General features: G+C 37.2%; 1 long non-coding RNA gene across 1 annotated transcript; it reads right to left on the bottom strand.

The window, feature by feature from the left end:
* Positions 1–16,387: 16,387 nt before the first annotated feature.
* Positions 16,388–45,903, bottom strand: LOC128315701 (uncharacterized). Its single transcript, XR_008298758.1, has 3 exons — positions 35,650–45,903; positions 31,286–31,388; positions 16,388–22,982 (listed from the first exon to the last, which is right to left on the bottom strand). It is a non-coding gene; the product is annotated as an uncharacterized LOC128315701 (long non-coding RNA).
* Positions 45,904–72,089: the final 26,186 nt, after the last annotated feature.

Here is a 72,089-nt window from a genome sequence, read left to right as displayed (position 1 = left end):
CCATTAAAATTTGAAAACATTAAAGCTTTCTGGGACCTGAGAAAGATAGTGGCGAGCTGAGGAAGCTGTGTGACATTTTTGCCACTGGAATGTGTGAAAGAATGATCTCTGTCACAAGCCAAGAACTGCAGCTGAAGCCAGGGCTAGGACCTCAGCCCCTGGCACACCAAAAAGAAAACTCAAAAACAAAATAGGGGCACCTGAGTGGCTCAGTCAGTTAAGCATCTAACTTCGGCTCAGATCATGATCTCGAGGTTCATGAGTCTGAGCCCCACGTCAGGCTCTGTGCTGACAGCTCAGAGCCTGGAGCCTGCTTCGGATTCTGTGTCTCCCTCTCTCTGCCACTCCCCTGCTTGTCTTCTGTCTCTCTCTCTCTCTCTCTCAAAAATAAAGAAACATTAAAAACAAACAAAAACCCCAAATAGGGCTGTGTGGGTGATTCATGTGGGGAACATGTCTGCTCTTAAGGCAGCACCACACTGTTTAGCTGGAAGTCGTTTTTCTTTTTCAGTGATATTTAAATTAATGCATCTTCCAATCCCCCATGACTTCATGCATTCAGTAACACGTGATATTTCTTCCCTCTAAAAGGTCAGCTGAGAACAGGAGTAGGGGCCTGACCTAGCACCCGGCTCTATCTCTAGCACCCAGCGCAGCATCAGTGAGCTGAGTGCACAAAGCCTATTTATAGGAGGGAATTTACACTTTCTATCACTTCTTCTTCCTTTGAAAATAAACCAGGTAAATATTCCTGAGATTTATTGTTCTGAATTACTAACTCCTGTGAACCAGGTGAGGACAAGAACTTGTAGGTCTCAAATATAAACTGTGATCAAGAGACCTATTAAATAAAATATGATTTATACAGCTTCAGCATATAACATAAACAGAATACTGGACAGGGAGTCCAGAACCTGTTTCAGTTCCAGGCCCAAGAGCTTTATGCAAATACCTCTACCGGCCTGCACTCAGCTTTTTCTTTTTTAATCTTTTTATGTTTTATTTATTTTTGAGAGCAAGAGAGACAGAGCATGAGTGGGGGAGGGACAGAGAGAGAAAGAGGGAGACACAGAATCCGAAGCAGGTTCCAGGCTCTGAGCTGTCAGTACAAAGCCCTACACGGGGCTCAAACTCACAGACCGCGAGATCCTGACCTGCGCCAAAGTCAGATGCTTAACCAACTGAGCCCAGGCGCCTTGTCAGCTTCCGCATCCTTCTAAGGACCTGGAGCACATAAGCTCCTCTCAGGTTCAGTCCCCAGGATAGCTCTATTTTTCTGGCCTTCTAAAGCCCCTAGTGTCCGTTCTCATCTTTTTTTTTTTTTTAATGTGTTTTCTAGCTTATGTATAAATTCGAACTCAGTGGGTTAAAAAGACAACACATGCAAGGGTAAGGGTCACGTTTTTGTCCATATTGTGTTTATTAACACGGACAAGCGTGCCCGGAAGCTCATTGAACATTATATACATAATTGAGTTGAAACACTTAAAGAGCTAAACCGAAAATTTGGCCAGCTTTTGTTGTTTCTAATAGTTTTAATCCTAGCACATTATTTAGATTTAAGAATTTCTGATTCTGGTACTGAAGTCTTTCTCGGTCTTTACGCTTTGAAGATACCTTCTTTTTTTCCCCCCTTTCTCTTGCTCTTTTAACTCTTCACAGACTGTGGGAAATAATGGCAACTTTACTTCTAGACTTTTGAAAAGATAATATGGTGCACTTATGCTCATAAAGATGAAGCATAGCTGTGAATAGGACATGTGAAAAAAGAACAGAATTGAACTTAGATTTCAATCAGATAAACAGGTTGATATTCCATAAAAGAATAGTCGTACAGATATTGGTCAGAACTTAAATTCACAGCCCTACTCTACTCACTACTTAGTAACACTACTTAATAATATTTTCTGATCAGTTTTTAATAGTGATTTAAATTTCATCTATTCTGTGAATAAAATGTTTTCTGTGAATAAAATGTAAATTTATTGGGCTAGAACTGGTGTTAAAGGGACTGAAAAATGTCCAACTGAAATGAAACAGACACCAGGGAGAATCTCTTTTGACTCCCAGATTTGGCTTTGGTTCTGTGCTCCCATTTCTGGCTTTGATTAGAGTCCAAAGGTGCCGTTTTATTCTCTTCCAGACATGATTGCCACATTTGTGTTTGGAGCACTCATATGAAGTCTAAAGTGACGAGTGTTCCAGGACTGGGTTAAAAACCCCATCTTAGCTGATTTTTATCCTCACTCTCTTAGTGTTGGGTTATTAAAGCTCTGGTTTGTCATTACCTACTATTCATGATTTAATATAGATAGAATAAGAACCCTTTTCAAACAAATATAAATTAACATTCACTTTGGTATTCTTTTTTAAATGTTTATTAATTTTTGAGAGAGAGAGAGAGAGAGACACTGCATGCGACGGAGGGGCAGAGAGAATGATACAGAAACTGAAGCAGGCTCCAGGCTCTGAGCTGTCAGCACAGAGCCCCCAAAGTAGGACTCAAACTCACTAGTCATGAGATCATGACCTGTGCTAAAGTTGGACACTTAACCAACTGAGCCACCCAGATGCCCCTCATTTTGGTATTCTTAAAAAGAGTATGCGAATGTCTTTAAAATACATTTAAGGGTTACAGAGTAATCACAGTATTTCTTTACTTTTTCTTTAAGATTCTTGTTCATCTGGATTTTTTTTTTCTCACTTCAGTGTTTTATATAAAAAAAAATATTGGCTACTTACTTTAGTTTCTTCCTTTACTGAGCTTATAACTTATTTCTCTGTCAATTGGCTTATTTAAATTTTTCTTGTGTAGGCCTGAATGCAAAGAATCAGTGCTACATTAGCTGTCTGTCTTCAAAAAAGTCCCTCCCTGAAGCAAACTTTTTCCTCAGATACAAACTCTGCTAAAATGTTTAAGAAAGACATATGCAGAGGGCTTAGAAAGGCCGGAGTAGCAACACAGGAAAAAATCTTAGATCAAATGGTCCAGAAATTGCAAACTAGTGGCCTTTAGACCCACACATTAACAGTTTTATTGAAATATAATTTACATACCTTAAAATTCACTTGACATGTAATTTTTTTAAGATTTTATTTTTAAAGTAATCTCTACACCCAATGCAGGGCTCAAACCCACAACCTGAGATCAAGAGTCTCACATTCCACTGTCTGAGCCAGGCAGGCACCCCTTGACATGTTATTTGTTTAATGCATTTAGATTCACCACTTGAAAAATCTAAACTTTTAGTTTATCTTGGAAAACTAAAGCATTTAGGAACACAGGGTTCTGATACTGTCTTGTTTTTTTCAGGTGACACAGGAATTCTGCAATTTGACAGTCTCTGCTATACCTTACTGTCTTATACTTAGCAGGCCTCATTTGTTAAGACACCATCAAGATCCCGTAGGCTTTACATCTGTGATGCCTGGTTTAATCCAATCCCCATTCAACAAATCAATACAGTTGGGCCCAAAGAAGTGAAAGGAGTCGCCCAAGTAAATTAAAAATGACTTATCCACTTGGTACCAACCATATGTTACTTTAGAATTATTTGATAAAACAAATTTCAATTATAATTCTTCGCGACAAAAACAATTCATATAACAATGTTGATATGTCACTAAATTGCTTTCCTGAACGATTAATGGGTTTCAATATGCAGTTTCAACAACTCTGCCTAAAACAATGCCTTATGTGATTGAACTCATCATAACAGATCCTTAAAATATTCTTCTATTGGCGCCTGGGTGGCTCACTTGGTTAAGCATCCAACTTCGGCTCAGGTCATGATCTCACTGTTTGTGGGTTCGAGCCCCGTATCAGGCTCTGCTGACAGCTTGGAGCCTGCAGCCTGCTTTGGATTCTGTGTCTCTCTCTCTGCCCCTTCCCTGCTCACACTCTGTTTCTCTCTCAAAAATAAATAAAACATTAAAAATAAATAAAAATATTCTGATAAACCTAAGTTTTAAGGATGAATTTAGGGTCAAAGTTAGGTGATAAATAAATATTGATAGCAGTAATTCCAATAAAGGCTATCATTTATTTAGTACTGACTATGCGTAGAACAGCATTAAGAGATGCATGTAAGGGACAAGACTTGAAAAGAGTGACTGACAAGATGGGGTAAAAAGTCACCTTATCATAAATGAGTGAGTTAATTTTCAGGCATTGATAGAAAAGAGGAATTTTCTATTTGTTTTGAATTAGCATGGAAATTCAAGACTCTAGAACTGTCCTGTCCACTATGTTAGTCACTAGCCACATGTAACCATTTAAATTTTGAGTAATCAAAATAAAATAAAATTAAAAATTCATTTTCTTTGTCACCCTGGCCACATTTCAAACACTCACAAGGCATGTGTAGCTAGTGGCTACCATGTGACCGGTACAGATGTAGATCTTTTCCATTATCACAGAAAGTCCGTTTGGGCAGTACTACTCTCTAATAATGTATCATCTTTTGAGACATTTGAGTCATGTTCTCACAAAAACTAAAATTGCCACTTGCCAAATGTACACAAATTAACCCATGTATTTTTATAGTCCTTTCTAAAATACAGTAACTGCTAGTTGTCATCAGCCAGCCAACATTCGCTTCGATTAGCAAAAGCTAATGTGAACTAAACAAGTTGGGTGCGGAGTTGCTTTAAATTGGTTTTCTTTAAACTGATATTTCAAACTTCCCTCCAATCCAACTGCAATTGTTTGAAATGATTCGGTAGCATTAATGTCAAGTGATTCTCATTTCAAAACTAAATGAGAAGTAATTAGGGCAAAGGCAAGTGTTGATACATTCGTAGAATTCTCCGGAAAGCTTAAGTAAATATATAAGCTGCAAGACAATGCAAACCTCTATGTCCACCAAAACAATGAATCTCCTGCAGCAGTTTCTGAAGGCAAGAGAAAATGTGGGGGGTAGACTTTCATCAGTCTTAATGTGATTTTCAAACCACCATTGGCCTGTTAGAGAGCACACTAGCTGATGCCAAAGCCAGACACTGAATAACTGATTTTATAGCTACTAGAATTTATCTACCCAAGGCAAATGACACAGATAATTGATCCAACTCACCATCTTGTCCCTACTGTGTTATCCTGATTTTGAGAATGGGCTAGAAGCAATTTAATGCTGGAGAGTTTCTCTGGTTCAGACTTCAGACAGATGCAAAGCCCTTTGTCTCTCCATCTTTATCCAAACCCAGTCAGAACCCACAAGCCCCCAGATCAATGCTTTTCTGCTTTTCTGACTACAACTCACAGTAAGAAGGGTATTTTACATCGGGATCATGCAAAACACACGTGAAGCAGAAGTTTCCCAAACAATACTTCTTCTAACTACTGGGTGCCCTCTAATATTTTCTGCTTATTCTAGTCTATGTCGTTGTTTTAAAATGCTGGTCAGGACGGACTAAATTGCTTTCATGACCTACTAATGGGTTGCAAGCTGCAGTTTGAAAAATACTGCTCTGGGCAATCCTGGAATCATCTTTATCCATTCTTGGATATGAAGCCTCCTTGAAAACTGGCTAAAATATGCATAAACATGATAGCTGATGCAGATATGTTGATATTTCTGAAACATGGTTGGAAATACTTTCTGGCTTCTGCACTTTTGACCCAAGCTTTCCTGATGATTTGTTGGGACTGATGTTTCCACTTGCCAGAAGTTCAAACGCTCTTCTCAAATCAGGCTAGTTAATGTTTCCACTTGCCAGAAGCAAGTTCAAAGGCCTTTCTCAAACTAGCTCATTATGACTTGGAAGATAAATGGGTTCACCTTTTGTAGAGAGCTTTTACCATGAATTATTTTTCCTGCTCCTTATAATCTCTTCCAGTACAAATGTGGAACAATTATAAAAACAAAAGCTGATTCTTTAGAGGCAGGAAAAACATACCATCTGAAAGATTCTATAGAATCTGATGCAAGGAAAATCTGAATGATTTCAGAGCTTAAAACCTTTTCTACAAAAGTTTATATTTAGATATTTTGCAGATAAAATACATTAGCTTAACAATAATATCCATATTAAAAATTGTCTCCAAACCTCAGTTACTATCTGATTTATTCCAATAATTATTATAACAAATTTTCAAAAAAGAAAAACATGTTTTACAGATTTTTGGATTCCACTATATGATTTTTATAGTACCTTTCAGTCCATCACATTTTAAAAAACATGATTACTATTACCAATTAATAATGATAATAATATTAGCAGTACTAGTAGTAACACAACAACCCCAAGGCCTCAAGGGCAGATGTTTTTGTTTCTATTTTACAAATGAGTCATGCCCTGGAGAAGAAAGACAGGAATTGACCGCAGATGAAGTTCCTGTGGCCACTGCAAATTACCAGGTGGCTGAGCCTAGGCGAGTCTCTTGATTTTCTTGTAAACATGTAAGACATTTAATTATTTCAAAAAGGTACTTTAAATTGTCGAGCTCAGTAGTAAGAGCCTGGTAGGTCTTGGGATGTTTGTTGTGTTGAATCTGCATGAAGGGCAAATGGGTTTTGTTTTTTGTTTTTGTTTTAGGGCAAATAGGTTTTTAACGCTCCACAGCTATCAATCCTTCAGTCTCTTCCTGCTTTCTTTAATGGAACTTTATTTATTTTATTTTTAGAGAGAGTGTGAGCAGGGGAGAGGGACAGAAGGAGAGAGGGTCTTAAGCAGACTCCATGCTCAGCACACAGCTCAACACAGGGCTCGCATCTCATGACTGTGAGATCATGACCTGAGCCAAAATCAAGAGTCAGACACTAAACCGACTGAGCCACCTAGGTGCCCCTTTAATGGAATTTTTTAAATGCTTGATTTAATAAAGAAAGAAAATCCAGGAAATTAAGGCAACATGTAAGTTAAGAAAATGAGACGCCAGTAATACTCTACATTAGGGAAAAGGTGACACTGAAAAAATTATTTCATTAATCTCGACCAGTTAGGGTGATGTGGTTTTCTAGTTAACTGAATTTACATTGGTTTTAAATGGTGGTCTTGGTTTGCATTCTACTGAGAATAGATGGCCAAGAGAGCCAGATATAAGGATCATGGAGATATTTTATTGGACAGGAAACTAACATGCCTATTGCTCCCAATCTATAATTAGTTCAGGACAACAAATAAGAAAGGCATATCTCATTTAAATAAAAACCCAAATGTAAGAATTGCCTGGATTTTCAACAAATATCCAGTGCATCTCTACTCCATACCAGACACCTTGCTGAGTGCTTGTATATAATGATGGTGGTGATCATGGAGGTGAAGGTAGATATAACGAAGTTATTGAATTCCACTATGTCTCCAGCACTGTTGGAAATGCATGTGGATATTAAATAAATTAAATCTTATGAAGGGCCACTATTATCCCATTTTACCGATGAGGAAATGGAGGCACAGGAGGGTTCTATAACTTGTCCAAGTTAAACAGTAGGAAATAAAGAAGGTGGAATCAGGCCCCCAAAATCTGAGATATCTAAGATATAGGCAAAAGGCTAAAAGGCTATGGTTATCATTCCACAGGTGAGAACTGAGACTTAGAGAGGAAGTGTACCTGGAATATTGTTACACAATTCCTCAGTATGTTATCTGGAATTTAAGCCAAGTTTTTCTCACTTTAATTCCCCCTCATTTTCATACACATACACACACAGACACACATACCCCACATGATATGTATATGTTTGTGTATGTGTACGTACACGTGTGTGCAGATGTATATATATATACACATATGTATTTATTTACAGTGATATATTTAGTGTGTATATGTCTATTTATTCAGTGGCAGAACACAAAAGAAACCTAAACACACCCAAATAATTAGACAAATGTAATGTTTCCTTCCATAATTGACAAATTTGGTAATTTGGTTCTGTATCTTTTTCTTAGGGTAGAGTTTTTGTTCATTTTATTTCTGAGAAATAGGGCTCTTTAGAGTCAGAAAAAGCTAACATTTCTCTGCTCTTTTTTTAAATAATTTTTTTAACGTTTTTATTTTATTTCTTAGAGAGAGTGCGCGCGCAAGTGGGGGAGGGTCAGAGGGGAAGATACAGAATATGAAGCAGGGCTCAAACTCACAAACCGTGAGATCATGACCTGAGTAGAAGTCGGACGCTTAACCATCTGAGCTACCCAGCTGCCCCTCTCTGCTCTTTGTCTTAATTTCTTACAACCAAAATTCTGACACAGTTTATCATACCTACGCTATAGACATCAAATACATTTTCAAATAATTTTGAATAACAAAATAAAGACTTGCCTTTATGACATAGTTATGGAAATTCAGCTCTCAGTGAGGCTACTCTGATTTAATTGATCCTCTACAATTCAGAGAATAAAAGCAAACATTTGTTTACAACATCTTTTATACACTGCACATACCTGATATACATGACGCTGAATAAATACATCGCTCTTCATTTGGAACTATTTGTCTTAAGGGACCAGCCACGGCCAAATCCAACATACAGATATTAAACTCCAGTAGAGTAATAAGGGTATTTTGTTTCTAGAAGTTCAGCTGTGAAGTGGAATGAACTTGTATAAAAAGACCAAGAAGACAAAGGTATGGATAATTCCTTCTTCTCCCTTAACCATCTTCTGAAAGAAAAGATGATTTCTAGTCAAGGCAATTGACCTCCTTTTACTGCCTCATGGATCTTTTGTCTTCAGTCTTTGTCTTAGGTTTCCCTTAAACTCCCCATCTCACATTGTCTTACACTTGATGTGCAAAGGCCATGTTTGCAGCAATAACTGGTATACTGAAAGGAATCCCATGAAAGGTCACATTGCTTGCCTGAGGGCCTAATTTTAGCATTTTTGCTGAGAAGAGAAGTTCTTTCTACTTATTGGTGAGGATAAAGGGAAAAACGATGTGCAGTGATTCATGATTTGTTTTACGGCTTAGGAATGTTTGCCAAGTGAAAGCTGCCCTGACTTTCCTGTTTACCACCTCCCGATAGGATCAGTGTCCTTTAGGGAGAAGCCAGAGGAAGTTTTGATCTCTCTGCCATCTTGTTATCTGCCTGGAACACCATTTTTCCCTTTGCTAAAACTCTAACAGTGTAAAGTAACCATGGCCCTCTCAAAGATTTGAAGCAGGTCCTATTTTATTTGGGGTGGAACAAGTACACAGGGAGGTTTTGCTAACTCAGTAGCTGGCAAATCCACATTGTTCCCTAGTGTGAATTAGACTGACCCTCTAGATGGGAACGCAGGGGTAGGTTGCATATCCCATTCAGATAGATAGCTAAACTCACAAGGACATCAAGCTATTTGTAAAACTAAATTAATTAATCTAGTACTGGCCCCAAAAAACAACTTTCCTTTCTCCCTCTCTCCCTTCCTTCTTCCCTTCCTTCCTTCTAGTAATGTCCAGAAGCAGGGAAGATATGACTAATGGGACAAACTGGTCAATATCGAGCTGAAAAGACAAGATCAATAGGATGTTAGGTGTTCATTTTGTAGTAGAGCATCAAAGTTATCTTTAAGGTTTTTTTTGGTTAACTTTTTAGGGGTTTAACTCACAAGTGCAATAATAGCCATGCTCTTCTGACTTGAAATAACTAGGTTTTATTTCCTCAGAAATACACCAAATAAAATACTGGTAAATCAGAAACATATGCCAACACAGATGGTCATTTTAAAGAATGAAATGCAAAACTGTTGAATAAGCATTCAAAGGTCAGTGTCATAACACTGAACTTTCCTAGACGTAAATGAAGTTATATCCTAATGCACCTAATAAAATATGTCCTTATTTGTCAAAACAAAGAAGGGAAAAAGTAAAATACAATATAACTCCAAAATTTATTATCCTCTAATCTAAAACTTATCTTTTTACTCTGTAGCCTGTAGAAGAATGAAATAGACCTATCTGTATGCAGAAAAAGGCTGTCTAGGGGTGCCTGGGTGGTTCAGTGGGTTGAGCGTCCAACTTCAGCTCAGGTGATGATCTCACCATTTGTGAGTTTGAGCCCTGCATTGGGCTCTCTGCTGTAAGCACAGAGCCCACTTTGGATCTTTGGTCACCCTCTCCCTTTGCCCCTTCCCCACTTGTGCTCTCTCTCTCTCAAAAATAAATATAAACCTTTAAAAAAAAAGAAAAGAAAAAGGCCATCTAATATAAATAATAATAAGTGAAAAAAGTTGCATGACAGTATGCATAATGCCAGTTTAGGTCTTTCATAAAAGTAATAAAATGCTTGAAACAGTATAAACTGTGACCAGAAGGATTCTTCATCAGACATGTCTCACCTCATATCCTCTTGGTTTCACCCATCTCTTGTTCCAGGCACTGCTGGAGGGATGTCCTCAGATGCAATTTATAAGGCCTTTTAAAGGGTAATCCTGAAAGACCCAGAAATCTGCAACACATAGCTTCCACCAGCTAGATAATATCTTTTTGTTAGAAATCTCTCCTTTTGAGCCATTCCCCTGTCCTCATTCCTGTCCAATGGATTGCACTCCTTAATAAAGTAGAATTTGTGAGCCTTTGTCTAAGATACATACGTACACACACACACACACACACACCTTTCAGAGCGCCATGTAGACATGCTGAACCAGTCTTACATACCTGGGATAAATTCCGTGTGGTTGGGACACATAATTATTTTTATACATTGTTGGGTTTTGGTTTCCTAGGATACAGTGTTGAGGATTTTTGCCTCTATGTTCATGAAAAATCTGTGGTTTCTTTTCCTGTGATGTCTTTGTCTTGTTTGGGTATTAGGGTAATAGACCTCAGCATGAGAAGTACCCCCTCTACCTCTCCATTTTGGAAACATTTAAAGAATTGGAATAATTTCTTCCTTAAATGTTTGATAGAATTCACCAGTGAACCAATCTGGGCCTGCTACTTCCTGTTCTTTGAGGATCATTAATTATTGATTCAATTTCTTAATGGATAAAGGCTTGTTAAAATTGTCTATTTCTTCTTGTGTGGATTTTGGTATATTATGTCTTCTAAGGACTTGGTCCATTTCATCTAGCTTATCAAATTTGTGGGCATAGAGATGTTCATAGTATTTCTTTTTATTCTTTTAATGTTCATGGAATTTATAATGATGGCCTCTCTTTCATTTCTAATATTAGTAATTTGTATCTTCTCTCTTTTTCTCTCAGTTAACCTGACTAACACTTTACCAATTTCACTGGTCTTTTCGAAGAATCACCTTCTGGTTTTGATTTTTCTCTATTGATTTCCTGTTTTAAATTTCATTGATATCTACTTTAATATTTATTATTTCTTTTCTTCTTCTTGCTTTGGGATTAATTTGCTCTTCTTTCTCTAGTTTCCTATAGTGGAAACTTAGTTTAGTGGCTTTTGATCTTTTTCTTTCTTAATACGCATTCTATATATTGCTATGAATTTCCCTCCATGCACTGTTTTTGCTGTGTCTCACAAATTTTGATAAGTGTTATATTCATTTTAATTTAACAAAAAATATTTTAAAATTTCTTTTGAGATTTCTCCTTTGACCTGTGTGTTAAAGTATAGAATGAAATCTTGCCATTTGCAACTACATGGATGGAACTGGAGGGTGTTATGCTAAATGAAATTAGTCAGAGAAAGACAAAAACCATATGACTTCACTCATATGAGGACTTTAAGAGACAAAACAGATGAACATAAGGGAAAGGAAACAAAAATAATATAAAAACATGGAGGGGGATAAAACAGAAGAGACTTATAAATACGGAGAACAAACTGAGGGTTACTGGAGGGGTTGTGGGAGGGGGCATGGGCTAAATGGGTAAGGGCACTAAAGAATCTACTCCTGAAGTCATTGTTGCACTATATGCTAACTAATTTGGATGTAAACTTTAAAAAATGAAAAATAAAATTTTAAAAATAAAGTATATTGCTTAATCTCCAAGTATTTTGAGATTTTCCAGTTTTCTGTTATTGATCTAGCTTAATTACACTATAATTAATCTGAAAGCAGATATTATATGATTTCTAGTCTTTTAAACTTGTTAAGGTCTATCTTATGACCCCAGTAGTGATCTATCTTAATCAAAGTTTCATGTGAGCTTGAGAATGTGTTTTCTGATGTTGTTATGTGAAATAATCAATATATGTCAACTATATCTAGTTTACATGTGGTAGTGTTGAGTTCAACAGTGTGTTCACTGATTTTCTGTCTCCTAGATCTGTCCATTTTTGATAGAGGGGTCTTAAAGTATCCAACTATGATAGTGGATTCATCTATTTTTTCTTGCAATTCTATGAGCTTTTATCCAACATATTTTGATACCTGCTGATGTGTTTGTTTTTAGGTATAGACACATCGAGAATTATTATGTTTTCTTAGAAAACTGAACCCTTTATCATCAGGTAATGCCTCTCTTTATCCCCGATAACTTCCCTTGCTCTGAAGTCTGCTCTGTGTGAAATTAACATAGCTACTCCTGCTTTATTTTGATTAGTGTTATCATGATATTGGTATATCTCACTTCATCCATTTACTTTTTAAAAATTATTTTATTTTATCTTTTTATTTTTATTTTTTAATTTATTCTCAAGTTAGCTACCATACAGTGTAGTCTTCATCACTTACATATAACACCCTGTATTCATCCCAACAAGTGCCTTCCTTAATGCCCATTGCTGTTTTAGCCCATCCCCCCACCCAGCACCCCACCATCAACCCTCAGTTTAATCTCTGTATTTAAGAGTCTGTTATGGTTTGCCTTCCTCTGTTTTTATCTTATTTTTACTACCCTTCCCTTATGATCATTTGTTAAGTATCTCAAATTCCACATATGAGTGAAATAATATGATATCTCTCTTTCTCTGACTTATTTCACTTAGCATAATACCCTTCAGTTCCACCACATTGTTGCAAATGGCAAGATTGCATTCTTTTGCCTAGTCGTTATATATATATATATATATATGTATATATATGTATATATATATGGTTATATATATATATATATGGTTATATATATATATATATATATATACACCACAATACCACATCATCTTTATCCATTCATCAGTTGTCCATCCATCCATACTTTTAATCTATATTTGTCTTTATATTTAAAGAGGGCTTCTTGAGGGGCGCCTGGGTAGCTCAGTCAGTTAAGAGTCTGACTTTGGCTCAGGTCATGATCTCACGGTTTGTGAGTTCGAGCCCCGCGTTGGGCTTTGTGCTGACAGCTCAGAGCCTGGAGCCTGCTTCAGAATCTGTGACTCCCTCTCTCTCTGTCCCCTCCCCGCTCATGCTCTGTCTCTGTCTCTCAAAAAATAAATAAATGTTTAAAAAAAATTTTTTTAAAGAGGGCTTCTTGCAGACAACATACAGGTGGGTATGGTTTTTGATCCACTCTTACAATATCTATCTTTTAAGCAGTGTATTTAGACCACTGATGTTTAAGGTGATTATTGATTGGATGAATAGTTAACATATTTGTTACTCTGTTCCTTTTTTCAAAGTTTTGTCTTCCACTCTTCTGCCTTTGTGATTTTAACTGAGCATTTTATGATGCCGGTTTCTTATGTGAATAAAACAGCTATATTTCTTTTTATTATTTTTTTAGTGCCCTAGAGTTTCAATATATATTCACAACTAATCCAAGTCAACTTTCAAAGTACACTATACCACTTCATGGATAGTGCAACTACATGATTATAACAAAATAATCCTAATTCCTCCTTCCTGTCCCTTGTATCATTGCTGTCATTCATTTTGCATATACATAAATAAGCACATATATATACAAGTAAGCATACCTAATTGAACACATTGTTATTAATTGTTGTTAAAAAAACTGTTATATTAGTTCAACTAAGAATATGTAAAATAAAAGTTTTACTTTACTTTCACTTCTTTTTTTGATGTTTTTCCTTACTTTATGTAGTTCTGAGTTTATGACCTATGTCATTTCCCTTTTCTCTGAAGAAATTCTTTTATTATTTCTTGCAAGACAGGTCTACTGGCAACAAATTACCTCAATTTTTTTGTTTGTCAGACAAAGTCTGTATTTTCCCTTCACTTTTGAGTGGTAATTTCACAGGACACAGAATTCTACATTGGTGTGCTTTTATTTTCTCCCAACACCTTAAATAATTCATTCTACTTATTCTTGCTTGCATGGCTTCTGAGGAGAAGTCAGATTTAATTTTTATCTTTGCTCCTCTATGAGTAAGGTTATGGGGTTCTACTAGAGTTTTTAACTCTCAGAATTGTCCACATTGAGCCTTCAGCTATTCATCAATTACAGTTTGGTTTTTTCTATCCTAGTATTGGTTTCCAGTGGAGGTTTCTGCTCATGGGTTTCTGCTCCAGGAAGTTGTAATTATTTTTATTCACCTGACTTTCCAATTTTGTGGACAGCAGTTTGGTCTGTGACCATCCTTCTCTGATGGGTGTAAAAAGATTTGTTGATTTTTCAGTTTATTCAATTTTTTTCTCATTGTTAAAAGGGAATGATGACTTCCAGGCTCCTTACATTCCAGAGTGGGAAACCATGATTTATTTTATTTTATTATTTTATTTTATTTTATTTTATTTTATTTTATTTTATTTTATTTTAAGTTTTCCAAACACACTGTAAGTAACATAGATCAGGAATTGAATAGATCTCATTTACACCTGTATCCCAAGGACCTGGAAAAGTGTGTGGCACATAATAGATGTTCAATAAACATCCTTTTATTTATTTTTTTTCAACGTTTATTTATTTTTGGGACAGAGAAAGACAGAGCATGAACGGGGAAGGGGCAGAGAGAGAGGGAGACACAGAATCGGAAACAGGCTCCAGGCTCTGAGCCATCAGCCCAGAGCCTGACGCGGGGCTCGAACTCCCGGACCGTGAGATCGTGACCTGGACGAAGTCGGACGCTCAACCGACTGCGCCACCCAGGCGCTCCTAAACATCCTTTTAAATGTTTATTTATCTTTAAAAAGATAGAGCAAGAGAGTAGAGGATGGGCAGACAAGGAGGGAAAGAGAGAATCCCAAGCAGGCTCTGCACTGTCACCACAGAGCCCCATGAGGGGTTTGAACTAATGAACTGTGAGATCATGATCTGAACCAAAATCAAGAGTCAGACACTTAACCAACTGAACCACCCAGGTGTCCAAGACACTTTACAATATGACCTAGAGCAGCCCTAATCATGTCATGCAAATTATCTTGTGAATCTTTTAAGCATGTGTTTCATTAGTTGTCAACTCGGTTAAAAAGACATAAGAAAAGGATACGCAAGTACTATTCCATGTTTGTAATCCTGTATATATTTTTTTCAATTTTATCCTGTAGTCTTTAGGACTATTTGGGAGGTTTTAGTTTTAAAATGACCTAGTTCAAATTAGAATCCCAATAGTAAACACCTGGTAGGTAAGAAAACTGTCATAGTGAGTCCGTATTCGGTTAAAAAAAGTAAATCTGTTGCTAACCATATGGTAGGGTGATACAAACTTATTTTAACATTTAAAGTAAAGATTTGACATTCTTTCTATACATCATAATAAACACCTTTTGAATGAGTGAATGAATGAATGCTGAATGAAAATGGCAAATCAACATCTTCTGCTGTCTTTTAAAATCTGTGTTACCTCACTGCATAAGGGTACTCATGTTTTTTATTCAAAACTTTACTTTGAGACACTTGATTCTACCATCTACTTACACTTAAATCCCCTAAAATTCTTTGCAATTATTTTCTCATGGTTTGTATTTGCCCCTGTCTTCCTCTTACATGTGTTTTTAAAGAGGTATTAATCACTAATCTCTATTTTCTACTTTCTGTGGGTATCACTTAGAGTGTAATTCATATTTTATGTCACTGTCAAGTTTCCACATTTAAGAGTAATTTTTTTGTGCTGTTCATCTCACATACCTCCAGAAAGAAGTCTTTTGGTAGTCTGGAATAGGACACCTACAAGTATCCTGGGATCACCTCTCAGGTCCAAATGAGTCACTATGTATCTGGTAAGAGTTTCCTTCTAAGTTAAGCCACCAGTAACACATGGAACAATACTCTCTTATATCAACACCCACCACCCTGTGTGCTAAAAAAAGAAAATAAAGTCATGAATTGTTTTGAAAGTCTCTTAACAATCACTTACACTAACTTTTCCACCCAGAAAGTACCCTTGTCTCTTGACTCTAGCTAAATAAGTGGAGAAGCTCTGTACATTCCAGAAATTGTCATCTTCATCTTGGACTTGGTAAACTGCTAAAAGCCAATTTTAAAATCTTAATGTTTTATCTATTAAGTAACACTCAGGTGTTCCATTTTATAAACAATGTTTCTTTTTAATGTTATTTCTCAAATGTAAGGTTGTCATATTTAGCAAATAAAAATATAGGATTACCCAGTTAAATTTGAATTTCAGAGAAACAATAAATACTTTTTTTAGTATATGTATGTTTAATGCAGTATTTGGGATAAACTTACACTGAAAACACTTCATTGTTGTTTCTCTGAAATTCAAATTTAGCTGGATATCCTCTATTTAATCTTGCAACCCTACTAAAGTCCCACATATAATAGGTAAATGTTTGGGGAATCAACACTCTTTGTTTTGTTTAGATGAAGAGTTTGATTTTATTTGTGTTAAGAATATTTTTTTTGAGAGGATAAGCTAAATTATGTTGAGGCCAAAGAAAATGCGTCAGAATTGCAGCAGGAAGAATTTTGATTAGGTTTAAGGAAAGTTATTTTGACTCAGCAGTTTTGGATATCTTAAAACAGCAACTTTTTCTCAGCATAACTTTTTCAGGATCCAAGATCCTCTGAGATATTATTGACTCTAAACTCTAAGATACCTTAGGTATAAAGACCAAACTGTTTGAACAATGGAGAAAAGTAGACTGAACCTTTATGAACACATAGACTCTTAGCACAGATACTTCACTGGTTATGTCTCAGAAGAGTGCATTGAAGGAACTGCAAGCACCGTTTAGCAGAAATCTTTGCAGGTGTAGAGCCTGAGAGAAGCATTCTAGAGAGAAGCCCTTAATATTTAAAAAACATAATGTTGAATTTACGTTTTCATCTGATCTGAAGGTCTTCCATTTGAGAGTAGACTGTATGCTCCCAGATGGCAGACCTTTATCTCTGTATCTGTGAATCCTCCACAGCACCTTGCAAAGCAGGTGCTCAGTAAATACTTTTCAACCAAGAGATTAAAAGCCAAAGTTTGTATGGAAGGAAGCATTTGATCTTTACCACAATGTCCCCTGTGGGCCATACTAGCAGCTCTTCCAGCAAATAAATATGGATAGTTTGCTATTCTATTCATTGCACTGATGAGCTGTCAAATCATCTTTGAGCTTCTTTTGCTCGTGTGTCCCAAGTTTTATTTTCTTCTCACTGATGTCATCTAAACAGTCTTGTTTTTCTGGTTCTTCTTTGAACACTTTGATATCCTCCTGCCTTCCTCTAGCCGCTTCCAGCATCCATTATGTTCCCTTTGCCTTACTGATTTATCACACCCATTTCCTGCATGTGTTCCAAACTAATGTTTGCTCCATTAGAGGGATTTCCTTGTAGACGGTTCTGCCCAGAATATGTGATGCAATATAGACAACAGAGAGAATCTGTTCAACTGGACATGTATCTTTTTTCCCCTGTACCTTCAACTGAACATTTATCACCAAGCAGTGTTTCTTAAGCACTCCCATGCTTGGCACACTTTATCGGTAATTGCACCGGTCAAAGTAAGAAGGTCTTTCCTTTCCTGAAACTTACGTTGCTTACAAAAGAGTACTTTGTTGGTTCATTTGTTAAGAGAGGTTTCCTTTGTTTCTTTCTCCCACCATCTCTCCTTAAAGCACAACTCTGTAAGCCCACCCCCCAATTAAAACACTATTTACATTGTTGAATAGGTAATGCAAGTGCAATTTATAAAGTTCAAACGGCACAGATGATTTGGAGAGAAAGTAAGTACCCCACCCCCACATCCAGCCACCGTGCAATTCACCTGGCACACAGACACTGTGTCTAACTGACCTGTTTGTTAGGTCAAGAATCTCCCGTGGATGAGCTGCACTTACACAAGTATATATATTAATTGCAAAATGTCGTGTACTTTAAGCATTGTTCTGCTATTTGCTGTATAAAAAAAAAAATTAATACCTATTAGGAATATAATACAATTTTGTATGTATTAAGCTTTCTCTTTTTTAACATGCTTACCTAACAGCCTATTTTATAGTTATATAATGATTTCTTTTTACAAGGTACCTTTTGGTAGTCACTTAGAATATTTTCCCAACTTTTGCTATTATATACAGTGTTGCAGTAAATATCTTTAAACATATGCTATTTCACTCTTTCCCAATATATCTCTAGGAAAAAAATCCCAGATGTTAAATTTCAGGGTCAAAAATCACAATGTTGACTAGACTGCTTTAGTTCATTATCATGAAAGAAAGTTCTCAAATAAGTTTCTTGTTGTTGCTGATCATAAATATGTGGAGGAGATGGTCTCTATAATTTTCCTTCCTATGAGGTTCACCTTAATTTGGCTATTATTTACTTTCCAAATACCTGTAGATTTAAATCAAATTTTATTTTATTTTATTAAAAAATTTTTTTTCAATGTTTATTTATTTTTGAGAGAGAAAGAGAGAGAGAGACAGAGTATGATCGAGGGAAGGGCAAAGAGAGAGGGAGACACAGAAGCCTAAGCAGGTTCCAGGCTCTGAGCTGTTAGCACAGAGCTCAGGGCTCGAATTCACAAGCCTGAGGTCATGACCTGAGGTGAAGTTGGACATTCAACCAACTGAGCCACGCAGGTGCCCCTAAATCAAGTTTCTGAGAAAGCTTACCATTCAGAAGAAACCTAAGGTGAATCTATATAAAAAATATAAAGCACAACAAGTAGCCTTCTTTTAATTTTTGATTTTGAAGATTAGGAATTAAGAACTATATGTAAGGGTTTCTTTTAAGCGGATCATTTTTTGTAAATTATCCACTTTCATGTGGACCTTCCTAGGGGTCACTTGGAAGTCATTTTAGACTCTGAAATGTAGAACATGTGAGATCTATAGATCACAGTTGTACAGATCAATTCTAACACTGCCTAGTCACATAAAATTTTAGAGTTATATTAAATATGTTCTCCTTATCCACTGAAGCCATTACCAGGAGAAATTTTCATTCCCTATTTCTCTTTTTGCCTAAGATGAATGGGGGGCTTGCCCCATCCTCAGAGGCTTTGGAAAGTGCTGCAGAAAATCTTTTCCCCATTGTTTTCAGAAGACAGCCCAGACCTTTGAGGTATAGCTCAGACTCTGCTGCTCAGATAAATCAGCCTGGTGCTGACTTCCAGCAACAAAACAGTACTGGAAACATTTCACATATAACTGATATTGTATTAATCCAGAAAAAAATATTATTTCCCTCTTTTCATGCACACGGAATGGAAATAGGCCAAGTTTTTGCACTGCCCACGCTGAAGCCTTTTTTCTAGTCTTTGATTTACAAGCATTCCATTGAGGTAGATACTATAGGAGTTCAGACCTTCTTGACATTTCCTACGTATGTTTATCACATAATTAGACAACGCCAGCAGGCCCTAAGTGTGAGTGACTTCACATCAAAGGTCTATGAGTTGCTGTCATGGGCCTTTTGCACTGATATTTGCACATCACCTGGCGACAAATGTATGATGGAACTTATAATAAGACTTTCTCTTTGTGGGAAATCCAAATTTGCTTCAGTTTGGTGGCTTCCAAAAGGTGAAAGCCCAAGAAGCACCCTGTCTGTCCTTACCCATTACGAAACAGAACATTGAGACACAGTCAGTCATGCTGTCTTACTAGAAGAAATTGTGGTGAAATGGGAACTGTTGGTTATGTAGCCTTCCAAAGGCACGCTGATGGAAATGGCAATAGATACACCTGAGAAGATACAAGGAAGATACAAGCTTAGTTTCTCAAATAACACCCAATAACATTCCTTTACTCTTTCCCTTAGAAATCCTCACCACCCAATTTGCAAAAACTACTGAGATTAGAATTGACACTTTCACATTCATGCAGTTTTAGCTGAGGGAAGATACTTAGCTGACACTACCTAGTGACTGAGCCATCATTATCATCCATCAAGCAGCCTTCCTCAGTTTCCCACAGCATCGGCTGTAGAGTGTGCTGTTTACTCACTGGGATAATTCTAGACAGTTTCTTTAATATATACTTTGTATCAAATACAGTTCTGACTTCTTAGGATGGTTTGGAAAATTAAATGAGATAGCATGTGCAAAGCATCTTAGATTCATAACCCTGTCCAATAAAAATAGCTAGTCACAAATGTACGCCACATCAATGATTTTGAGGTTTCTTTTAGTTCAACTTAAAGGGTATGAAGAAACAGTTAAAATACCTTTAATAATATTTTCTTTAATCCAATGTACCTAAAACATTGTCAATTTAACATGTAATCAATATAAAATTTATTAATGAAATATTTTATATTATTTTTTTCATACTAACTCTTTGAAATCTGGTAGGCATTTTACATTTAAAGCACTTTTCAAATTAGATAGACTACATTTCAAATGCTCAATAGTCATTTGTAGTTAGGATACTGAACAGTGTACTCTTGGGACAATCACAAACATTCCATAAATATTAGTCACTTTAGCTCTTACTAATACCCTTTTTCTCTTCTACTGTGATGCTTTTTGACTCTACTCAGCACTTATTTACTTTTTCTTTATATTCTATCCACTGCTTGTCTTTTCCTTCTAGAAAGAATATTCACTGAAAGGCATTTTTGTTTTCTATAGACATTCATCCACTACATATCCCTTGAGAATCCATGTTCCAGGCACTGTGTGGTCTATTTTCTAGGTTTGTATTTCCCATAATACATGGCAGTGTCTTCCGGATGGTAGGCACCCAATATATCTCTGACATGTGCATTGCCTAGTTTTGTTTATCCACACACATGTCTGACCATTTTTTCTCAAAAAAGTATGTTTTTATAGATTTAGATTTTTATTTTTAATTAATAAGCAATGGTCTTGAACAGTGATGGCATTTGCCTTGATTGAGTATGAAATTTAGTCATTGATGTTTCTTTATTACTGTGCAATCATAGAATGATTGCTCCACTGATGGATTCTTCTAAGATCTGCATTGCCACAGAAAAACACAAACTTGGCACGAGTTCATAACTTTGTGTTAGAAGTAAACAAAACTAGATATTTATATGTAGTATTTTAAGTGATTAACCAAAATAACATAATATGAAAGTTCCATTCAAACCATAAAAGCTATAAAATGTTAGTTGTTGGTAATATCATTATTGATGGTCTACAATAGTTTTTGCCATATGTTACATGGAATATTGACCCATGACAAGCTCTTTGGGAGAAAATAAAATGGATCTGTGGTCAAACAAGTAAAGAAAGTTATATATACCATATACCTCTGTTGGATGGTAATAGTGCCTCTTAGGATATTTAAAGCCCTTTTAAGTTCAGTAATAAAACTATTTGAGTTTGTTATTTGACCAGTGAAAACATTTTTTTTAAGGATGACATCTGTAATTCTACAAAACTCATATATGATAGAATACAAATTGGCAAATTCTGGACTAAAATAACAACTGTAAGCAGACAAGAGATCTGAATTTTAAGCTTGGCTCCCCACCACCTACAAGTGAATCTTATTCAAGTCTTCTCATCTCTCTGATCCTCAGTTTCTTCCTTGGAAACTATATACATAAGTGATTTTCAACCTGATTAAACATCTTCCTCACCTGTGGAATAAAATAGACATATGGCTGAGCCCCATCCCCAAAGACTCTGACTCTGGAGATGTGGGATATGGCCTGGATGTCTTTTGTGTGTGTATATTTACACACATGTATATGTATGCACTGGGTTCTGAAGCAAAATGTATTGTTTATGACAGGCTACTTGGAAGATGGGTAAAATAGGTCTCTAAATTTGGGGCAGACATGGGAGGGAAAATAAAAGTGGGGTAACTAAGTTTTGTGTAAATAAGAGATGTTTCTAGAAGGTGCTGTGGAGTCAGCTAGAATTCTGTGGTGAAGGATTCAAAGTATGTCACACTGACCCCTTTATCAATTACTGTGTAGTTGGGAATGTGGTGTAAATCTTAGTTTCAGGCTGTCTCTGTCTCAATTAGAATCATTCTAATAAACTGATTAGTTTCTGGTAAGACTCTCCTTTATTAATGTGCTCTTAGAAATAAAGGAGAAAATCAACCCACCATCCCTAATAAGAAATGTTAAAAACTTCCTATATCAGTCATGTCATAGTTAATTTATCACAATTGTTAACATAGAGAATCTCAAATTCCATACAAAAGTAATAATTATTACAAGGTTTTAGTTTTGGCATAAAGAAATAATTGGAATTTGGAAATATGATCCATTTTTACTTTATTCTACTACCTCATCAAAATAGGTTTACTCACTTTTTCCTTGCTTCCACGGACCCAACTAAATACATCCTAACCAAACCAATGAGTAAGTAGACCCTTCCTGCATCATGGGACTTTCTGTGTCATTCTGACAAAGGTCAGGTTGAAACAATGGGTCCTGAGCTACACCCATAAAGCCAATGGTTTCAACAAAGATACTATCTTGAAAGGTTTTCCAAATTGTTATACCACAAACCCAAAACCCAACTGAAGCCCCTACAGAAATAGCCTAGGATGGAACTTGGCTCCCTCCACCTGCATTTGTTGCATATGACAAGTGGAGGAAGAAATACCTTTTAGCAAAAATCTAAGGACAGATTTCATTGTGCTTAACAAGAGATGTTGAACAAGATTGCAGAAATCACACCTGAGAAGCAACATGCTAAATGTGTTTTCAACATTAAAGCTAAATTGCAATTTGGTTGTTTTGCTGGTTATCTAGATTATTTCTGACTCTCCTTTTGGATAAGTCAGCCCAAGTCTTCATTGGTAGGATTTTAAGTTTTAAATTATTAAATGCTGGTTTTACCTGTTTTCTTCCATTTACATGTACCAAGTCTGAAGGAAAAAGAAAACATAAAAGTTTTTTAAACTCAAATATATTGACATCTTTGTGATTTTACAAGTGTGCAAAAGAACCAAAATATTTTATAACTCTTTTTTCTAATATATTTTTCATGGATTTTCACAATGCTCAATATCTCACAATAATAGATATTTTTCAATAAGCCACAATCATTACCTAAAATTTCTTTATGTGATATCATTCATGTATATAGGCATATACAAATTAAAGGAGAAATTGTATTTATCATCTTCTGATCAAATAAAAGCAGACAAAAAAGAAAATAAGTACTATTCACTCTTATGAATAAGGTATTTTCCCTTCACAATAAAAATGCTCAAAGAATTGCATAATTCTTTCAGTTAACTGTGGGGACCTTTAATGTGCCTTTTGTTTGTAAAAGTAATTTATCCAAGAGACAAGACTTGGGGCTATAAATTAAGATTAAGAAACAGATAACAAAACAGAGTGCAGAAAATGTTGCTATTGGAGTTTATCAGATGTGGATATTAAAATCACTGGGATTAAGAAGTTCAAAAACTAAAGATAAACCTGAAGAATTCCTGCAGAGAACTGGAATATGAGTAAGGAATCAAAAGAAAATTAGAGAGCTATAAAAACAATGACTGATATTAAGAACTCATTAGATTATTGTGGTGGGTTGAATGGTGGTCCCAAACTTTTCTTGGGGTTAATAGATAAAGGGGCTGATATAACCATTATATCCTCCACCCAATGGTCTTCTCACTGGGCTACCTATAGCCACCCTGGTTGGAGTGGGAGGCACCCAGTCTTCCTGACAAAGTCTCACCTTATGTAAATGTTTAAGGCCTGATGACCAGATAGCCTACATACAGCCCTATATAATGAATATCCCTATCAATTTATGGGGTAGAGACTTACTGAGTCAATGGAATATTCAGCGTAAAACAAGTTTTTCCTAGCCACTGCTCAAATTAAGTCCCTCCCATTCAAATGGAAAACTAACAAACCTGTATGGGTTGAGCAGTGGCCAATAAAAGTGGATTGATTGATTCATCTCCAACAATTAGTACATGAACAGTTAAAAAATGAGCATATAGAGCCTAATAGGTGCCCTTGGAATACGCCTATAAAAACTGGCAAGTGGCGACTTCTTCATGATTTTAGAGCTATTAATGCAGGAATTGAGCCTTTTGGTCCTTGCAGCTAGGAACCCCCTCTCCTTCAATGTTGCCTCAAAATTGGCCAATTCTTATTACTGATTTGAAAGATGGCTTTTTCACAATCCTGTTAGCTGCACAAGAGAGAAATTTGCCTTTACCGTTCCTGATCTTAATCACTGCTGGCCAACATGCCGTAACCATTGGAAAGTCCTCTCCCAAGGGATGCTTAATAGCCCAACTATATGCCAATTTTATGTCAAAGAAGCATTAGAACCAATTAGAAAGCAGTTTCCTTTTTTGATCATTCATCACTATATGGATGATATCCTTTTTTGTGCCCAGCATCAACAACCTCTAGATGAGCTCTTTGCCATTCTCCCTGACCCACTAAACAAACAGGGTTTAAAAATATCCCCTGAGAAAGTACAAAAGTCAACTCTTTTTTCTTTCTTAGGACTGCAAATGTTTCATACTCAAATTCATCCCCTCATTCAGACCATTCCTAATGATGTTTGTACTCTTAATGATGTACAAAAATTGTTGGACACCATTAACTGGGTTCATCCTCCCCTAGGCATTACTAATACCCATCTAACCAACCTCCTAGCACTGCTTTCTGGTAATCCTAATTTAACATCACCCCACCAGCTCTCCCTGGCAGCAAAGAAGGAGCTGGAGAATATTCAGTCCATTCTTACCTCTCGTAGTTATGATAGGCAAAATCCCAACCTTTCTTTGCAGCTATATATTCTTAATACTAAAGATTTTTCTACTGCGTTAATTGGGCAAGCTGCTGTTAAAAAGTTTTAAAAATAGAATGGCTCTTAATCCACGTTAGTCTTAAACATATTCTCACCCCACTCATATTCAACATAGCACAATTAATCCAAAAGGGACGTTGGAGATGCTGAGAATTATTAGGTCAGGACCCTGCAAGCATCCACTTGCCAACTTGCAGCACATTTTTGATAGGGCCATCCCTAATTCGCTGGCTACAGTTGGCCCTCACAGATTATGTGGGCAATATTGTTTATGGGCTCCCCTCTGACCCTGGGTTTAAGATTCACCAGGAAATTAACATTGTTCCTGAGAGAGTCATGCTATAACAACAAAGGCTTCTTGCCTTTGGACAGTTGGGAAAAACTGGGAACATATTTCTTATACTGGACCTGGCTCTACCCAGCATTCACAATTACAAGCCGTATTATTAGCATTAGAAACTTTTCCCCAACCTTTAAACATTGTTTCTGACTCTCAATATACAGTGAATTTAATGAAAAACTTTCCTTTTCACATTCTTCACCTCCCACCAGACACTGCCTTTGCTATACTCCTCCAAAGTATTCAACTAGCTCTAATCTCTCACACCTCCTGGCTCTTTTTCATTCACATTTTCATTCACATTCGTTCCCATACATCCCTTCTTGGGCTCATTGCTAAAGGCAATGCCCTAGTTGACAACATTGTTTCTCAACAATGTTATCCTCTTTTTGAAGCCAGAGCCTCCCATAATCTTTACCATCAAAACTGGCAAGCTTTAACCAAACAATTCAACCTTACTGTGAATGAGGCCAAACAAATCATTCACTCCTGCTCAGACTGTCAATTACTATCCCCTGTTTCCTTCCCAGCAGGAATAAACCCCTGCAGCCTCAAGCCTAATGAGATTTGATAGACAGATGTTACAGTTTACCCTGCATTTGGTAAACATAAGTATATCCATGCATCTGTAGATACTTACTTAGGTGTTATTTTTGCCTCAACTCATACAAAATAAAGCAACAAAGCAGTCATTCATCGTCTTTTGCATGCTGTTGCAGCCTGGAGCTTCCCCCCACACAAGTAAGACAGATAACAGCTCAACCTATGTCTTCATTTCATGACTTCTGTGACTTATGGAATATCTGACATATTACAGGTATTCCTTATAACCCACAAGGCCAAGCTATTATAGAACGAGCACATAACATGCTTAAAAACATGTTAAAAAAAACAGAAAAGGGGAACCCATGACTGTCTACATTACAACCTCAACTTCATGTCGATCGTGCTGTGATTACTCTTCATTTTTTAAATCTTGACCCTCAAGGACTAAGGTCTGGGCCGACTAAACTTCTCACCTGGGGTAGAGGATATGCTTGTGTTCTTTCAGATTCCGGACCTCTGTGGATTCCCTCTTGGTTGGTGAAGCCTTACCATGGCATGGTAGAGACCCCCAGGATATCTTCCAATGAACCAAGACTTCCAGAGAATGACTCTGAATGAGCGGCCACCAGCCCCCTTCTTCAACATGGAAGAAGCCTCTTCATGAACTCATCATCCTGAAGCCTTCTACAAATGCAAGTCCTTGCCCCTGATATAACATGGGGGAAGCCTTAAACACCTGCTTAACCAGGCCGGCATCCTCTTACAACACAATGGTATTGCATACACCCCTGACTCGCTTCTGATGACCATGATTTCCATCACTGACAGAAATTCGATTTGTGTAATCCTGATTCTACTCCTTGCCCTCATTTGTCCAGGCCAAGTTCAATATTCATAATGGGCTCATTGCCTTAACCCACCTATATCTGATAGCTTAACATTCCTAGACTGGGATATTCCTATTAGCAATAATGACATTGAGTTCATGGGAGGAGCCAATCTTAAGCCACCCTTCCAAACAGAACAAGAGCCTTGGCTTTATATGCCAAGACCTCAGTGATGGCTTGCTTCAGCACCTCCTATGTGTGTTACTAAACTTAGTAACTTATCTACTTGTGTTAAACTAAAAATAAACTGGATTTTGCATATACAGCCCAAAACCTCTACAAGGCCAATTTTACCTTTTTCTCAGCCACAAGCTTTGATATGCCTCAAAAAACAAGCATATATCACACTTCTAATGTTATAGTTTATTCTAGTCTCGAATATTCAGATCACTCCTGGAATAATATATCTTGGACAACCTTTATGGAGAGACTGAGCATAATCTTCACTGGGGTAATTGGACTGTTATTGACAGGGTCCTAGAGGACATCTTGAAATGAAATATTCAAATAAGACCATATCCTTTGACCAGTTTAATAGGGAGAATATTTTTTGGAAAGACAGAGGATTGTCTGGACCTATAATTTCTGCACATAAAGGGAAATTAAAAGGACCTTGGCTTGTTAATCTTTGGAAACTAGGTCTTCCCTTCTTCACTTGTATTATTAGCCTTGGTGAAATTTTTGTAAAACGACATGTTAACCTAACTTGGGCCTCCCTGGCACAACCATCAATTTGCATGGACCACTATTTGTGTCCCTTCTCTCTACGTTCTCTTTGCTACCTCCACTTTACAGACCCAACAACTATAAAATAGTTATAATATCTCTACTTGCCAGGACTGGTTTATGTCCTATGTAAGTAATGATAACGTTACCCAATTAAATATCTCCTCCTTATTTGAACTTCAACCGTGCATCTCAGCCTGGCTTCCTGTTAATAGCTCTGAACCCTATATGCATTCATCTAGACTAGGCACACTTTCTAAGCTCATTTGACATTGGCACTCTACTCTAAGGCAAAAAAGATTTGTTGGCCTGTTAATCATGGGCATCCTAGCAGCAGTAGGCGTTATTGCCTCTGCCACTGTAGCTGGCATCAGCCTGCATCATACTATCCAGATAGCCCAGGTCCTTAATAAATTTATGGTCGACACTACCAAAAAATTTATAAGCCAGACTTCCATTGATAGACAAGTTTTGGCCCACCTAGAAGTTCTTGAGGCTGCAGTTGAATTTATTAGAAAACTACAGGAGACCTTCTTTCTCCACTCTAAACTGCCCTGTGACCCTAATTACCAGAATATTTGCATAACTGGCATTCTTTATAATCACTCTCAAGCTTGGGATGCTGTCCACACACACCTTCACAGTGTCTTTTCTTCCTATTTCTCTGACAATATAGGAAATTTAGATATGACATTGTGCCAACAGCTACAATATACAAAAGATCAGCTTAAAAATGAATATGCTGATTCCTGGGTAATGCGGCATAACCTAAATCCTTTCTCACTTACAGCTAGCACCCATCTCAAATTCTGGATAGCTCTGGGAAGTGGAGTGCTTTTACTGTGTCTCTTCTTATGTCTTTGCAGAATCACCCCTCAGATCATCCAAAAGCAAAAGAAGGACCAGAAGCTCATCATGACGGTCCTTGAACATTAAACTAAAAGAACCAAGAAAAACAAAACGGGGAAACTGTAGGGAATAAACTTAGGAATTCCCTGGGCTTTCACCAATGGGTTAACAAGGCATAAAGAATTAGAAAGCCATGGGATGTTCTCACCCAAGTTTGGGTGAACAAGATTAGGTAAATAAGTATAGAGAGGGTGAAGCAAAAGCCCCAGTACAGATAGGGTTGGGCAAAGGCCCCAGTATAGAGCAAAGATACATGAGGTAAACAAGGTTAGGTATTCAGGGCAGAAACACCCCCAAATTTAGTACTATAGCAGAAAGCTGCTTCCACAGGAAGGAAGGATCAAATTAGGTAAACAGGTAAATGGGGCTATAGACCCGCTGCAGTGCAAAGTTGTCCAGAGTGGAGCTGATTAACAAAAGAAAGGTTCCTTGTTGACTGTGAGGTAGCATGCTCTGTCTTTCTTGTCCCCTAGACTAGTTTAGATAAACAGAGGTGGTGCCTCACATCTGCTGTAAACAACCTCCCTCCAGGCATCAAGGTTTTGTTTTGTATTAACCTAAACCCCTAGCGCCGCATACCTTCAAAACCCCCTTTCCCTCATGCCCATGAGGTAACGTTCAAAGTTTCATCGTCCCTTTGTGCACATCCATCACCATGTTTGTAAGCCTTCTGATCCTAATAAAAACGGAGCAAGGACCCTTAATCAGGGCTCTTGTCTTTTCTTGGACATTAGCCATCTCTCGCATTTTAATCCTGCATCCCGCTTTCTTGCTGGACAAGAAAGAACTCCAGACCCAGAGTCTATGACACTAACTATATCATTAATTACATTTAATATAATTGACTAAATGATTAAAAATTACCATCATATACTGCATAAAAGAGAAACACTTTAAACATGAAGACACAAGAAAGGCTAGGCACCTGGGTGGCTCAGTTAGTTAAGCATCCAACTCTTGATTTAGGCTCAGATCATGATCTCAAGGCTCATGGAATCAAGCCCCGCATCAGAATCTGTGCTGATAGTGTGGAGCCTGCTTGAGATTCTCTCTCTCCCTCTCTCTCTGCCCCTCCCCCACTCATGTTCTCTCTGTCTCAAAATAAATAAACATTTTAAAAAATGATGTAATAAATGTAAAAGAAAAAGCAACATAAGAGATATAGAGTGAAAACAGAAACCAAAAGAGAGATGGTATTAGTAATAGACAAATACCATATTATGAATAGATAAAATAAAAGCATTGATAGATGTAAAGTAGCATTCATGAAGATAAAAAGTTCAATCCACCAGGATGATACAGTATATAATTTAAATTGTATACATCCTTAATAAAATAGTCTCAAAATACATAAAACAAAAAATTACAGAACTAAGTGAAAAAGTAAGCAAGCCTATAAATACAGTGACATGAAAAAAAAAAACAAAAACAAAAACTCAGTCACTGAGTAAGCAGTGGAAGAATCAGTGATCACATAGAATATGTGAAAAATATAATAAAAGGTAACTTTGTGGACTTATATAGAAAGCACTGAGCATCTGCAGAATACATATTCTGTTCAAAAGCACATGAAGCATCTGCCTAAACTGAATACATACTGGTCCAGAAATCAAGTCTCAATAAATTATAAAGGACTGAAGTCACAAAGAGTAGGTTCTAAGGTATAATAAAGATAGAAATAAGTTACAAAACAACTAGAATGCCCCCAGATTTTTGGAAATTAGGCAATACACTGCTAAATAAGTCATTGGGTAAAGAACAAAAACCCCAGGGAAAACGTAAATATTTTGAGCTGAAAGACAGCAAAGAAGAGATGTATCAAAAATTATAAGATAATGCTAAATAGTGCTCTTAGAAAAAATATATAGCTTTATATGCATACATTAAAGGAGCTAAAACACCTAAATGATCCAAATTTTTTAAACATTTATTCATTTTTGAGAGACGGAGAGAGACAGAGTGTGAGTGGGAGAGGGGCAGAGAGAGAGAGAGAGAGAGAGAGAGAGAGAGAGGGAAACACAGAATCTGAAGCAGACTCTAGGCTCTGAACTGTTAGCACTGAGCCAGACACGGAGCTTGAACTCATCAACCCTGAGATCATGACTTGAGTCGAAGTCGGATGCTTAACTGACTGAGCCACTGAGGAGCCCCTAAAACACTCAAATGACCTAAATATACAACTCAAGTAGATAGGAAAAAAAATCAAGCGAAACACAGAGAAAGTAGAAGGAAGAAAGTAATAAGCAGACATGAAATGAATGAAAACAGGAATGAAAACAAAAACAAAAATAACACAATAGAGAAAATCAATAAAAACAAAACTTGGTTTTTTGAAAAGATAAAATTTTAAACTCTGGTGAGACTGTTAAGTAAATGAGAAGGAAAGATACAGAAATATTACAGGGAACAGAGCATAGACTTAAAATGTTAATAAAGGATGCTATGAATGACTTTAACAAAAATTTGAAAATTAGGTTAAATGGATTCCTTAATACACAAATTACAAAGCTGAAAAAAGATAATTGAAATAGTCGTATATTTATTAAATATGTTAAATCTATATTAAAATCTTCTCCAAAAGAAATCTCCAGTTTTCTTTTACCAGTGAATAGTTTTTACAGTGAACTCTTTTTAATATTTAAGGAAATAGGAATATCTCTCTTACACAAACTATGTCTGATGATGTAAAGAATGAGCCTCTTCAAATTGTTTGATGATGTAAACAGAAATTAAAAATCCCTAACAAAATAATTAGCGATTCAAATGCAATAATGTATGCAACATGTAATACATCATGACCAAGTTGGGTTCTTCTTGATATATAAAAAGAAAATTATTTTAAAGTTCAAAAACCAGTCAGCATAATTTACCACTTCAGCAACAAAAGAACAAATATCACATGACTATCTGGATAGATGAAAAAAAAAAAGTGTTTGATAAAATCCAATAGCCATTTATGAAACAAAACAAAACAAATCTCACCATGCTTGAAATAGAAGAAAACTTTCTTAACCTGTTTAAAAAACTATCTCAATAAATTTTGCAGCAAACGGCATCCTTGGTGTTGAATTTTTAGTCTTTCACCCTGTAACACGGGATAAAACAAGGTACTTATTATTATCACTTCTATTTGGCATTGTATTTGCTGTCCTAGCTAGTGTAAGAAAGCTAGAAAGAGAAATAAAAGGTAGGCATATGAAGAAGGCAAAATATAAAAACTGTTGTTAGTCACTCTCAATGGTTTTTGTAGAGAATCTATTAAACAATTAGAATAAAGAAATTAAGCAATTTGTTGGATACAAGACTAGTGTGCGAGTATCAATTAAATTTCTATATTCTAGTAGTAAGAAGTAGATAATTAAAATTAAAAATTTATTATAACTTCAGAAATACCTAATATCTAGGAATAAGTGAAAATTGTGCAAAACCTCAACGCGCACACACACACACACACACACACAAAACCTATAAAACTGTATTAAAGGAAATAAATATAAAGAAAAGTATTTCCATGTCTATGGACTGGAGGAATTTACATAGTTAGCATTTTGCTTTTTCCCAAATTGATCTATATAATAAATGTACTCACAAATAAAAATCGAGCAGACTTTTTTTTTCGGGGGGGGGGCGGGTAAAATTTGGCAAGTTAATTCTAAAACTGATGTGAAAAAGCAGAAGGATGAAAATAGCCAAGACTATCTTGAGGGAAAAGAACAAAGTACTATGACTTATGCTACCAGATGTCAAAACTTATTGTAAAACTACAGTAATTGTTTCAATATTGAAGTGGAACAAGATGGACAAATAAACCAATGGGATAAAATAGAGCCCCCAAACAGACCTATATCTAAATGGAGATTTGATTTGTGGCAAAGGTGGAATTGCATAGCAGTGAGAAAACAGATGAATACTCTACCAATTGAATTACTATGTGAAAATATATACCCCTTGATCCCTATCTCACACCATGTGTAAAAAATTAACTCTAGGCTAGTTGTAGATCTAAGTGTGAAAGGTGAAACAAAAAAGCCTCTATACAATAAAATAGAGAATATCCTTTCAGTCTTACATTATGCAAAGATGTCTTTAAAAGAAGAATCATAAGTCCTATATAGATAAGGTCTGAAAATTGGAGTAAGAACTTACATTTGTCAAAATACACCATTAAGAAAGTAAAAACACAAGTTATTGAGTGGGGGCAGGTATTTGCAATCTGTAATACTAACAAATAACTTACATCAACAAGAACAGGGGCACATGAGAGGCTCAGATGGTTGAGCATCTGATTTTGGCTCAGGCCATGATCTCATGGTTCGTTGGTTTGAGCTCCGAGTCAGGCTCTGTGCTGACAGCTCAGAGCCTGGAGCCTGATTAGGATTCTGTGTATCCCTCTCTCCCTGCACCTCCCCTGCTCATGTTCTATCTCTCTTTCTCTCAAAAATAAATAAGCATTAAAAAAAAATAACAACACAATACATTGAATAAAAAGATTCAACATTATTACTTGTCTCAGAATACATATTAAAGCCATCCTTCTAAATATCAGAAATTGCCACTAGTTGAGAACAATTGGTTTTGATGACATGGAATTTTGGTTTTAAAATTTACCAGCTGCTTGACTTTGGATAAAGATTTCTTGATCTGTAAATAAATGATAATAATATATGCTCAAAGTGTTTTATCTCTATACCTCAGAAGTTAAGTTCTATTTCTCAGGTGTTTTTAAATGGAAGAAAAAAAAAAAACCACAAAACTCCACCCTAAGTTTCAGGCAATTGAGAGACAAAGGGATTTCACATTTGGAAAACACATTTTAAAACTTGTGGTCAGGTTGTGACTCTAACTCAACCAATGCACAACACATACCCAACCAATATATATTACCTTCATGAACTAATGTAAAAATATATTCAAGAAAGTATCATTTTAGTGTCTAACCAGCTAATCTTAACTTTGGTATGTTAATACTTAAAAAAAAAGAAAAACCACTTGAACCAGAGGTCTTCCTATGCTGCTTTTCTCTCTTTTTTGGCAATTTTGGTTAATCTCTGATATTTATCTAATGTTTATTTACAAATATATAAATGAAAATGCCTAGTGGAATATTTAATTCATATAGATATTCTCGTGTTTCTATATGCAGAAATTATAGTTCTGATTTGAGAACCCTAACTCTACTATTATTAAAGCTTTTGCTAATTTTGAAACTTTTTTTAGAGTTATTTATTTATTTTGAGAGAGGGAGTGAGTGCAAGTGGGGGAGGGACAGAGAGAGAGGGCGAGGGAGTATCCCAAACAGGATCTACGCTCTGCATGAAGCTCAATGTTGGGCTGGATCTCACGACCCTGAGATTATGACCTGAGCCAAAATCAAGAGTCGAACACCTAAATGACTGAGCCACCCAGGAGTCCCTAAAATAACTTTTATTTTAAAATTACAGTCTCACAAATCTCATTCTTTTTTTATCTCTATCTTTTCAGAAAACTCTACCACTCTTGATTTTGATTTTGACTTCTTGCATCATGAATGCCTAGGGGCAAAATGTATTTTTCACTATTTTCTTAACAGTGTAAAGTTCTGGGGTTAGGAACATATGGTTGTGGAGAGAATAGGAGTGATTACTGGAAATCCTTGGAAACTGTCAAGATTCCTAACATCCTGAGACTTCATTTTCCTTTCTCAGTGAAAGTTGTCTGACATTATAAACAATCAGCTTTCCATTTGGTGTTGGTTTTGTTACAGAGAGAAAATAGGCTTTGAAATTAGTTAGGCAGGCAACTTTAAAGGCAAACTTTCTACTTAGCATTTGTGAGACATTAGGAAAGTACTTAATTTCTCTAAACATCCATTTACTCATCAATTGAATCAGGAAATTATATATTATTTATGTTTTTTGCAGTTAGAATCGTAAATGGAAAATATGCAGAACTGTACCTGATACATGCAAATATGGAGTAAGTATGGACTTTCTTCCTTACTCCTTTCTATCCACTTAGGTAGGCCTTGTAGCCCTGGAAGATGTTTTGCATCTTGGCTGTACTCTTCCTCCTTAATAGTCACTCCTCAGACTCGTCCTTTTCATTAGCTCACTGAGGGAGTTACTTTCCTTGTAGCTTTTAAAGATTATTAACTAAGATGAACGGAGTGAACGATCTGTTTTTTTTCCCCAACTGCATGTACTGATTTACCCTTCCTTTGAGAAACAACTGTTATTCCTTTAATATGAAATTCACTTCAGTTCCCCTACCTTTTTCCATGGTTAACATGCTCTTGCCAAGGATTTGTGTGAGTTCCCTCCCTTGGTATCTGAGCAATATTTTCAGCAGATAAGGATGAGTTCTGAGTTCTGCTGTTACCTCTGTTTCCTTCTACATAAAGCACAGTGGGAAAAAATGCAAGGTACCCAGGTGACTTTCTGAGATGCTATCTGGGCCCTAAGACAGCACAGCTACTTGAAATAAGTCTTGATGCCTGCTTAAGAGACTGAGTTCCTTAGATTTGTGGTTCCAAGTTACATTTCACATATCATCATTCTTTCAGCCACACAAGTTGGTGAACAGAGAAGAATGTATTAGTTGTGTAACAAGACATCAAACCAAAAATATTCTAGGTGATTCAATAAGAATATATGACAAATGTGTCTTAATATAACTCTGCATTTTAAAGCCGATCTCCCTAGTGTTTTTAAGAGAAGAATACAGAAGAGAACATTCTTTGCCTAATTACAATTTGCCTGTAGCTTGATGTTATTGCTGTGGGTGTCTCTTACAATGGATCTACACCTCCTTTGCTGCCAGCCGTTGGCATACTCTGTTTCTTGTGCCAAAGCTCTTTCTGAGGACACAGGAGTAAAACAGTGCCTTGAGGAGCATGTGAACTGACTTAAGGAGTCCATGGAAATATATATATTTTTAAGTCAAAATGTATTTTGCTCAAATATTTAAGGTTAGTTATTTTCAAATAAGCAAAATGGAAAAGATAATGGCTATACTTTATTATGTAAGGAAAGAGAAAAAAGAGCTAGAAATACAAGTTTGAGGAATTCTCAGGGGTATCTGACTCTGTTTAATTGTCAAAGAAAAAGTGTATTTAAGTTAATTTCCCCAAATCTGACAGAAATCTTTAAAAGCTGTTTAGAGGTAAACCTTAAATTGAGCAAATTTCAGAAACAATCTCATTAAACATATTCAAGGAAGTATGGAATGAGGCTATTTTGGTAGAAAACGGTGTTTTGCCAACTAAAGAAGTGTGGTATTTTCGGAAATACTGCAGTTATTTTGCTTTTCTATTCCCAGTCAATCACACTTCCTCTACATTATATATGTTATTGTACATAATAATGTACCTTCATATTATCCATAATATTCTCAACTTCTCTTAGATAAATGACTTTCTCAATCACCTCCGTGATTTGTACAGCTGGACTGAGCCAAAGAACTTTTTCAGTCAGATGATCAGAGGTGGCCATATCTGAAGGAAAAATGGTCCTCTAACCTCAGTGGGGAGAGCATGGAAGGAGGCAGCCTGCCTTCAGAAGGTCGAGCTTTACCTGGTTTGGCTGACCACTCCTCCTTCAGCTTCTGTTTAGAAAGGAATGGAGAAATGGGAGGATTACCCTAGGAAAGAGAGCCAGGCACCAGGACAACCTTCTGAGTCACAAACCCTGAATGGCCTTGTCCTTATGCACTCTACTCCTCATGAAGTCCTTCTGTACTCACTGATACATCTGTGGTGTGTGGGCAGTTATGTTGTTCAAGTGATAGCTTTTACTTGTGGTAGTATCCCATTTGAGTCAGCATAGTGCTTTATCTATCTTACCATAATACAATCCTGAATTAATGCAACTCATCTCCCAGAAGGCTTCCATCCAACCATTAGGAAGAAATTTGATTATTGTTGATTTTCTTTTTTTCTTTCACTTGAGGATGAATGGCATACCGGCTCTTAAAACTCAATAAAAAGTACACTTTGTATTAGTGACGACTAATTTTGCATAAGAGCAACCAGATTTCAAATCTTATTCTATTGTACAGAGAGGTTAACAATAATCTGGTGGGAAACGTTGGCTAGTTTAAAGATGAGTACAAAGGAAGATGAGTTGTTGTTTTTAAAAACTCCTTCCCTTAAACAAGATTATACCACCATCAAAGTACTCCAGCAAGTTGTTAGAAAGAGATAAAGGACAGACAAAGAATATTAGTTCAGGGTCAGTCTGAGTCCAAAAATCCAGGTGTGGAAGTCTTTCCACTTTTCGGGGACTCTCCAGAGTCCTTCCACTCTTCCATGGCACTTTATTAAACTGAGTAATAAGGCAGCTTCTCTGTCATTGGCCTTATATCAATCTTAGGAATTTCCCAATTTGTCAGGTCTACAGTGCATTATACTTTCCTCTTATTATTTTGGTTGTGTCCTCCTTCCTTTGGAGAAGTCTTCATTTGAAGCTAATGATTTTTTGTTTGTTTGTATGTTTTAGTGGAGTAGGGAATGGGAACCCATGATGGCTGGATCTTGTCTCCCTCTTCAAATATTTATTTCTGAGTTTATGTTTGTCTTCACTTGCAGCTGTGTTACTGCGATAACCCCAGGGTTAGAAGTAGAAGTTAGATGAATGGTGCCCAGTTGTCATTTCCAGAACTTGAAGTTAAGTGTTTTTCTTTTCACCATGTTCCTATTTTCCATGCAAACTGTAATGCACAGAAAGATGAAATAGGAAGACTTTTGAACTTTCACATCAGGTCTTAGAGAAAGCGTTTTGTTAAAGTGCATTTCACTACCTGACAATAATAGGGCAAACAACATGACTCCAAATATAGCTTCCGTGAAAATTTTGACCTGATAAGATTCCTGGTTGTAACTGATGACACACTTGGAGACAGAGAATCAATCAAGAACTGAATGGTGGCTCCTTAGAATCTGCTGTTTCAAAGTTTGGCCAGTTTGTATCTGTAGCAATTATGACCCTGCCACTACATCAGTCTTGCTGTGGAGCCTTTAAAAGTAGAGATATCAATTGTTATGTCACCACTGCTCACTCCTAACCCCATCCTGATGATCCTTCAGTACATACAGGGTGCGATTCAGGGGTTCTCTGTGTTAAAGAAATCCATAGGTGATTCTGGTGGTTATCAACCAATTTGAATTCTGGTTCTATTACTTACTAACTGTGTGACTCTGGGCACAGCTTTTAACTTCTGCGTATTCTCATTTTTTCATCTAGATTACATAGGCTAATGAAGACTAAACAATAAGTTATTATGTTAGAATAAGTAAATATAATTTAAAGGTGGCTTTAAACAATCATTTAAACTAAATCATTTAAACTAAATCATTTGGTTCATGATTTTAAGATCTTGTCAATTTTACTTCTAGTATTCATAGTGACAGTTATACTCAGGGTGACAGAATGAGTGTAGTTAGTTATCTTCAGAAATAGGAAAATAATTAACTATTTCCCATCCATAATGCAGCAGAGGGGAAAACTTCCCCAGGGATTTCCATCTTGTTCCAAATTTCAATGTTTCATGATTCACATGTCTGAACAGCTGACTGTAGCTGTGTGGTTAAGTACGTAGACATGCCTGGGGTTTTGTTTCTATTCCATCACTCCACATATTGGCTTTCTAAAAATTATTTATCCACTCAAGTGCTGAACAGATACTCTGTATGTATCATTGTATCCTCAGAAATCATTAAAGCCGCCAAGTCTACTGGCCTTGCTGTGAGTCAGTGCACTGCATCAATTACATTTATTAGTACCAATAAGACTTACAATTAGTTATTAGGACAGATATGCTCCTTCGTAATATTTTCTATTGTTTAATGCAGTTGCCAAGCTCCTTACAGAAGAAGAGGGTGCTAGTTTTTTTTTTCTCTATTTCCTCCTTGAGCCTCTTCTCTATCCATTATTCACTGCTCTCTGCCTTGCTCTGAAGAGTGACCCCTATGGACTAAATCTCCCTGGTTCCTTTGCCCTCTGCTACCCTTTTTGTTTGGCCAGTGGTAATTGTGAGTGGGGAATCAGAATGTCTTCTAGACCCAGAGCTCTAGTCATGCAGCCCCACCCAGCTCCCCCATTTCCACCTCTTACAGCATTTGGTAACTGTTTCCGCCTCTTATTGCTTTAGATCTAGGGCTGGTAATGGCTTCCTATTTGTGTCAGGTACTGGGATAGTCATTATGTGTCACGAGCTCACTAACCATACTTAGATCTCCGTATATGTTCCCTTCGCTGATATGTTTGCATAAACCTTTTAGAGTGTGCTGTCAGTTTCCTCCTGAGATGGATAAACAACAAACAAACTTTGCCCTTTATCCAAAGTTCTAGCTTTACATTGTCCTTGGCACAGAGGAGGAGATGCAGGGCACATTTCCCTTTCCTAATATTGTCTAAGCTAATGAGTGGTAGCAACTACAACAGCTTGGAGCACTGTGCCTTAACGGTCTCTGGAAATAGCTTCTTTTAAAGTGTAAGGACACAAAGCATTTGGAAGTACCATGAAGGGTATTTCGGTGGGCTAAATGGGGAAAGGATGGTTAAATGGATGGCTTGGCTCTCTATCTACAAAGGGGAGAAGTCATCATCTACCATTTTCCATGACATTTTTGTTTCTTGAAATTTGGCCTTCACTAAAACATGAAAGAAACTGCAAAGATATGTTTATTGCCATTATGCAGGCATATGTTAACTAGGTCCTCATTCAGGGCAATATTTGGTCTTTTTATCTCCTACATAGCTCTTGTATCATCTTCTATACATGCCTATGCTGATGCTGTTATAACATGCCAGTGCATTGCTTTAACATCTTTAAAGAATTATTTTTATATACTAACACAGAATGTTTTTCTGGTAAGGAATTTACAAGTGAACTCTCTTTGTCATGTAAATTCTAAAATACATCGGCCAATAATTATAATTAGGCTATTTTATATGCATTTAAACACACTGGATGATGTAATCTTTATGTATGTTCAGTTCCTTTCCAAACAAAAATGAGATCTTGTGCTGTGTTAGTTGCTCCATATGCAAGTGTATGCTTCAGCTCCAGGTTTGGATTTGGGGGGCATATTCCAGTCCAAACACAGGGTGAACATCTGCCCATGAAATCTGCAAATATGAACACTTCAGGTATAAGGAGGAACAGGGACAAACCACATAGACAGTTGAGCGGAAAATGTTTTTGAGAAATAATAACACAGGCAAAGAGGACATCAGATATTTGAGGGGAAATGGGTGAATTTAAACTTCATAAGATTAACTAGGAATACCTGTGGACAGACTTTACTGTCCTCCATGGTTTGAGAATGCAGAAGTAGTCAGATCTAACAGAGAAAGTGGTAAGCGGTATGTAACAATTACTACTTATTTCCTTTAGCATACATACATAGGTGCCTCTAAGACACAACACCCACCAACACCAAGAAATTTGATACTGTATTCTTTAGGCAATAGGAAGCTATTAAATGTCTTGAAGCAAGGGAGCAATATGATCCATGCTTCATTTTATTAAAAGTTACTTGGAATGGGTGTGTATGATTTGTTGAATTGTGGGTATTTTGCCAGATCGGGAGATCAATCAGGGAACAGTTGCTGTGATTCAGGCATGACATAACGAACACCCGAATGAAGAAGCATGGATGGACCCAGTGATATGGATGAAAAGGGAGGACCATGTGCGAGGAGAATTAACCAAATCTGAAGCTACATGTGGGGACTTGGGGCTAGGGAGAAAGAGTGGCCAAAATATTTTTAGGATATTTTAGTCTCTATGGTTGCAGCAATATACACTGAAGAAAGGGGAAATTATGAAGAGGAGTTGGGAGAAACTGAGGACGTGGCAAAGGTGTTTTAAACCTGGTGAATTTGAGAGGTCGGCAATACATATTGTCTATAAAACATCTGGAAGTTCTCAAGTGCAATTTGAAAAGGATTTAGAGGTACAGACCTAAGCCTGAGAATCATATGCCTCGAGTTGACACTTTAGGCTGTAAGTGCAATTGAAATCACCAGAGAAGGGGACATGATGTAGGGAAAGAAGTAAAGTAAGGGTGGGGAAAAAATCGTTTTGGAGAAGGCTTATCATTTGAGGACTTGAGGAAAAGTCAGTGCAAAGAACTTACTTTCCATTTTAAGATTTAGAAGTGTTTCCTCATGCATTTCCTAACTTGATCAACAAGATAACCCTGAGAGGGCAAATGGTATTAACCCCAGGAAAAGAATGCCAGATACTGAAGTGGCTTGGCTAGGCTTGTTCAGTAAGGAGTAGGTAGAATAAAAACAAAAAGTCAGGTCTCTCATGTCTTCAGTTCAGCAACTTGCACACTGTCTTCGTCTTTAAAGGGGGATTTTCAAATGGAATGTCCCAGAGCTCTGGGGTCAGGGGGAGGAATGTCTGAGAGCCCTCAGGGAATCTGCAAAGCGCCCTCAAGAAGCCCTCTCTGAATGGAGGAGGCCTGGAGAGGGAGGCAGAGCTCAGTACGATTTATTGAGGCTAACTCTCAATACATACCAAATCATAACCAAACATCTTATTTGTACATGAGGTTCAGTCACAATCAGTGCAAAAACCACAGGTTCAAATATTCCTTGATGTCGAGCTCTTTCTAAGACTGACTCATCTTCATAAAACCCACACAATTCTGTGAAAACTTCTCTTATGTTACCTAGGGAAAACAACACAGGGCGAGGGGTGGGGATTTTCCATATTACTTGTGCCTCTTACAGTATTGTACTGTTCTAATACAGTATATGGGAGGTGGCTTCAAGGCTGAGTGGCAAGATGTATCGTTTTAAGAGGGCATAGCAGAACGTTCTAATGGTTGGAAAACAGCTTCTTTGTCTCTTTTGGCACCTAACTTACCAAATGGCAGCTTCAATATTGAAGCAGAAAGAATTTTTGGATATAGATATCATGCATCCCAAAAAGATTTTCAGTAAGATAACAAAACACAAACACACACATTTAGGTCACTTCCCTGGAATGCATTTGAGTTTTTCCAGGTTTGCCAGTTTTTCGTTATTTTGTGCCTTATGTATTCTTAGAATTGAGCTTATTCATACTTCTGTGAATAAAAACATTGCTTCTTGGGGCACCTGGCTGGCTCAGTCTGTTAAGTGCCCATCTTGGGCTCAGGTCATGATCTCACAGCTCGTGAGTTCAAGCCCCTTGTCAGGCTCTGTGCTGACAGCTCAGAGTCTGGAGACTGCTTCGGATTCTGTGTCTCCCTCTCTCTCTACCACACCCCTGCTTGTTCTCTATCTCTTTCTGTCTCTCAAAAATGAATAAACGTTAAAATTTTTTTTTTAAAAAGCAACTCTTCTTTAACTTCTCCCATAATTCAGAAATCATCATGGGAAGCAAGTTTCAAATCCGTGGAGACCTAGGTCTGAAATATATTCCAATATGTTTAGAAAATCCACTAAATATCTTCCCTGTAGTTTTGTAAAATATGTAAAGAAGAGCTCATGCAAAGAAATGAAACAGTCAGTTAATTATGTAAAAGATCCCATGAACTGCATGAGTTCAGGCATCCAACAGTTTTCTAAGGACTGCAAAGCCTGGGATTGGGAACAAAGGACAGTAACCTTTACCAACAGCCAGCTACTGGGTTTGGGGCTTGAAATATAGGACTTAAATGGGTTATTTAATCAACCTTTGAATGCAGGAATTATTACCAGAATTTTATACAGGGAGATACTGATGCTCAGAGAAATGAAGGTACAAGCCCAACCACAAGCAGGGGACTTGGAATTTGATCCTTGATCAAATTTACTGCAAAGACTGCTATGCCGGGTTGCCTCCAATCAAAACCTGAGATGGGTGAACTCATGTGGAAAAGCATGCCTTCGTAATTATCTTCTGGGTTGGGTTATACTCAGGCGTGGTCAAAGAAACAGAAGGTCTAGGCAGTGCATATAACAATGGCTTATTATAGGGATTTGATGTCATGCAGTTGAAGGAGCTTGTTTCACAGTCTATGTGAAGCTGTGTCTGATGCTAAAGTCTGAAGACCAGAGGTCAAGCATCAGAGAAGGGCAGATGAACATCAAGTTGGGAAAGCAAGCTCAAGATGGAACTTGAAAGACTGAGCTCAACCCACAAGGATGGTCCGAAACCTTTATTAGACTGGCTTCACCTCCAATTGTGATGATGGGGGTGTGCTATACAAGATGCTGGCTGCCCTTTATCACAAAGCTAACCACATACCTGACTCCAAAGCAGGAAATTTGGCAGGAGCCATAGGAGCTTTGAACCCAGATGTTGTGTTTCCTAACCAGAAAAGCCAGAAAGAAGCAATACTAGGATGTCATTCACAGACTTCTTGAAGATAAAGCAACGTATCTTCTTCACCTGACCTCCCAAATCTCATTCCAAATGCTTCCCGTGGCCCATGCTTACATGGACCAAATGGCCTTCTGGGAAATGAAGATAAACCAGGCTGTGTATTATGCAGCCTGTCTTCCCCTTCTCTGGAATGTCATCTACTTGTTTCTCATTCACAAACACATTTTAAAATGCAAGTAAGAGTAGAATTATTGTATATGAAGTAAATAATTTGCAATTATTTGATAGTTCAGCTATTATTATTCACATTATTTTTCTATTAAAATATGATATTGCACAGCTGACCTAGCCTTTACACCCATATGAATCTGTCTACTGTCATCAAATAGTTTAAATAGACATGTCTTATTAATCAGGTCACCCTCCCTAACAATGCATCTTTCCCCTCTCAATACGAATGTGATGATTTCTATGGCACAATGTAAAACAATTATAGAAAAAAAAACTGGAAGTGAATTAAATACCTCAGAAATTCCAGTGTCATAGATGTTATTCAGTTAAACTTCTTTGGGTTTAGGTAACAATTATAAAACACTAGGTAAATTGCTACCTTTTGTTTATGTCTTGTGCTATGTCTTTATTCTTCTGTGTACTTGTTTTCTGGTGTGTGTGCCCATGTCTTTAACTTTTTAAAAAAATGATGTATAGAATTAGGTTAATCAGAGCCCTTTGTTTTCATAAAGTGCTACCATCATTTTCCAGACATGACTTAATTTTATTGCACTTTTCCTATTTGTTAATTATGTAATAAAATAATATTCATAAATCTACCACTAAAACCAAAAATGAAAACATTCCCATTAACGCGCTTTACCTATGTTCTCTATTTCATCTTCTCGTGTTTCTATTACAGATAACCACTGCTGTGAATTTCGTATGTGATGTTGCCCTACAAAATGTTTGCATGTATAACGTATTCATACATACATATGTGTACATCTTCCTAAATGGTTGTGTATGCATATTGCTTTTTCACACATCCTCACACATTGCATATATATGTATATATATATATATACACACACACACACACACACATGCATAAAAATATATTGTTTTACTTATTTTGAAATCTATAAAAATGGTATCATAGTGCCTTCTAGTACTTGCTTTCTGTACTCAATGTTATTAAAGCTTAACCATGAGGGAAAAAAAGCAAAAATGAACCTTTGGAACCTCATCAAAACAAAAAGCTTCTGCACAGCAAAGGAAACAATCAGCAAAATTAAAAGGCAACCGACAGAGTGGGAGAGGATATTTGCAAATGACATATCAGATAAAGGGTTAGTATCCAAAATCTATAAAGAACTTGTCAAACTCAAAACCCAAAAAAACAAATAATCTAGTGAAGAAATGGGCAAAAGACATGAATAGACACTTCTCCAAAGAGGACATCCAGATGGCTAACAGACACATGAAAAAATGCTCCACATCACTCATCATCAGGGAAATACAAATCAAAACCACAATGAGATATCACCTCACACCTCTCAGAATGGCTAACGTGAACAACTCAGGCAACAACAGATGTTGACGAGGATGCGGAGAACGAAGATCTCTTTTGCACTATTGGTGGGAATGCAAACTAGTGCAGTCACTCTGGAAAACAATCTGGAGGTTCCTCAAAAATTAAAACTAGAACTACCCTACAACCCAGCAATTGCACTACCAGGTGCTTATCCAAGGGACACAGGTGTGCTGTTTCGAAGGGGCACACGTACCTCAATGTTTATAGCAGCACTATCAACAATAACCAAAGTATGGAAAGAGCCCAAATGTCAATCGATGGATGAATGGATAAAGAAGATGTGGTATATATATACAATGGAGTATTACTCAGCAATCAAAAAGAATTAAATCTTGCCATTTGCAACTACAGGGATGGAACTAGAGGGTTTAATGCTAAGTGAAATTAGTCAGAGAAAGACAAACATCATATGACTTCACTCATATGAGGATTTTAAGATACAAAACATCTGAACATAAGGGAAAGGAAGCAAAAATAATATAAAAACAGGGAGGGGGACAAAACATAAGAGACTCTTAAATATGGAGAACAAACAGAGAGTTACTGGAGGGGTTGTGGGGTGGGTGGATGGGTTAAATGGGTAAGGGGCATTAAGGAATCTACTCCTGAAATCATTGTTGCACTATATGCTAACTTGGATGTTAATTTAAAAAATAAATTAAATAAAAATACCAAAAAAAAAAAGAGAGAACATATTTGCTTGCTAAGGGGAAGAATCCAATAAAAGGCAGAAAATGAAATATTACTTCAATCACAACTTTTAACAAATAAGATGGTCTATCAGTATATAGACATATAGTAGAATCCTATGCACCTTTTATAAATGCTTATATTATAAAACATTTATGAAATTTTTGATATAGAATGTTTAGATTATCAAAATTTTAAATAACATGTAGAATGTACTTCTAAAGTGTGTAAGTCTATTTGCTTAGATTAACCTCTAGAAGGCTATGATTCTAACTGCTATCAAGGCTAAAATTGAATCTTTCTGCTTGGTTGGCGTATATTTTTACCATGGAATTTTGTATTCTAATTTTATGAATTCAAAATAAAAAGCAAAGTCTCAAAAAAAAGTTTAACCATGTTGTTCATAAGGCTATAAATTCATTTATTGTCACTAGTATAGAATATTCCATTGTGTAACTTATGTCATACTTTATTTATCTACACTCCTACTAGTGGGCACCTAGATTTCTTTCACGGTTTTCTTTTACAAAGTGTGCTATAAATGTTTCACATTGGTTCTTTGGGGGAATGTAATTAGTAGTGGACATGCTGAATGGACACAGCATAAGAGAATATTCCAATACAAAAATGGGAAAAGGTCATGAATAACAACCATGTAAGGTAACATACATATACAGTGATATGTTCAACCTCCTTAATACTCAAATCACATATCACAATGACCCACTGTTTCACATTCATTTAAATAACGAAAATTAAGATGTATGACTCTTTCCAGTGTTGGAAATTCATATTCATATATGATCATATATATATATATAATATATATTCATATTCGCATATTCATACATCAAGGCTGCTTGGTGTTGGGCGGGGGAGCGCTTGGAAGTGAGGGTGGGGCCTGGCCGGTCGGCCCCTGCAGCTGGGAAGGGGAAAGGGTCGTGGGGGTGTGTGGGGACGATTGCGTTGGGCGGTGGCAGGGTCTGTTGGGCTGTGCCCTTCGGTCCTCCATCACGGGCCGGCAGCATGACAGACCGGCAGCATGATATATATTTTCGTATATGTATGAATATATATGTATACGTATACATATATATTCATATGCTCATATGAAAAATACGGCATAACATATTAGTAGGGAAAGGAGAAATTGTGAATATATATGCATACATATGCATACATGCATATATATAAATACACATATGCATATGTATTTGCATATATATATTCAGTTTCTCCTTTCCCTACTAATATGTTATGCTGTATTTTTCATATCTGAGTTATATATATGTGTGGTTCTCTGGGTATCTGCTCTACTGCTCTCTTCAGTTTGTCTATACCTGTACCAGCCACAAAGTCTAATCACTATAGCTTCATAATAAATTGTGTTAAATTGAAATAGCAATTTGTTGCTCCTTCTCCACCCTCTCCTTTAAGATAGTCTGAGACAATTTGAGCCTTTTGCATTTCAGTACAGATGCATCACTTTTTCAAGTTCCATCAAATAAAATATGATTTTTTTCTGATTTATTTAATGTTTATTTATTTCTTTGTGGGAGGAGGGCAGAGAGAGAGAGAGAATCTTCAGCAGGCTCTGGAGCCTGTAGGGCTCAATCTCACAACCATGAGATCATGACCTGAGCCAAAATCAACCGTCAGACATTTAACTGCCTGACCCACCCAGGTGCCTCCTGAAAAAAATGTGATTTTTTAAAACTAGATTGCATTGATTCTACATGTCAGATTGGAGAGCATTAAAATCTTAATGCACTTAAGGTTTATGGTTTTTGTTGTTGTTGTTGTTGTTGTTGTTGTTGTTGTTTTATGCATGAATAGGAGCTACTGTTTCATTTGCTTAGGTCTTCTTAATATCGTTCAGGAAAGAAAATGTATGATTTTCTGCATATAGGTAGTTCGTATCTTCTGTTCAACATTAGGTATTTATAATTTTTAGATAGTTATGTTTGTTGTATGAATCATGCTTTTTAAATTACATATTCTGGTTGTCTATGACTGCTGCACAGAAATGCAACTGACTTAAGATTTCAAAAATTGATTCTATGCCTTGCTTTCTTACTAAATTATCTGTATTTATGATATCTATAATAATATTCTATTAACTTATATATGCATTTATGAACAGAAAATTATAGCATTTACTTTTCTGGTCTTATTGGATTGGTTAGAACTTCCTATAAGATGTTGAATGTAAATGGCAATAATGGGCATTCTCATTATTGTTACCAAATTTAAAGGGAAGGCTTCTGATATTTTCTTATTTAGACTGATGTTTATTCTAAGTTTTCTGCAGATGTACATTATCAGATTAACAAAATTCTCTTATTGCCTTCTTTTTGAATTAAAAATAGGTATTGAATTTTCTAAAAGTCCTTTTTGTTCCGTCTGTTTAAATGATCTTATTTTTCCCTTTTAATTTATTAATAACCTGAATAGTATTTATAGATTTTCTTTTATAAAAATTTTTTAATGTTTATTTTTGAGAGACAGAGCACAAGCAGGGGAGGTGCAGAGAGAGGGAGACACAGAATCAGAAGCAGGCTCCAGGCTCCAAGCTGTCAGCACAGAGCCTGACGTGTGGCTCAAACTCATGAACCATGAAATCATGACCTGAGCCAAATTTGGATGCTTAACTAAATAAGCCACCCAGCCACCCTAATATTTATAGATTTTCTAAAACCTACCTTTTTTTTCAGAAAGTAATTTCAACCTGGATATCATGCATTATATTTTTATATACTGATGAATTTTATTTGTTATATATATATATATATATATATATATACACACACATATTTACCTTAAAATGTTTTTTTTATTTTAGAGAGAGAGAGAAAGCGGGGTAGAGGGGCAGAGGAGGAAAGAGAGAGAGACAGAGAGGGACAGAGAGAATCTTAAGTAGGCTCCATGCTGAGAATGGACCCTGACCAGGGCTCAATCCCAAGACCCTGGGATCATGATGGAGCTCAAATCAAGAGCTGGCCACCCAACCAATGCAGCCACCCAGATGGCCTCCACTTGTAAATATTTTGTTCAGGATTTTTGCACCTCATGCATGTTGCTATCCATTAACATTTCTTCTTTGACCTATGCATTAGGTCATTCATCAGAGAGCTGCTCTGTGGGATACCTATTCTTTGAAATGTGTTGAGACTTGCTTTATGGCCTTGTACACAATTTTAAAAATATTCCATATGTCCTTGAGCAGGACAAGTGTTTTCTAACTCTTGGATGCTGTTCTACATAGAGCTATTAGATGAAGCTTGTCAGATGGGTTCTATTTTTATTTTCATTGATTTTTTTTCTCCTTGCTATCAATAATAATTGAGAGATCTGTTTTGCAATGTATCCTTATGTTGATTGAGTTGTCAAATTTTTATGTGGTTTTAACAGTTTTTACTGCCTACACTTTAAGGCTATTTTTCTATTCTTGTTTACACTGGTCATATTTTCCCAGTAGATTAAGCTTTTCTCATCGTAAAGTCACTCTCCAAGCCCCAGTCTTTGTTCTTAAAATGTATTTTGCCTATGAGTAATATAGCTACTCCAGCTTACTTTTGGTTATTATTTGCTTAATGTATCTTTTTTATCTTTATATTTTTTCCTGTTAGTTTTCTCACTCTTTAGGAATATTTCCTATAAATAACAACTAACTGGATTAAAAATAACCCTATCTGAGAATCTTTTACTTGGTGAGTTTATGGTTTTATATGTGCTATATTTATGTATGTTGTATGTGTGTATATATGTGTGTGTGAGTGTGTGTGTGTATCTATATAATTGGCCATTTTACGTATATGTATTGCAATTATTGGAAAACCTGGATTTTTAAATACCATCTTACATTTCAATTACTGTTTGTTTTGCTTTATCTTGGTTTCTATCTCCTTTGCAGCACTCATTTTAATTAAATATTTCAGTTTCATATTTCACTTTATTAACTTTCTTCAAATGTTCATCATTTTCATTTTACCTCTCCATTTAAACATTTCAACCTATTTTCATTTCCAAACATTCCATATGAGTATGCTTTTTGTGTGTGTGTTCACTTGGAAAGTTTCCTGTTATTTGCTCATTTCTGTAATTGTGTCTTTTGTTTCTTCTACCATATAACGTATAGCCATTCCATATCCTGTGTCTGACGATTGCAGTCCTTGCAGGCTGGACATATACACTGTTTCTCCTTCCTGCTGACTCTCACTACTAGTGGTTCTGGTAGTTCTGATCATCTTGGTCAGCTTATTGATCTTATTCTGAGGTAGTTCTTAAGAATACCTGGGGGTGGGGGTGGGGGGTGCCTGGGTGGCTCAGTCGGTTAAGTGTCTGACTTCGGCCTAGGTCATGATCTCGCTGTTCCTAAGTTCGAGCCCCTCATCAGACTCTGTGCCGATAGCTCAGAGCCTAGATCCTGTTTCAGATACTGTGTCTCCCTCTCCCTCTCTCTGCCCCTCCTCCATTTGTGCTCTGTCTCTCTCAAAAATAAATAAATAAACATTTAAAAAATTAAAAAAAAATACTAGGTTTGCTTCCTATCTTTGCAGGTAGGTACACCTCTGGTAAATTCTAGTTTAGATCAGGAGTGCCAGATCATAATGCTTCACTTCCTAGCTGGTCCAGGGTTCATTATCTTCATAGCAGTATTGCTACAGGGATCCACCCCAGGGCACCACACCTCCAAGATGCCTGCTGGTCCCACCACCCTAGTTCCCAGCTGTTCCAACTCCCCACTGCTGTGGCTTTAGCATCTTGTGCTGGATATTTAGCTTTGGGTCTCCCAGCTTTGGTTTTTAGATGCTCCACCTGAGGTTCAATGCCTCTAAAGTCATGGTTCCTAGCACCCAGGAGCAGTCTCTAACCACTCTGGGTCCCACTCCTCGTTGTTTGTTTGCTCTGAGCAGAGGAGTGTTGCCTGGAGACCTCTCTTATATTGTGAGACAGCAATTATTGCAAAGAGTCTGTCCTATCCACAATCTCATTGCTGCAATAGGAGGGTCTTACGGAGAACCTACACACTCATGATACTGAAAGCAGAATCCCTTCTCTGGGGGATTCTCCATTTTTTGTGAGTCCTTGCTCTTCATAATAGAAACCATTAAAAACAATTCCTCCCTTCTGTTGAGACTAGGGAGCAGTCAAATGATTCAGAGTTCCATGAACACATAAATCCAAGCTAATTTTTGAATAGGAAGTGAGAGGTTCAAGGAATCAGAAGCCATGTGGGCTGTACAGCATATAGGGTGGCAAGTATCTCCAGGTCTGTGATGACAATGCAAGGGACATAGTGAATGTATCCAATGACTGACAGAAGTTGTATTGGGAAACAAACAGGGAGACTCCGCTGGAGCAGTTTGTAATATATTTTGGGTGTGGTTTCTCAGTGTGTAGCTCCTAACTGGTTCTCCAGCCCTCTAAGAAATTCTTATACAACCTAATACTTTTTCATAAATGTCATTTTTAGAGATGGTTTCTGTTTTTTACAACTAAGGCCCTTTCAGATGCAATAATGTAACACCTATTGATGATCCTCAGCTCAAGCAGGAATACAATGAAATAATGGCTAAGTTCTCACTGGGCATTTTCTTCATCATGAACCCATCTGGACTTTTTTCTTATGATAAAGGAGGGCACAGCAGGCCACAGGAAACAGAAAGTCCCTTCAAAGGGAGGAAAATACACTAATAACATGATCTTCCTGCTTTATTTCAAGAATACAGTATGATGTAAGAGACTCTTAAAAACTGAGAACAAACTGAGGGCTGATAGGGGGTGGGAGGGAGGGGAGGGTGGGTGATGGGTATTGAGGAGGACACCTGTTGGGATGAGCACTGGGTGTTGTATGGAAACCAATTTGACAATAAATTTCATATATTAAAAAAAAAGATGGAGCGCCTGGGTGGCGCAGTCGGTTAAGCATCCAACTTCAGCCAGGTCACGATCTCGTGATCCGGGAGTTCGAGCCCCGCGTCAGGCTCTGGGCTGATGGCTCGGAGCCTGGAGCCTGTTTCCGATTCTGTGTCTCCCTCTCTCTCTGCCCCTCCCCCGTTCATGCTCTGTCTCTCTCTGTCCCAAAAATAAATAAACGTTGAAAAAAAAAATTAAAAAAAAAAAGAATACAGTATGATGGTTCTAATATATAAATGTTTCCTATGATAATGATCTTAATGGAGTGAAAGACTAATTACACAGACTATTAGACATAGTACCTAGCTGGTACCAGGAAGTTGAAAATTAATTTCAATGATCTGGTATAAATTTCCACCTTAACTTCTAATGACAAAATATTAATTTTTTGTAACAACAATAAACATTTGGGATAAGAAAAATATTAAATTTTTAAAGAACTGGTTGTGAATCAAAATGCAACTAGCTATTGTAAAAATCATTTTGATTATATGTGTTTTGTTTGTCGTTTGTTTCTCTTAACAAACTTCAAAGCTTCCTTGAAAGCATTTGATCAACCCCATCCTTACTCTGGACGCAGAAAAGTCAAATGATTGGCTCCAATGTCAACACCTGGAGCATCAAAGTATTTCTAACAATTCCATCTAATTTATTCTCTTATAACTAAAAAATAATAATAATAATTTACACTAACTTTGTTTCCATTTCTCAAATGAACCATCCCCATTTAAAAATAAATAATTTAAACTAGTAATTTTAAAAATCATCCTGAGCGGCCCCTGGGTGGCTCAGTCCGTTTGAGCGACTTTGGCTCAGATCATGATCTTCTGGTTTGTGGGTTCTAGCCCCGCGCCAGGTGCTGTGCTGACAGCTCAGAACCTGGAGCCTGCTTCAGATTCTGTGTCTCCCTCTCCCTCTGCCCCTCCTGCACTTGCACTCTGTCTCTCTCTCTCTCAAAAAATAAACAATCATTAATTAAAAAAAAAAAATCACCCTGATATTGTTCCAGGAAGCATGAGAACAAGGGAAGAATAGAATTTTATGTATGCTAATCAGCTCTCTTCCAATTTGTTTATCTTGCCTAATGATTTTCTTAACTGTGGAGAATACTTTAAGTGATTTTAAATTATATTGTTCCTTAAAGTTTTACCGATTGCTTCTGCAGTCTCTCATTTCGCAGAAGCCATTCAGGATCAAGCTTGTTGGGCCAAATGCACAGTTAGGAAAGTGATGTCCATTTGCTCATAACACCTGTGGTGTTTCCCACAAAGTTGGAAAAAAGCTAAAAAAAAAAATTGCCCCTACAATTTCAAAAAATCCAGGGCTACATAGTTGAGTAAACATTTATTTGATATTCTAAAGCCTTGAAAGTTTTACTGAAGAGCTGTTTAAAATTATGTAAAATGACAATATTTGTGGACTTTTAAGTGATCTCTACCTTTTAGGGGGACAGTAAGTAGTGGTGTAATATAAAAAAATATTGTAATTCTCCTAAATCTGAACATTTTATATTTTACCTGAAAAAAAGAATTAGTGAAGTAAAATAATACTGCACATAAAGCTATAGCAAGATATGTTTAATTCTCAGAAGAAAGTTATGTTTTAAGGCTGTTTTGCTTTTTAGTTGCCAGAGGGTGACACTTCTAATTTAATTGCATTTTAAATATATTTTAAAACTTTAACAAAACCGCTTAATGAATTCTAATTTTTATTGCATACTTGGAAGTAACACAATGCTTTTTTAAATTAATTTTTAAAAGATAGACCACTTTCTCTTAGAGTTACATATTATGCAGATGATGATATATAATAAACTCTGAAAATTTAATTATGAACAAAATTATGTGAATCCGATTTTATGTTCTCTTTTATAGTTCTCCCCCCCACCCCCCTTTTTTGAGACTCCTATTATATTTGGACAAAATCTTGATTGGCTGTTCAACAACTGTTTTTAAGTAAGTTTCCTGTAGCAAGAGTAAGCAAGTATTATCCAAACCCACAAATACAATTTACATAACTACACTTCAAAATTTCCAAATATTGCAAGATTTCTTGTTTTCTACTCTTGGGTTTTTTTTGTTAAGGTAGAATTATTTTCTTATGTTACAGTATCAATTTCTCTGGATTTTGTTCATAGAAATAAATACTGTTTTTAGGTTTAGAGTCTTCCATTATTTTCCAGTAATTTTATGAGCAACAGGCTTCACATGAGGTCAATGGAGTTTATTTTAAAAACTAAAATAAACATTAATTCTCTTTATATATAATCACAAAAAAATTTATTGTGGAAAGTTTTGGAAGAAGAAGGAAGGTGTAAATAATAATATAAAATCTCATTTTTTCCGCTCAAAAATTGAAATAACCATTGTTCATGCTTGTTTTCTAATATTTATATTATATATGAAAGGATATATGTATTTTTATATATATCCTTTAATACTGTTATGGTCATTTACATGTACATAAGTATATACATATATACATTTCCTTTTATACTACTAGGATTATATATATATATATATATTTGAATTTCTTTGTCATTCACTTTATTAAATATTTTATTAAAACATTTTAATGGTTGCAATGAATTTTTGAATATGGTTATTTCACAATTTATGGTTATTTTCTTATTGCTGGATATTTATGTCTTCAATTTTTGACTCTTTGGACTAATACTGTGATGGATACCTTTGCCTACTCTTCTTAATATTTCCAGAACATGGAATCAGTGAAGCAAAGCATATGAATATTTAAAAAGCCTTGATATATTGCTAAACTGCCACTGAGAAATTGCCATGCTTGTAACATAGCATGTTGGTACTTGGGTAGCCCACAGGACACATTGGCCAGGTGAGACATTGGATCAAAGTGTCACAAATATGTCTCTTTATTGTTGATGAATTATTCTTTTTGGCCTTGATATATCCCATGAATGGGTTGGTTCATCTCCAAGTACAGACAAGAGCTTTCCCTACCTAGCTTGCAGAAAGAATAAAAACATTCATTAAGGGAAAGAAAAATTCCATTTCAACTATGGTAAACATTATATGAACATCTGGCATTATAGGTCATATTTTTCTTGTTGGTATTTCTGCGTTTTTTTTTTCTCAGCAGAGTACAGACTTCACAAAATTTTATTTTCTCCCTCTGTTTAGTTGTTGGAGTAACAGTAACACATGATGCTAAAGATCAACTAAAAATATTAAATATTAAATTCTGGCTCCTGAAATCTTATTTTGCTAGGCTCAAAGAGAGGGTTAATTACTAATAAATAATTATGTTGTCAATAAATAATGATGAACACAAGCAACACAGTGACAAAGCAAAGAAAGACATTTTTTGTGGACTGTTTTCAATAAAATCTTAAAATCTGATTCTGTATGTTTTTGATAAGTTTTGCCTAAGATGAAAACATGTATTTGGGACCACTGACATCAGACTTTTGAAACACAGCTGCAAGCATAGTATTGTTTATAATTTCAATGAAACCTAAAATACATTTCCTTTCTGCTAAGGAAGATGGTGAGTGACAAGGGTGGGTTGGGATTTCACTCTTCAGTTTCCCAGATTTCTCTGGGTTCTCTCAAGACTGTCACATAAACTGTGTGTGTGTGTGTGTGTGTGTGTGTGTGTGTGTGTGTGTGTGTTGTGAGAGAGAGAGAAAGAAAGAGAGAGAGAGAGAGTGTGTGTGTGTGTGTGTGTGAGAGAGAGAGAGAGAGAGAGAGAGAGAGTGTGTGTGTGTGTGTGTGTGTGTGAGGAAGGCAAACAGGAATTCCTTTCGGAAGAGTGACAATCAGTCTTAGCCTAACACTACTTCAGGGCAGATGTTCCTAGCAGAAATCTGCTGAAGTAGATTATAAATACTGTCTGGTTGCCAGAAATCAGGCTCACATTTCTTTTTGCCTTAATTTCAAAATGCTGATCCTGGTTAAGAGAAAAGGAACGATCTCCCAGCCTCTCTCAATTCCCCTTCCTTCCATCCCACCCTTTAGTGAAGAAGAAACAAGTCTTCTTATTTTTATCATGACTAAAGTTTTCATTTAGGTGAAGTGAGCCTTCTTGAAATCTAAAATACCTTCACAACTGCAGTATATTTTGTAAATCTAATCAAAACTATGAAAGGTAAGGGATGTCACAAGATCCCTTCAGATTTCCACAATATGACTATATATTTAGTTCTGATATAGCAGGCATGAAAATTCCTTATGATAAAGGCTCTTTAAGACTGGACTTTGCACTATCAATTTTGTTTTTATATTATATTTGGACCCTAAAATTAACAATATGCTGGTATAGGCATGGTTTCACTTTTGACAAGTCCTTCTCTTTGAAAGACGTATTTTTCTATCACATCACCCAGCCCCCACCCTGGAATCGAAAGTACTTCACTCAAATAATGGATAACCTTATTCATGGTATACAGTTTGGTTTTTATGACTTTATGGAAAAATCATTTGAATTCATTTTCTGATGCATGTATTTTTGATTTGTGGAAGTATTTACTCTAAATATCTACAGCCCCAGTAATCACATTCCTCCTTTCCTGCACAGGAGAGGAGCTAGCATCTTGAAATTAGGGTGCATTTTATTAAAACAAATTTGAATTTTATTTTTCTATTGTTGAATCACCTCATTGTTTGAAAATTTAGACTGTCACTTCATATCCTAATATAAAAAGTTTCAAGAAAATGTTTTGCTTCCCTTTTTTTATCTGCAAGAACAATGATGATATTATCAGTAGAATAACAGTGGTTTTACAGAAGGGCTTAGCACAGAATTCTAATACATAGCTAACTTCGTTTTCATAGCTGTTTTTTTTTTTTTTTGGTAGCTCCTCTCACTAAATTGTGAACATATTTATACTCATATTGGCAAATACGCTTTGGCTGTATTTCTGTCCATCCTGAGAAAATAAGTTAAGGTTTCGGGATTCCTGAAGAAGGAAAAGTAGCAGAGTTGTCTTTATAATAATATGTGCAAGGATTATTTACCAAAAAAAAAAAAAACCCAGAAAAAAAAAATCCACCAAACCTGACAGCATTCTGGCCTTTACATTATATAGCATTTTGAGGCATTGGACTTCACCAAAGATAGACACATGTTGTTTTCAGATGTTTTTAAGAGACATGAAAGTATGTGAATAGTTTCAGAAATGGAAAAGGGCTGTCTCTTTCTCAAATTTTCCATGTGTTGCTTCAACCCCAGCGCCAGCAACGGTGTCTGTTGATTTCCCACTGAGGGATAATGAGAGGTAGCACAACAGGTACAAGACAGCAGTGTATCTCCTCTGGCTTGCAAACCCCGACTGTCAACACAGCCACATGCTTCAAAGCAAAGGAAACTTTCTTTTCTGTGCATTTGAATCATTGTGTACCATATACAGTGCATATAACAAAAACACATTCCCAGCCTTAACTAGAAATAAAGCCATACTTTCAGTAAGAGAGTACTGAAAGTTGTCTCTATCTGTGTTTACCTCAGGCCTTGACTCTGGGTTGATGTTGATCTTTACTTAAATATGAATGAATTAAAGAATCAACCAATCAAATAACAATTAACAATCGCTATACTAAACATTTTCTTTTTTATTTCTTTGGCCAGTTAGTTGATTAAAAGGAAGTCTGCTTCAGATTCTGTGTCTCCCTTTCTCTCTGCCCCTACCCCCCTCACTCTCTCTCTCTCTCTCTCTCTCTTTCTAACATAAATAAACATATTTAAAATTTTTTTAAAAAGAAAAGCCTAAATAGTGTAAGTAAGGCTGGTGAATGTATGGAATATGTTTTTAAAGGTGATAACTGCATATACTTAAACTAGTCTTGGAAATTGCCTTAAATCAATCATAGAAAAAAAGTTGTAAGTCCTGAAATTACATTAAAGGAAGAAAGGCGCTTACAGTAAGAAGCAAGAGGGAATTGATACCCTCTGTAGGAGGAGATTGCTATCTCTCAGGATAGAGAGATATTGCTATCTCTCTAGAGATATTGCTATCTCTCTAGAATGGCCACATGAATGCCCCACAACATTTACATTATCTTTTTAAAAACACTTTTCTCATAGCATGTACAACTGAGTTTGTGTACGTCAAATGTGTGTGTTAATTACCTTTGAATTATATTGCGTATCTTTCAGCAGTATTTCTCTATCCTCTAGCTCTGAGCTCAGAACCATGCATTCTGGACTGTAGCTTACCCCTAATTACTTCTGTGGTTAATTTTCTCTTTTCACATAGATTATAAATTCCTTGGAAGAAAAGCTTGTGTCATATGTTTCTGTATCACCCAATGCGGGGCATTCAATCAGTTTTTGCCCAATAAATGCTGCTTTATTGTTAGATTAACCCTCAAATATTTGGTGGCATTCAAAAGATATACCAGCAAAGAATGAAGTATATACCTTATTTTTCCCTTAAATACTTTTTGCTTTATTTGGGATTCAAGTATTATATTATTCCCTTTTCTCTTTCCCACACTTTTCTCCAATACTTTTCAAATCCCAGTCTTAGGGATTCATTCCCTCAACAGGTATGTACTAAGTGCTTCTAAGTGCTAGAAACTGTGCAAACCACTGGATCCAGGGACATAGTTAATTACTTTGTAGAGTTCCCAATGCAGGCAATTTTTAAACAATGGTCAGAAAAGCGTCTTTTTGCTTCTTATTTTAGATCTGCAGTATTCAAGGAAAATGAATGGAAACTTCTGCCAGATTCAATCTATATGCACTTAAATTCCTATGAGAAAATCAGAGGTCATCTTTGCACCCTTGCTCAGTGTGTGGGTGGGTACTACGGGAGGGTGGAAGTTGTTAGGAGACATCCGCATCCACAAGGGTGGAGAGTTGCCAAATGCTTAACTGGGTTCCCGCAGAGGCCAAGGTGAGCAGGAAACAGGTTGCAGGAGTGACGCAGGGGAAGCCTGGTGGGGCTGCTAAACCCCCTCACTTGACACAGAGCTGCAGAATTAATGGCCAACACCATCAAGAGAGAGTTTGATGACCTTGAAGGGCCCCTCATAAAGTCAATGAGCTTCTACTTTCCAGATTGAAACTGCCCTTAATGAACAGAATCACCACCCACCCTAATGGGCTAAGGGTAGTAGAATGTTGGTCCAGGAGAAATTGAAGTCAAGCCAACAAAACTTTTTTTTTTCTAATGACTGGAATGGTTTTCTGCTATGAAGTGTGATTTTGGACATGCACAGAAGGCCCCCAGCCCACCCCCTAACAATTTGCAAATGAGGAGATTTTACTGTCAGGCTGCCCTATGAACTTGTAGTTTTCCATTCCATTGCTTAGAGTTCTAATATGATATGCAAATATTTGTGTGTGTGTGACTTACCAGATTAGCTTTCTTTGGGACTGGGAGAGCTGAGGATTGAGAGGAATTGGAGAAAAAGGAGAAGGGAGAAGAAGGAGGGGTATGTAGGTAAAGAATGGACATGAACGAGAGCTGGAGTGAAGACAAACTGTGACAGTAGAAGTTTAGTAAGAAAATCTGTGTCAAGAACAACTTAACGTGAAGCTATCTGAGATGGAAGTGGCATTTTAACTTCCCTGAGTATCTGTAAAATGTGAAATAGGTAACTCCATAACTGAGAACACTGTGATTTCAAGATTTGTTTAAATATTTTTAATGTTCATTTATTTTTGAAAGAGAGAGAGACAGAGCGCAAGCTGGGGAGGGGCAGAGAGAGAGGGAGACACAGAATCCAAAGCAGGCTCCAGGCTCTGAGCTGTCAGCACAGAGTCCGACACTGGGCTCAAACCCACGAGCTATGACATCATGACCTGAGCCGAAGTCGGCCACTTAATGACTGAGCACCCAGGGGCCCCTCAAGATTCCCTTAAAGTTAAAATTCTTGGAAGCACCACCAACCTCTCTCACAGAAGGGCAGAGACATCACCAAAGGAAAACATCCTCTATGAATACAGAGCTGACCAATACACTCCAGTCACTGTGATTAGCATGGTTTAACTCAAATGGCACACATCTTTGCTAAATCTTGGCCGTATATCAATGCTACAAGTTTCATGCTTAATCTTTGCATTTAAAAAACCTGTATCTGGGTGGCTCAGTTGGTTTAGCATTCAACTCTTTATATTGGCTCAGGTTATGATCTCAGCGTTCATGGGATCGAACCCCATGTCAGGCTCTGTGCTGGGTGTGGAGCTTGCTTAAGATTCTCTTTCCCTCTCTCTCTGCTCTCCCCAAAGAAACAAATAAACACTTTTTAAAAAGTAACACTAATTGACATGAATGTCTACTGAGGGTTTATTTACTTGAGAATCTCAAATCATGATATGTCTTTTATTGCTGTTTTGGTAACTTCAAGAAATAAAAGGAAGGATAAGTGAAATTCAGTGGTTGCTAAGCTTCTGTTTACTTTCATTCATTCTTTCATTCATTCACTCAGTCATTCATTGAGTATCTCAATTCACTGAATAAAATGTTGAAAATTCAATGAGGGGCAAACCTAGGCAGAGTTCTTCATAAAATCTAAAGTTTGTAGTAGACACTGCATTTAATCAAATAATTAAAACTTAAGCATCTACAAGAGAATCTTGGCCTCAGTTTGGGGCTTGGGTTGATTCTTATATTTCTGTGTCTGTACTTTATCAGAAGATGGCAAGTTTTGCTTAGGAACTGTTTCATTTCTGTTTTTTTCAGAAATGTACTTATTTGTAAATTGGGAAAAGAACTTATCTTGATAATTAAAATAGTACCATTTATTGATATATTTGGAATAAAAGCCAGTAGCCTACCTGTATTACTAACTTTGATACGTTAAAACAACTTGAATAAAACTACCAAAATCAGTTCACATTGGGGAATGATTATTTTCCGCTTTTGGACACTCTCAAGTTTGCATTTCTGTGACTCTGTCAGAATATTCTGAGTGCCCTAATTACCACGTAGCCACCAATACATTGATTTGGTCATAAGATAGAACAATTCTCTCCAATTTCAGGTTTGAAATCTTGGGCTACTTTGAAAAAATTTCCAAACCCGAATAGAAGCATTTCTTGCCGAAGCAGCTGGGCTCTAAAGGAAAGAATTCTAGATACTAGATATTGTGTTCCTTTTAAAAAAAACTTTGTGATCACTTTTCCCTTAATATGACATTCTAATGTCATTTATTCTTCCATTCCCTTTTGTTCTTTCTTGGTGCTATGTGTGACTAATGCAATTCAGATGGGCTTGTAGCCATGGAAACTACAGAAGGCAGAAATATAAGTCTATTCACTTGAGGGCATCTTTCCCATTTATCTATACCTGTCAGATTCTTGGTTGCTGATATACTGAAATAAACTTTATTAGATATTTAAAATGGAAATTGTTGTGATTAGTTTTTTTTAATTTTTTATAAACTTCTTGCTTCATTATTTTAAAATGGAAAACAGTGGTGTATTATGAATTATTAATGTCTCATGTTGCCTTGGGGCTATTAAGGAGAAGGTGTCATATCCAGAGATAAATTCAGGTTGTGATTTTCACGAAAATATTGAAGAAATGCACAAAACATATCCAATAGGTGTGTACTTGTTGAACCACTTAGTCCTGGTGTGATACAAAGCTGTCTTGGGAATATTCATTCAATAAACACTCTATGTAAACTAAAGCACTTGGAAAAACAATCATGCATGAGATCATTATCTTTAATGGCATTTGAGAATAAGAAATTTGCTACCAATCATTCACTTTGAGAAAGTCTGTTTTATCTTTCATGGAAACAAAAGGTGTACATATCAGATAAGAACTATTCTGTTCTTTTTCCATTTTAATTAGTCTCTCCTCCCATCTTGGCCCATTACTTTGCCTCCTTTCTAAATGAACACTGTTGTTCATTTCCATGAAAATTTCATTTGGTTTTCTGGTGTTTTTTTTTCTTTAATCAACAATTCCCTTCATTTTCTTTGATTTCTAGTTCACAGACTCACAGAATATTGGAAGTGGAAGGGTCTCACAAAGGATCTAATTCAACACATGCATTTTACAGAGGAGACAAAGAGCTCCAGTCTCAAATATAACAGCCTCCCCTACATTTCCTCTTTGATCAGGCAAGTCAAACGTCTTATGTCCCCAAGTGAACTCTTATAATCCCCCAAACCTGCTCCTCCCACAATTATTTCCAATCAAATAAATGTCAGGAACATATACTCAATTGCTCAGGCCATGAGTCCTGAGGCCATTCATGACTTTTGTTTTTCCCTCTCAGCCTGACATCTAATCCATCAGCCAGTCTAAATTCATGTGTCACCTCAAAACATTCATTCCATCTGTAACGACGCCATCCCTGACTCCCATCCCCCAAGCCATTCTATGTCTTCATTGGCACTTGTGTTTCTCTGTGGAGCTCTTCACCTTCTGAAATTGGTGCTGCGTATTGACTGGCTGAATCACCATCACCACACTGTAATGTAAACTCCTTGAAGGCAGTGACTTCGCATACCCTGTTCATGGTTGTATCCTTAACTGCAGAATAGTGCTGATGCCCAGAATATGCACAATAAATTATACATGAAAGATCAAACAATGGCATTAGTTGAGTCATTGAGCAGCTATGTTATATGACTGTGTAGCAGTAAAGCTGGAAAGAGGACCTGAAAATTCTTTTTGTTCTAGTGCTTTCCTCACTCTAATAAGCTGCCTCTGATAGTTCTCTTAGTTTGTTTCTACTTCTTTAATATTTGTCTCACAATACAACATTTGCTTTCAAATATAAAGGGTAATCCTGCATTTACAGAGTTAATAACTTTATGGAACGTCACACGTTGTTCTTTTTGGATGCTACCTTTTGTTCACAAGATCTAAATTTTTCTCTTCATTCCAACCCTAGAGGACATCCCCTTTCCCTAAAATCTGAAGCCCTTACAGTAGAAATAGTTCTGATGTTACAAACCAGTTTTCTAACTTTCCATATCCAATCCACTGATATACTTTTGGATGGAATCATTAAGATACTGCAAAGACAGCCTGTGTGCTATCTGAAGCTTGGAGTTCTCTTCCACGTTCCTTCAAATTAGTGGCAGAATACAGTTCCTCACATCACAGAACTGCTAGCTATTTCCTGGGGACTGCTTTCAGCTCTTAGGGGCCACTCCTTGCTTCAGGCAGTTCACAACATAGCTGTTTTGGAACTCTAGGCCACCAGAAGCACATCCTTTGGCTTCAGCAACGAGCTAGAGAAAAAGCTCTTTTTTGCAAGAGTTCAGTGATTAGGTCAGGCCCACCTTAGATATTTCCCCTTTTCTCATATAACATAATAACCATGGGAGTGATACCTCATTATATTCACAGCTTATGTCCACACTCAAGATAATTCTATGAAACATGCACTCCAAGGACAGAATGTTTGGGAAACATCTTAGAATTCTGCCTTATACTGTATAATTTCCAATAGTCAGAATTGCTGAGGGTATACAGAGACATAAAAAGATAAATACAATCAAACTTTTTCAAACTGGGGTATTTCTCTTTCCCTCAGCATTTTTACTAAGATGTTATTTGATGTTAACAAAAACATTCCATGCACCCATTGGTTTGGAAAATTTGTAATCTGGTATTTTATTTCTTTATTTTATTTTATTTTATTTTATTTTATTTTATTTTATTTTATATTTTATTTTATGAGAGAGCCAGCAGGGGAGAGGGGCAGAGGGAGAGAGAGAATCTTAAGTAGGCTCCACACTCAGCTCAGATCTCAATCATCACCACCACCCTGGGATCATCACCTGAGCCTAAACCAAGAGTCAGATGCTCAAGAGACTGGGCCACCCAGGTGCCCCTGGTAGTTTATTTTTAATTCAAGGTCTTTCAGAGCCTTTAATAATCCTGTGCAATCTCTAATAAGCAGCATTTCCTAATCGTATCTGATCAAGGAACATAGTTTCATGAGAGCGAGGCTGAGGGCTGTGCTAGTTGTTTATTGTCAGAATACTTTCTGATTAATCAGGTTTTCTTTCTGATTGGTGGGTGCCTGCTGGGCAACTAAGTTTTGTTTTTTTTTTTTAATGTTTATTTATTTTTGAAAGAGTGCAGTGGGGGGAGGGGCAGAGAAAGGGGGACAGAAAATATGAAGCGGGCTCTGCACTGACAGCATCTAGCCCTATGTGGGGTTTGAACAGATCATGACCTGAGCTGAAGTTGGATGCTCAACCAACTGACCCCCCCAGGGTCCCCCACCTAAGTATTCTTAATATCACTTGTTTCATAGTCTGTCTGATTCATATTAGAATCACCTGGGGAGCTTTTAGAAATGACTAATGCCTATGTTCCAACTCAAAATATTGGAATATATGCGTAAACAGAGACACACACTTCAGTAACATTTTAATACTTCAAGTAGTTAAGAATAATAGCCATCCCCACACTTATTCAGGATTTTCTATATGTTAGGCATTATGCCACATGATTTCAATTAATGGCATTATACTTAATCTTCCCCCAAATCCTATGAGGTCAGGGTCATCAGATCTATTTTCACAGAAGAAATAATTGAAGATCTGAGGAGTTAAGTAACTTGTCCAAGATCTCACAAGGTTAAAATGGGATATGAAACCACTTTAGCCTCCCTCCCACACCCCTGCATTTCTTTAATAATTCTGCTATGCTATTAAGTAAAGTAAGCCTTTGTCAAAAGAACATAATATAAAATCTCCAACAATTTCAAAAGAGCTCCTCTCTCTCTGGACCTGTGGTTACATGATGACACAGGAAGAAAAGCACCCGGACAGAATTTTGGCATTGTGGCTCGTTGCAAGAAATGCCAGCCTTACTGAATGGAGACCATAGTGCTAATGCAGGATGAAAATCCGGGAGTGGGCCAGGAACTGAACTTGCCCGGGATCCATTTCCAGCTGGTTAAAGCCTGCTTCCATTGTGTTGAGCTAGAATGCAGTCACTTTCTAAGCAAATTATGTCAGTGCCTGCTGGGAGAGCCAGCTATCCCATGCTAAGTAAAAGGCACATCTTATCATTTCTGCCCATTCTGATGGAGATTTGGGGTTTAACCATTGGGTACCAAGATACAGTAACCTCAAAGGCATCAAGGACAATTTCACTCATGTTTATTGCATTTTTTCACATGACTTTTAAGAGACTTAAACCCTGCCCATATCACCAGTTTCAGCAAGTCAAGGCTGAGAGATTAATATTCAAGCTTCAAAAGCACCTTTTTTTCCAGACACCCTTTCGTGGATTTGCACACAAATCGACTCATGAACACGTATTTCAGAAGATGGAAAGTCCTCAGAGCTCCTAATAGGTAATGATAATAAAATCACAAAAGGTATTTGAGGATGGTGGACCATACAATGAACTGAGAAAAAGAAGCCCTAAATTCCATTTTCATTGTTTGCAACAATCCACTGTGTTTCCTTAAGCAAATATGTAGAACCTAATTGTGATTGTCTTCTACTTTGTAGAAATGTGGTGAAAAAGATGGTCTGAAGGTAATCTTGGCTAAATTGAAAGGAAAAAAAAAAAAAAAAGGAGTTTGTGACCCGATTCAAATCCATAGACATTAGAGCTCTGTGAGGTTAAAAGTTATATAGGAACAAATCTCCCATTCTCACAAAACTCAAAATGTAGGTAAAATCAAGGTGAATAAACAGAGTATATGAGAGAATTTAATAAACTCTGTCATAAAAAAATGCAGATACAAAATGCTTTGGAGAGATCCTGGAGTTGATATTAGGGATTTAAATCCTAATCTCAACATTGGCTTGAATGAGTAACTTAATCTCAGGTCAGCCTCAAGTTTTATCAATCGATAGCCATATTAGAACAAACGTTTTGGAATGTAGTAAAAAACTAAAAAGAAACCTAATGAATGTGCAAAGTGCTTTGGAAAGTTTTAAGTGCTGCTGTGGCTGTAATTCTTCACTCTTGGACTATGAGGGGAGGGATTCACGGAGGGTTCAGAGAAAAAGGGATATTGGAAAGGTAGAAGTCTGATTGTTCTTTTCGTTTGTCTGAAAGGCAAATGTAACTGGGTGTTCTGTATTTTATTTGGCAACATGGCCTCAAATTTACTTGGAACTCAGCATTGGGCAAGCATCCAGCAAGCGTGCGAGCTAGGCTGGGCACATTGGGTTGTTGTTCTTTCCTTCCTACTTCTTCATACTTCATAACCCCAATCAGGTCAGTTTCTTTTTTAATAGCCGATATTGCTGACTCACGCTGGGCTTGCACTCCATTCCTCTCTGCAGATCACTGGCCAATGAACAGCCACGAATGTATTCCCTCAACCTCAGAGAGAAGGAGAGCTCAAAATGCCCTTGGAAAGTAGCCTGCACAGCTACCTGGGTCACTAAAACCTGTTCCATTCCAAAGGAATTACAACAGCTTAGTGTGATTTCCATATGAACTTGGGAAAGTCCCTCTGAAGGAATCTAACACTTTGAAATCAAACACAGGGTAAACTAGCTGCTACCTTATCTGAATAATTTACAAGCACATTCTATTACTTCTCAAAGCTTATGATTTTGTTTTATTTTATGTTTATTTTTCCACCCTGAACGAAAGGACCAGCCACATCAGAAGATTGGTCTATGTGTGTGTGTGTGATTTTTATTTTAGTTATGTTTGATTTTATGCTCCAAAAGAAAGTATGGTGTCAGTAACACTTGGTGTTTTGAGAAGACAATCAGAAGCAGTGAAGGCACCCTATCTCTCTGTTGGAGTGGAGGGGCTTCTGTCCAGGTAACCATCCGTGGGAGTGCCTGGAGGCCCAGATTTTGGACATGCCTATGTATGGCAAGGATATTGTATTTATTTAGTTCAACTGATACAGAGCAATAAAAATGTTTCCAAAGATGATTTTATACATACTATAAGTGTGAGAAAATGAGAATTACCCCCCCATGATGATTGTTTTATAATATATATACATATATATAAACATATATATGTATATATTTAATGTTTATTTATTTTTAAGGGGGAGAGAGAGAACATGCATGCACACATGCACAAGCAGAGAAAGAGGGAGACACAGAATCCAAGTAGGATCCAGGCTCTGAGCTGTCAGCAGAGAACCTGACAGAGGTGCTTGAACCCACAAACTGTGAGATCATAACCTGAGCCGAAGTCAGATGCTTAACCAGCTGACCCACCCGGTGCCCCAGAATTTTATTTTATTTTTAAACTTGAGGCAGCATTGAGTGACATCTTAATGGAGCATAATGATGAAAGGCTGCCGCCCTTCCACAAAGCCAACCCTGGATGCTCCCACTGAGAGGAGATAAAATGACTGAGTTTTGTTCAGCAGCCCTCCCTCATGACCAGCGTTCCAAACCTCCGGACTATTCCCCACAACACCACTTCCCCAAATTTTTGCTGCAAACACCATTAGAAAATCCAAAAGGGAGGGCCTTGCCTGGAAGAAATGTGATTTGACACTGCCATAAAAATCACTTGTTTGAGAACTCTGGGAAGTTTCAGGAGATACTGTGCACTAAAGGAATTTTATTTGCTTAACTCTGTAACAAGGCAGGCAGAATTAAGTGCTTTCTGCCAGACATCTGCCATGGCAGGAAAAACAGATTTTAAAAGTGAGCAGGTTATGTGCCTCCTCTTTCAAGAACAGAAGTCTGAGTGGTGTATGCGGGTTGCAACCTTGACTGTGAGATCAGTTATAGGAAGAGCAACTTAGTCTGTAAAATGGCTCGAATCAAAACCCATGTAGGTCAAGAACACTGTTAATGGTATAAGTTTGGCAATTTTCATTTTCAAGTCACTCAAACTTAGGATTTTAGAGGCAGAGCAGTGGGGTGACTTGAATAGTGGAAATAAAGATTTCACTAGATGCCCAACACAGCAGGCTTACAACCAATTACAGACATGGGTTTTTTCATTTTAGGTGGTAATATAGTTTTAAGTTGGTTCATCCCATGTGGTAGATCAAGTTAAGAAAAGCCTTATTTTCCAGATTCCTTTCAGATTGTTTTGTACATGTGTGAGCACACACACCAGCGTGCATGCATGCATGCGCGTGCACACACACACCCTTTTCTAAAAACAAAGTACTAATCAACAAAGGAAACTCTGAAAATGGAAACAAGTCTCCAGGGTTCTCAATTACTAGGTTGTTCTAACTTTGTTCCCTTAATACTTCATCAAAAATAGGAACATTATGGCCTAACAATAATAATGTAGCTTTATCACTGGAAAAAAGTAAGAATCATAATTAGTCACACCAAAGAGGGGTAGTCACCCTGCCTTAGTAAATGTAGGACTAAATGGATTCTTGAATGTTCTTTCTCTGGAGACCTTAGAAGATCATATGTTTTCAGATAACTGCTATATAAAGGGGTTCTCAACCTTCCCACCTTGTGCTTGTTCTCTGGGAGGAAAGAGAACATAGACAAAAGTAGTTACAACACAAGTCTGAGTGGAAATGACCCATTACTAATTGGAGGTGGAGTGCCATGATAACATTTAGAGATTGGGGAAAATGCTTTTTTTTAATTAACAAAATCAGATTTAAAATGGAATATCATTATTATAGTTGGTATATAATTATGAGCTCAGCCCGGATTACATTTTTCTTTATGTCAATGCAGTTATAACATACAATTTTTAAAATTTTGTTATGGAGAAAGAGGCTCACAAAACAAAAGAGCTGAGAGCACATGGAAGTCATTCAGCAGATCTGAGAAGGCACCTCCAATTAAGAACTGGTCAAGCCCAATGGAGGGTGAGTGGAAGGAGACCCCTTAGGGCTAGGGAGAATCAGGAAAGTCTTAATAAAGAAACAGATGTGAGAATCAGGCTGTGAAGGATGGCAGACCCTTACTTTTGAGGAGGGGGAAAAGATATTTCTGGCAGAAGAAAGCCACAAGCAAAGACTCTGAAATATAGCATGGGTTAACAGCTTCTTGGAAAACAGCATGTTCCTTTTAACTTACTTGGAGTACAAACATAAAGGACATTATGAAATGGTAGGCATATGTTGGTTTGTTAGCTTATTATGATGTCTGAAATTTTTATGTCTTTCTCAATTCTGTCCTTACATAATATGTCAATAAACTTAATGTGAAATTCTCATGTGAGAGTCATTGAATTTCAAACATATTAAACAGGTATCCCCCTTGGAATAGATGACTAAAAATATAAAAAAAAATCAATATGCTATGAAAAACGATGATTCCCCCACCCCATCTTTTGTCTTCTCCTTCTATCTATTTACTTGATTTTCACAGAACTCAAGTAGTTGATAGGACTTTAAAAGCTTTCATTTAGTAGAAATGAAACTCAAAATTTATGGATAATTTTTAAACAGGTGACTGACAGGAAATGAATTATGGGACTTTCCATTCTAAACCAGACAGAAGTTGATGGTCCTTTGGAGCTTGTTTAAACGTCTCATTATATTTTACAAAAGTCTTGGACTGGGCATTTAGCCAAAAATGTATTTCCCTTTATCTTTTGAATGAGGTACATCCCAATAGAAATTTAATGTGCATGTCTTAGGCTCATTAGCACTTTTTTCCTCAGCCATATCTATGGATGCTGGATAATTTTGACAAATAGTAGACCTCCCCTCCTTCTCCAAAAATTACCTACCATTTTTTTTCTGATAGCTGAGATATCTCCATGCCTCAAAAGAGAAATCTTTTAGTAAGCTGGACTTTGAAGGTCTTGATCTCTCTGTGGTCCACCCCCTTCTTGACTTGTAAATACCCATATTGTGGATGCACAGCTGTAGGCCATGAGAGGATAACGGAAGAGAAGAATGATAAACCACAGGGGCCAATGATTCTCCTACAGGCAAACAGATCCCAATTAGCACTCCAGTTTCTAGCCTATTCTTGAGAATGAACAAAGAAGCAGGAGGGAGAGGAAGAGAATGTCTTCTAGACATCAAATATCATTAACAGTAACTTATGAGCCTTCTCAGAGCCAGTCACCATGCTCTGAATTTTTCACAATCTCACTTAAATCTTCACAACAAACCTGCCAGATAGGTATCATCTCCTTTTTTGATAGAAGAATGCAAGTATTTAAATTGTTGCCAAATAAGTGCTACAGAAAATACACATTATAGAAGTTCAGAAGGAAGGAAAAAGTCACTGGAGTGGGGTTGCCCAGGATGGTCTCAAGGCAGAGCTGGAAACGTGTATGATTTGGACCAGTAGAGGGCAAGGAAGGGAAGTTGCATTAGAGATGAGATAAAGAGATCAAAAGGCACATTGGGCTCTTGTGACTAGGGATTTGGGTTTACACAGGAGAAGAAATAAAAGATAAGGCTAGTGAGGAAATTTGGGGACACATTAAGAGGGTGACGTCGGTCACACTTCCGGAAGTAAAGTCTGAAGCAGGGATTCAGGTCCATGGGTGTTATTATGCGTGTGCTTTCTGGAGAAAGGGAGCAAAGGCAGCAGGATTCAGCAAGGGAAGATGCTCAGCATGAATGCGGCTTTGGCTGGAGTCCTGCAAAGGCTGGATACTGCAAGGAGCTCAGAGCTTGAACAGCACCACAGATATGGTCCCCCGTTGAAGCAAGTGCAGCCTTTGCCCCCCTGCAACCTTTGTTTGTGGGATGCCCTGAGAGGTGGGGAGCCCACTTCACATTTATCTGAAAACAATTCTCTGGAGAAGGAATAGCTGACAACAGTCAGCAGGTGACACTCCCCATAGCTGAGGAAGCACACACAGCCTTGCACAGGGGATCAGGGTGGCCCCTCAATGATGTCCACTCTGGAACGACCCAAATACCATGCTAACAAGTCTGGGGTTGTCCTCACTGAGGAAAGGAGGCTGAGGAAGGGGTTTTGAGGTCATAACACTATTTGGGATGAATATTATGAAGTGCTGGGAAAAATGGATTAGAAGAGTGAGGGACTGAAAGCGCCTTTGGTAGACAATTGTGATAACATACATATTGATCATTTAGTTTAGACACACACTGCAATAAGTGCCTTATGTGGATTATCTCAGTTCCCAATATAGTCCCCCAAATCTTATGTTATTACAGATGGGGAACTCAAGTTCTAAAAGGCTTATTAACTTGCTCAGGTCTGTGGCGGGTAAATGGTGGAGCCTGAGTAACTGGTAGGTAGAACTTTGTAATTGTGTGTGAGGAAGGAGGCTGTTCGTACTAGTTTCCTATTGTCACAACAACAAATTACCACAGATGTGATGTCTTAACACAGCAGAAGTTTATTCTCTCATAGTTCCACAGGCCATAAATCAGAAATCAGTACACCTGGGCTGAAATCAAGACGTCAACAGCCAGCCATTTTTTAGCCTACGACACTGTGGAAAAATGTCAAGATTTTTGAAGCCATATCACTAGGAGAATAGTGGCATTAATGAAAAAAAAAAAATGAAACCAGGCCAGGGATTAGATCAGAGACAGAAATGGAGGGGTTTGGTTTGGGGTGTACTAAACCTGAAGTGTTGGCAGAATATCCATGTGGACAAAGCCCGAGGGAGCTAGAAGACTGGGACTGGAGCTCAGAGGCAGTCACAGATACGGGCTTAGCACCATGAGGAGGAAGGGATGGGTGAGGCCCAGAACACTGCCTGTAGCAATGGGGCTGGACCTCCCTCTCCTTGCAGGGCCCTGCCTGCCTGCTTTTCCTCACATCCAGGGTCAGGCTGGTACCTAGTCAGAGCTGCAGCCCAGGTGTCTCTATAATTCCTGCCAATCTCTTACTTATTTCATCTTGATTCTAAACTTCTGCTATCCTCAGCACAAACCTAGGGCTCCTCTGTCTTTTAGATCCCAATCTAATTCAGATTTTCTTTTTCCCCATCCACAGTGTGCCCAACTCTGTCATGTGCAGTTTTTTGCTGTTCTCTTCTATTCTTCTTTACACAACGACTATCTAATTATGGGCTTCATTTTTCTTAGCTGGATGTCTTAAGAGTGTCTTATCATTTATGTTGTATACTGCTTCCCACTTCCCGTATCAAAACTAGAACATGGGTTCATCTGCTTCTCACCCTTCATTGTTCTTTCAGACCAATGAGGTACAACTATCACCTAAAAGCTCTACATTTGAGATCCATCAGCCCTATTTGTACCTTTATAACTCTTCATTTCCAAAACTCTCTTCTGTTGTGTATCTTTCCAGGATTGGCTTCCAGCTTCCTCTAAGACTTCAGTGGAGAAATCCCACTTATCTGTTCCATCCAAGCCACATGCTGAAACTTTTGATTTTTTTTCTCAACTTCACTGCTTTTCCTCTTTATTCCTTTCATGATATTTCTCACCCATTACCTCTCCACTCTCCATTCATGCCAGCACAGATTCTAATCTTTCATGTGCTTCATCTTGCCTATGAAAAACCTCTGATGGTACTTGGATCTCTATTCAACTGGAAAAGCATGATGTGAATTAGATTCCTTTAATGGTCCAGGCTCTGTGGTCAGCACCATGGGATACAACATGAACCTGGCAAAGTCATTGAGGTTAGTTAGCAAGTTCACAGTCAAGTAAACAAGATAAGCTCACATCCACAGAGTATGTGGAGTGCCAGAAGACAGGAATAAGTGGTGAGGAATTCCAGAGGATAAAGAAATTACTTTAAAGGAGACACCAGGGAAGGCTCAAATGAAAAGATGGATTTTAAGCTAGGTAGGATATAATCATGCAAAGAGGGGGAAAAGGATATTCTAAACTGAGGAAGTATGGGGAAAGCTAGAAAGGCAAGGAATGTGCAGGAAACCAGTATTTTAGTGTTGCTGGAATCCATGTGCATCAGTCAGCTTGGGCTGCCACAACTAATTATCAAAAACTAGGTGGCTTAAAAACCAGGAATTGATTTTGCTCCATAGTTCTGGAGGCTGGGAAGTGCAAGATCAAGGTGCCAGTTGACTTGGGTCCCAGGGAGGACTCTCTTCCTGTCTTGCAGGTGGCTTCCTTTTTGTTGCATCTCACAGGGCAGAGAGAGAGAGAGAGAGAGAGAGAGAGAGGGAGAGAGAGAGAGATGGGGGGAGAGGGAGGGAGAGAGAGAGAATGCTCTCTCTGCCTCTCTTTTTATGAAGCCACTGATCTCATCAAAAGAGCCTCACCCTCATGATCTCATCTAACTCTAATAACCTCCCAAAGGCTTCTTTTCCAAATACCATCACATTGGTAGTTGTGGCTTCAATATACAGAATTGGGGCGGGGGGTGAACAATACATTTCAGTCCATAATTCCATGGCACAAAAAAGAAACAAACTGGAGAAGTGGAAGAGGTAGACTGGGGTTAAATTGTATCAAACCTAAGGCTAAATAATTTTTATCTCACTTGATAAGAAATGTGGAAACATTGAAGATTTTTGAGCAGGGGAATGCAATTCTTCAGAACAAATTT

Source organism: Acinonyx jubatus, chromosome A1 (genome assembly GCF_027475565.1).
Source record: "Acinonyx jubatus isolate Ajub_Pintada_27869175 chromosome A1, VMU_Ajub_asm_v1.0, whole genome shotgun sequence".
NCBI classification, from domain to species: Eukaryota; Metazoa; Chordata; class Mammalia; order Carnivora; family Felidae; genus Acinonyx; species Acinonyx jubatus.
The sequence above is the reverse complement of the archived record's forward strand: the minus strand, read 5'-3'. Positions and strand labels throughout refer to the sequence as shown.